A 60,948-nucleotide genomic window follows, 5' to 3' on the forward strand; every position below is an offset into this window, starting at 1 on the left:
TGCAGGAAGAATACGAAACCATGTGCTCTCTAGTGCACCGAAGAACTACTCTCCATGGAACTGGTCCCTCGTGACCAAAAAGTGGGGGGGTGGGGAGCACTGGCCTAGAAGACCTCTGAGGTCCTTTCAAGCGCCATGGTTCTGGGGATTTCCTTCCCTTTTTAGTTACAATTTTCTTGAAGCTCTGGGAATGTTTAGACACAGAGGTGGTATTAAACCAGTTCGGATAGGTTCGGCCAAACTGGTAGCGGAAATCACAAGTGGGCCTGCCCACCCGCCCAGGCTCTCTGATGTCCTATTTAGGCATGTTTTTGAGGTTGGGTGCGTGCGTGGAAGGCAAGTGCGCCAGCAAAGCACGTGCACGGAAGGCTGGGTGCATGCGTGGACGGGGCACGTATGCTCACATTTGCGAACCCGTAGAGAAAGTAAGTGAATACCACCCCTAATTAGAAGCTTTGAGGAGACTAAGTCCTATCAAGAATAACCAGGAAGTTATAAACAAGCCATTTGTTCATATGTCACATAAATCCACAGTTATAACAGCAACAATAATTTAAAACCGTGGCTCACAACTTAAAACAAGCCATAGTTTTAAGCCATTGACCTTAGATATAGATTTTAGATTAGATTAGATTTATTGGATTTTTATACCGCCTTCTCCCGAAGGACTCAGGGCGGTTCACAGCCAAAATAAAATAACAATTTTTTTTAAATTTACATTTATATCCCGCCCTTCTCCGAAGACTCAGGGCGGCTTACAGTGTATAAGGCAATAGTCTCATTCTATTTGTATATTTACAAAGTCAACTTATTGCCCCCCCAACAATCTGGGTCCTCATTTTACCTACCTTATAAAGGATGGAAGGCTGAGTCAACCTTGGGCCGGGCTTGAACCTGCAGTAATTGCAGGCTGCTGTGTTTTAATAACAGGCTTCTTCCAGCCTGAGCTACCACGGCCCTATATACACAATAAAACAATAGTTAAAAAACTTATTAGATATAAGACCAAAATTAAAACCATTTAAAACCGTAAAAACCCCATAAAATTTATATCAAATATTAAAAACTATTAAAATTTCTATGCCAGTCCTGCGCGAATAAATAGGTAAGTCTTCAACTCGCGGCGGAAGATCCGAAGGTTGACGAAGTCCTGGGGGAAGTTCATTCCAGAGGGTGGGAGCCCCCACAGAGAAGGCCCTTCCCCTGGGGGCCGCCAGCCGACATTGCTTGGCAGACAGCACCCTGAGGAGTCCCTCTCTGTGCGAGCGCACAGGTCGGTGGGAGGCATTCGGTAGCACTAGATGGTCCCGTAAGTCATATCTCATCATAAGCCCCAACACAACAAACCACATTATAGTTTAGTAAAAAAAATGTATGAACCCACCTACAGATATGCTACCATAGCTGATATTATAGTTAATGAATGAGCACAGTGAAATTGGCTGGTACGTATTGTGGTCTATACATTTTTGTCCACAGTACTATCACTGTGGGATTGCTTTCCACACAACAGACTTAATTATGACGTTGTTAATGCTCATTTCAGATCACACAGCTTGTGTGCAACCACTTCAAGCTTCTTGAGAGGGTACTCAAGATAGAAACATTTTGACAACTTGCTGCTGTCATAATCTGATCTCCATTAAGGGGGAGATTATGGATGGATTAACATTGTTCTCAGGATAATAAAACACGCCCACATCTGGTTAACCAAAGTACAGAATCATAAAACAAATATTAGCTAGAGACAGAAATATATACCCATCAAAGTTGGGAAAATATATCCATCAAAGTTGGGAAGATCTCCCAATCAAAGCTTATTTTGCATCGATGCCATGTGTGTAACTTGTGATGGGTTTAGAGGGGGGGAAAAAGAGAGAAATATTTTATTGCTTCTTTTGGATCCATAGCTTGCAAGTGGAAGGGATGTTGATCTTGGCACCTGCCAATACTGGCTTATCAAACAGGCTCATGAATAGCGAGCGTCTAAAAATCAAACTGGATATTTGCAGAAGTGATTAAAAGTAGATGGATGGAAAGTCTTTGAATTATATTCAAGGATCGCAGTTGCCCACTTCAATAGCATTCATTATAAGTTGCAAACCAAGAGCAACAAAATCAAGGAGCTACTGAACAAGCATAACTGGCTTTTCTCTGAGATCTGACTTCTCGGAAGTGGTGTGTCATGTTACCAGAGTCAGTGCACCCTTTCATTTTCTGGATGTGTAGTTTGGGGAAGAATATTTTAAGGAAAAGGGCCTCTTTCCTAGAAGTCACACATAAAAAATGAGTCCAGCCTCTGGAGATACAGTAGAGCAAGTCACATTAACTTTATTTATTTGATTTCGGGGAGGCTGTATTTCATGCTTAGTGCGGAATGTTATTCTTCCCATCCAAGGATTTGAAACTAAAAAACAATCTAAACCCAATGTATTGTCCTTCCTTCGAATGCTTTGGGATTTTCCCTCCTATCTGTTGTGAATTCAGCTTCAGCCGATGGCTCAGCAGCTATGCAGATGGCCTTGACTTATGACTAAGGGTGGTATTCATTTACCTTCGCTACCCACCTTTGCGCATGCACAGGGCCTTCCGCGCATGCACAGAGAGTCCCAAAAGGGATGTGGTGACGTCTGGGCGGGTAGGTGGAGCTGCCCACAGCCGGTGCTATTGGTTCGCCGAAACCGGATATAACCGGCTGAATACCATCACTGCTTATGACTACAACTGAGCCCAATGCTAAGCAAGGAAACTGTGAAATAAATTTTGCCCCATTTTACAACCTTTCTTGCCACTGTGGTTAAGTGAATCACTACAGTGGTTAAGTTAGTAACACAGTTGTTAAGTGAATCTGGTTTCCCCACTGGCTTGGCTGAGATCACAAAAGGTGATCATAGGAACCCGGGACACTGCATAAATATGAACCAATTGTCAAGTATCCAAATTTTGATTATGTTATCATGGTCGTAAGTGTGAAAAATGATCATAAGGTTTTTTTTTCAGTGCCCTTATAACTTTTTTTTAATTTGCATTTGTATCCCGCCCCTCTCCGAAGACTCAGGGCGGCTTACACTTATGTTAAGCAATAGTCTTCATCCATTTGTATATTATATACAAAGTCAACTTATTGCCCCCAACAATCTGGGTCCTCATTTTACCTACCTTATAAAGGATGGAAGGCTGAGTCAACCTTGGGCCTGGTGGGACTTGAACCTGCAGTAATTGCAAGCAGCTGTGTTTTAAAACAGACTGTCTTAACAGTCTGAGCCACCAGAGGCCCTTCTGGTGATCTTCAAATGATCACTAAACAAATGATTGTAAGTTAAGGTCTACAATGGGAACAAGGGAACGACAGAATAAAGGGAACAATAGAATAAAGAAAACCAGTATAAGCCAGATAAAGTCACTATGGCCTATTGATCTCAGTATTACATACTTTAACTGGCCCAAATCCTCCAGAGCAGGGGTCTCCAATCTTGGCAACGTTAAGATTTGTGGACTTCAACTCCCAGAGTCCCTCCCAGAGTCCCTCAGCCACAAGTCTTAAAGTTGCCAAGGTTGGAGACCCCTGCTCCAGAGAAGTGTGCGCTCTCTCTCTCTCATTCACTCTCTCTCTCTCTCCCTCCCTCCTCCCTCCTTCCCCCATCTCTCCCCTCTCCCTCTGTGTATATGTCTGTTTGTGGAGACCTTAACCAAGAATCCTTTGCATTCTATACTGACAAGAAGAAAAAGCTGAATATTGCAATCTTCTTTCAAAGATCTTGCCATATTAAAAGCCCCATGTTAACCTATTTGCTTGCTGGGCACCGAATCACCTGCTTATAAATGCACTTTTAAAGATGGGCTATTTTTAAAGCTGTGGCTGGATTCAGATAAGCCCCTGTTTTGTCCCATAATTATTCTTTTGAAAATCTGAGCAGCCTCTTTTTTATAGGATTCACCTGCCAGGCACTCAATTGCTGCACTCAATATTCATGTTTTTTTTTCTCTTTCCACAGATCAATGACAAGATTAAACTTATATCCATTTATGGATTCAGTTATTATAATGACAAGCTAGCTAGAAAATAAATTCATAACAATCTTAGCTCAAACACGAGAGGAAAGCAAATCCTGAAAGACAGGAAATGAAACAGTAGGCATTGGGAACATGCTAAATCATGTTAAATCAATACAGAAAACAAAATAACAGAGTTAGAAGGAATTTTGGAGGTCTTCTAGTCCAACCCCCTGCTTAGGCAGGAAACCCTACACCACTTCAGACAAATGGTTATCCAATATCTTCTTAAAAACTTCTAGTGTTGGAGCATTCACAACTTCTGGAGGCAAGTTGTTCCACTGATTAATTGTTCTAACTGTCAGGGAATTTCTCCTTAGTTTTAGGTTGATTCTCTCCTTGATTAGTTTCCATCCATTGCTTCCAGTCCTGCATTCAGGTACTTTAGAGGATAGCTTGACTCTCTCTTCTTTGTGGCAGCCTCTGAGATATTGGAGTACCATAGTATACAATACTGTACTTCAAAGCTATCTACCCATCTACCCTTCTTTCCTTCTTTCCTTCTTTCCTTCTTTCCTTCTTTCCTTCTTTCCTTCTTTCCTTCTTTCCTTCCTTCCTTCCTTCCTTCCTTCCTTCCTTCCTTTCCTCTATCCATCTATCTATCTATCTATCTATCTATCTATCTATCTATCTATCTATCTATCTATCTATCTATCTATCTATCTATCTATCTATTGTCTGTCTATCTGTCTATCATCTATCTCATCTCAGGATAGTCAAACTTCCTTTTTTATTATTCTCTATATAATATCATAGGTGCTTACTATCAATCCTTGTATTCTGTTTGCGAAGAGAAAAAATAGTTTTTTGAGTCAACCTGGCGCTCTTCAAAAAATGGTTGGGGAACATTTTGACCCACTCAGACATTCTATAATATAAGAATAGGCTATCTGCAGCTTTTGGGCTAGCTGCAGCCTTCACACTGAATTAATCTAGCTCTCTTACTCTTCATTTAAAATAGAGAATGTAAATTATGGAAAGACATCAGGAATTCTTTATTGCTGAGGATATCCAGGGTCAAGATATCCTGAACTAGAGATATCCAGGGTCAAGTTCAGTGGTGAAATGTAAAATTTGTTACTACCGGTTCTGTGGGCTTGGCTTGGTGGGAGGGGTAATGTGACTGGGTGGTCTGGCCAACTTTTTTTTTTTACTTTAAAAGCATTTTTTCTACAACCTCTTCAGCCAAGAGGTTGTAGAAAAAATGCTTTTAAAAGGCTCTGATGATCCCAGCTGAGCAGCGCAATCATCAGAGGGTTTTTTTTTTACTTTTAAAAGCATTTTTTCGGCCGAAGAAAAAATGCTTTTAAAAGTAAAAAAAAACCCCCTCTGATGATCACGTGGCTCAGCTGGGCATGGGGGGCGTGGAGGGATTTTTGCTACCGATTCTCCACCAATTTAATTAGTAGGGATGGGGTGTAGGGATTAAACAAAGGCAGATTCTTCCAGCTCTCAACCAAGAGAAAGGCAGAATTGTGTCATCGTCATCATCAATTATATGAATATTTTTTCTTTTGTTACTTATTTAATTGTTGTTAGCTGTGCAGAATTATTGTACGTCATATTCATGGCCATACAAATCTTTCGGATAAATAAATCAATAACATTACCATTGATTTTCGTAAGAGTGCTCTGTCTGTTCAACAGCCTAAGGCATGGGCGAGAAAATTGTTCCAGAAAAGAGGAAAGAATGAGAAGACAGAAAATAAAATTGGGAAGGTTACATTAAATTTAAAAATAAAATAAATAATAAAAGGGAAGTCCACCAGTCTGGACTTTGGACTATCTACCGCTTGTTTCAGTTGTATCTAACCATTGATTGATTAAGCAACCATTTTCCTACAGCTCTAGACAGAGAAATTTCAAAGTTGCTTTTTATCAAAAGGCAACTGGACTGTTTTTTGAGGAAGAAGAAGAAGACATTTTGCTTCAGATCCAAGAAGCTTCACCGCTTGTGACTGGATAGTGGGGGGAATGGAAGGATAGGTCTCCATCCCCCCCACCATCCAGTCATGACTGATGAAGCTTCTTGGATGAGAATACCACCAAAAAAGCAGTTCGGTTGCCTTTTGATAAAAAGTATCTTTGAGTCAACTACACATTTCCCCCCTAAAATAAGACTCTGTCTTATATTTTTTGAACCCCAAAATAAGCACTTGGCCTTATTTTTGGGGACGCCTTATTATTTTGGGGCACATGGAGCAAGACGGGGCTCCTCTTGCCATCTTGCCTGATTTCTAACTGTCTCCCTAACCCTAACCAGAGAAAAAGGCATGGACCGGCTGCACATGCGGTTAAATATTTTCAGGGAGGGTGTTGTGTCTGTGCCCCCCAAGCCGGGCCTCTTGCCAGAAAGTGACTTGGAAAATGAGGGGGAAGGGCCATCAGGACTTACCTCAGGAGCACCGGCTTCCCTGGCTCAGCTCCAGGAGCCAGAGGCAGGCCTGGTGGAAGAGATAATGAGGCCTCCGTCCCCTGACTCTTTCCCTCCCCAGGCCATGCCTCCAGACCCAGCTGATGGCAATCAGGCCTGGCTGGACCCTAGGTTTCATAGGCAGGAGAGGCAGGAACAACAGAAGCAGGGGTGGGGCAGGCCTAGGAAGTGCTGAGTCATGGAGCCACACCCCACAGGATATAAAGGCAGCAAGAGCTGCTGTGCCTCTTCGTAGCAGGCAAATCAACAGATTAACTAAGAGCTGAAGTACTGTTTGTTCCTGGGTGACTCATCGGTGTTGAGGGAGATAACAGAGACACTTGGCATACGCTCGCTAGTTTGCTGCCTGAGCTGATAGTGCCGGCTAATTAAGCCATCGCTCGGACAGAGGCGAGGGGGACAGAACAGAGGGCTTATTTTTAGGGAGGGCTTATTTTTTTGGTGGGGGCTTATTTTAGCGCATGTGCTCAAAAGCCCGATTGGGTTCATTATCAGGGGATGTCTTATTTTCGGGGAAACAGGGTATGACCTGTTGGACTGAGAATCTTCACAGACATTCAACAGAGAAATTTGAAACAGAAAGAAATTTGAAACCGAAAGGGGTGTGCATAAGAGCACAAGCGTGCCTACCGTTCCTGTCCTATTGTTTCCTTTTGTTATATCCAATTAATATAGTTATTATATACTCATATATATGCTTATAGAATAGAATAGAATAGAATAGAATAGAATAGAATAGAATAGAATAGAATAGAATAGAATTTTATTGGCCAAGTGTGATTGGACACACAAGGAATTTGTCTTGGTGCATATGCTCTCAATGTACATAAAAGAAAAGATACGTTCATCAAGGTACAACATTTAAAACACAATTGATGGTCAATATATCAATATAAATCATAAGGATTGCCAGCAACAAGTTATAGTCATACAGTCATAAGTGGAAAGAGATTGGTGATGGGAACTATGAGACGATTAATAGTAGTGCAGATTCAATACATAGTTTGACAGTGTTGATGGAATTATTTGTTTAGCAGAGTGATGGCCTTCGGGAAAAAACTGTTCTTGTGTCTAGTTGTTCTAGTATGCAGTGCTCTATAGCGTCGTTTTGAGGGTAGGAGTTGAAACAGTTTATGTCCAGGATGCGAGGGGTCTGTAAATATTTTCAAGGCCCTCTTCTTGATTCGTGCAGTATACAGGTCCTCAATGGAAGGCAGGTTGGTAGCAATTATTTTTTCTGCAGTTCTAATTATCCTCTGAAGTCTGTGTTTTTCTTGTTGGGTTGCAGAACCGAACCAGACAGTTATAGAGGTGCAAATGACAGACTCAATAATTCCTCTGTAGAACTGAATCAGCAGCTCCTTGGGCAGTTTGAGCTTACTGAGTTGGCGCAGAAAGAACATTCTTTGTTGTCCTTTTTTAATGATGTTTTTGATGTTAGCTGTCCATTTGAGATCTTGCGATATGATAGAACCTAGAAATTTTGATATGATAGAACCTAGAAATTTTATATATTGTATAGTTATTTCATGCTTATGCTTATAATACCGTGTGACAAAATAAATAAAGAAAAAAAAGAAAAAGAAATGTTCTGCACTTCCATAGAAGCAGATTAGAAAGCAGTCATTCTGAAAGATCTGAATGATCGCTGATAACTCTGAATGACTACTATTCAGAAAAATAAATCTCAACTATTCATGCTTTTTTGTACCTCATTTCTCTCCATTATTCTCTTTGTTGTTTAAAATTGTACCCCGGGGAGGTATCTAAGTGTTTATCCTCACCTACATATGAGATTGATTAAGCTGACTGTTTGCAATAAAAATGTGTGCCATAATAAATTCGTTCACTCAATGGCACTGTTGGAAGAAATATCCATCTGGGTTCATTTCCAAGTGGGGACAAAGACACTGGAAACATGGAGGCTGCTTGGAAAGATGGTTTAATGGTGGTCAGGATCACATGGCTTGAGTTCCTGAACAGAAAAAGGGCTGAGATCCTGTGTGCTCCCTGGTTTTATGCTTTTTCTGAGCTTTGAACTTTCTGGGGCACAGGAAGAGTACCCTGATTGGCTGTCAGACTCCCAGGGGGTGGGGGTCTTAGCTAGCCTTGTAGGTTGTCCCTCAAGCTTGCCTGAGCCTTGCCATGTGGTGAGTTTCTGTTCTAGATGGGTTCTATTATGATGCAGATGATGGCCCATTAGCAAAGGTGGGGGGTGGCAGGAAGTTGCAGGGAGCTGCTTTGTCTTTAAAACATGTTTCTCCATTTCTCATCCAGGGAAATATATTCTGCCTTTTAAGTATTTTCTAAAATATTTCATTCTTGTAGGAGAGGGGTAGGTGCTAAATTCCTACAGCACCACATAACTATTTATTGCTTTTACTGGAAGAGGACTCTACTTGACAAGAAAATGCCATTGTAGAATCCTACTCATGGACGCTTCCCAGATGCTTCCTTTTAGTCTGCAAAGAAAATACCTTTCAATAGTCTTTTAAAATTTTACGTGCTTGCTGACTACCTTCTTCTTTCTTAAGAAGTTTAAAGAGATATTTTATAAAGAAAATGGGCCTTCGTCTCAGTATCCTTCGCAGGATGGATACTGTGATATTTTTATATTATGGTATATTACCATAATATAAAAAATTATATTATAATATTTTTATATTATGGTCCACTTTCATGGGCTTTGGCTTGGTGTATTATGTATAGGATTACCAGATCTAGACTGCAGAAGTTCAGATGTCCACTATAGGGCATCATCCATTGGGTTTATTTGGAGTTCTTTTGCTGCCTTCTGTGATCTTCCAGATTTTTGTAGTCCAGTTCTGGTATCTCTAGCCCTTACGACTCAGAACTATGACTTGTGACTTAATGTGTCATAGAAAAACCCAAAATCTTCCAATAGCACTTAGATTTATAGTGCTTTATATCTCTCTCTATGCAGTTTACAGAGTCAGCATATTGCCCCCAACAATCTGGGTCCTCATTTTACCGACCTCAGAAGGTTGGAAGGCTGAATCAATTTTGAGCCTCCAATCAATATGGAATCTTAATCGTATAGACTTGTATTGGAAAATAAATTATACATGAATATGAGCCCCTTCCCACCTTGTGCTAAATTGGGTGTATGTGTCTTTTTGTAGGCATGTCCTACACCAGTTACTTTTTTATGTGTTTGTGTCTTTGAGACACTGCTGACTTCTGGTGATTGCCTATCCAATTCCCTGTAGTTTTATTGACAATGTTTTCAGAAGCATTTTGCTATTTTTAGAGGTGGGAGAGAATTACTGGCTCAAGGTCACCAAGCTGGCTTGTGCCTTAAATGAGTCTAGAAGCCTTAGTCTTCTTGTTTCTAGCCTGATGCCTTAAACCCCCACACCAAACTGCCTTTCTTTGCTTATTCTAATAAATAAATAAAGTAATTGCTGCAAGATCAGTTGAGAGTAACATCTGTTCCCATTTTCAAACTTCCCAGTATTGGCTTATAAACCATCTATATTGTTCATTCAGTTCCATCACATCTTGAAACTGTGTTGGGTACTTCCTGTGTGTAATCAACAATGCCCGATTCATGTTGGATGAAACTTTGGCAGAGGGAATTCAGATTTAAAATTACAAACTGCTTGTAATTTTAAGTAGACAATTCTCAGTGGGTGATCTGGAGAATTCTGCTTTCCTGCTTGTTCAATCCCAGTAGCAAAGAAGACAGTAGCAAAATTGCAAACAAGCAGTTTTGTCAATGGCACTGCTAAGAGATGCAGACTTTGCAAGAAATAGTTATTGCTTTGTGTCTTTCTTACTTGCCCCTAACTCCAGTACAAACATTTGTTTATTTTTATTATATCATATCCCCATAATGCTAACTTCATCTGATATCTAGTTTAGGATGGGAGCGAGATAGGCTTAAGTCAACCTTAGATATGCTGGTGTGAAAATATATTGTTCCTCCCCCATTTTTAAAAGTCTTTCAATCAGTGGTGGAATTCGGCTAGTTCGGGTGAACTAAATTGCTGGCTGGCCCCTCCCCTCCCCACCCCTTCCAGGAGTCCCCATGCACCCCATTTTGGCTCCTAGGTAATTGCAGGGAGGCCTACTAGGCCCAAAAAGGGGTACGGAAGGGTGTAGCACGGAAGGGTGTAGCACGCCATTTTCACTCCCAGAAGGCTGCAGGGAGGCCTCCTAGGCCCAAAACGGGGGGGATGGTGCATCCCTTCCCGTGGCCCAGTTTTGCTCCTGGGGGGGTTGCAGGAGGCCGAGTGCTGCCCGTCACACCCCCTGGCCACATCCACAAATTTCATGCTGTTTCCTTGTGAGACAGGAATGGATGGCGAGAACTTCACTCAGCAAAGGTTTTGAGAGCTGAAGCTGCCAAAATTGGAAGCAGAGGGCAGAAAACCAGACAAGATTTAATACAGTGCAGGATCTGTCCACATTCTTTTCTAAGAAAAGAGCAGAAAAATGTCCATGAAAGGACAGTAAGGAATATGCCTTTGCCAATGATCCACTTATTCTCATTAACTATGATATGTTGGCTACTCAAATGTCACTATCAGACATTAATTCCATTCTCTCACAATCAGGACCAGCCACAGATATTCTACTGTTTGGGTAAAAATACAAAATGGCAGTTCTTCTCAATGCTTGTTTAGAAAGTGATTAAACATGTGTCCTGTTCCAGAAGTGAAATTTTTTTTTACTACTCTGGAAGCAGCAGGCTAAATTAGGAGCTCCTGGTCAGTTTTTTAAAAAAAAATTAAACAAGGTTGCACATCAAAAACTGAAGTCTAAGTAGGAGACAGATACAGACCAGAAGAATCCAAGAGAAAACAATATTTACGTACAACTTAAAGACTTCAGATGTTGAGGAGAAGGAAGAGGAGAAGAAGAAGAAAAGGAAGAGGAAGGAGAAGAAGGAACATTCTACCTTGTTCTATTAAAATAAAATAAAGCTATGCAAGATTTATGGGTTTTGATGTTTTTTTAAAACTATGTTGTGCAGGGTTCATTGGATCTTTGGATCAAAGGAGAACTTTACTGAACAGAAAAGAAAAAAGAAGGAAAGAAAAAGAAAGAAAGAATAAGAAGGAAGAAAAGAAAGAAAAGAAAAAGAAAGAAGGAAGGAAGGAAGGAAGGAAGGAAGGAAGGAAGGAAGGAAGGAAGGAAGGAGAAAATATAGTGTTCTCTTATGAAAATGATTTCTTGAAATTCCCCGAGCATTTGAAGAAAATCATTGAGATTACACTATAGAAAGTGGGAGTGCAACTTTTTAATCAGCTTTGAAGTACTAGATCTTCTTTCAGGTTGAGTAAAAATTTATTGTTAATTTTTTCCAGTGGATGAAAGATACAGTGAATTAAAAGAGATGGATTGGGAGACTTTTCTGCTCTAATTGTGAATTGGAAAATTGGATAAACTTAAGGATTAATATTCAACTGAGACCAGAACTTTCACTTTTAGGATTGATGGATAAACAATTAGAAAAAAGTCATGGGAGACTATTTCTGTTAAGTTTGGGTATTGACGAGGCAGGAGACCAGGTTAGTGACAACAGCTCTTTAATATAGTGTGACCCAGCAAAACTCTGGAGAAAAACCTCTCCTTATATACACTTCAGCCAGAGGCTGCATCCAATCAGAAGCGAGATACTTCCCGCCTAAAACTCCCGCCAAAACTTACAGTAATACATTACACTCCTTCCCTCCCAGAAGGCACTTTGCCAATATTTGCATATTACTTCTCTACGTAGTCCCGCAGGTACGTGGGGCGTCTCCTGACTCTCCCGGACCTGCGCAGTTCACTTTCTGGAGTTGAGTCGAGCTTGCCGGAGGGGCTTTTCGTTCCTCTGAGCTCCTCCTCCCGGCCATCCGGCCCTGGATTATTCGCCGGCTCGGACCTGCTGTCCTCTAGAGGGACCTGAGGGTGTCGCTGGACCTCGCCTGACTCAGATAAGTCTCTGTTTGGTTCTACGCTTTCTGTTTGTTCTCGGCTCCAGTCAGCTGTGGGGTTAATTAAATCATAGTCAGGGCTGGTCTCGCCTAATTCTGCCTTATCGCTCAATCTGTTTCTTAATTGATCTATGTGGCGCCTCCAAACTCTGCCATCGTCTATTTCCACTAGATAAGATTTGGGGCCCGTTTTGTCTATGACTATCCCCCTCTTCCAGCTTGGGCCGTCGCTGTAATTATGTGCCCACACTGAGTCTCCTATGTTTAATTCCCGGATTCTATCTGGTTTTGTTTTGAACCCGTCCTGCACGTAGTTCGGGTGTAGCCGGTCTAGCGGGCACCGTAGCTTCCGCCCATTAATAGCTCGGCTGGGCTGCGGCGGTGGCCACACAGGGGTCCTGTGTTGGACGGTTAGGAATGCGTCGATCTGTGCCTGCCAATCGCCGGGCCGCTTCGTGATAACGCTTCTTCGCACTCCGAACAAAGCGTTCAGCAAGGCCGTTCGGCGCAGGGTGGAGCGGCGCTGAGAGGGCATGTCGGATGCCCTCTTCAGCCAGGTACCCTTCAAATAATGCTGCGGTGAACTGTGGGCGTTATCGGACACGAGGGTGTCCGTAGCCCGTGCGTGGCGAAAAGGTGTTTTAGTGCTGCAATGACAGCTCCGCGGTTGTGGATTTCATTAGATGATCTCCAGCCATTTGGAGAATGCATCCACCACAATTAGAAATGTTTGGCCGTGGAAGGGCCGCAAAATCAATGTGTATGCGGGACCAAGGGCCTTGGGGTTTCTCCCACTCCAACACTGGGGCCGTGGGTGGTAGTGGTCTGGATTCCTGACATACCTGGCATCGGCCAACCCTGTCACCGATTTCCTGTCCATTAGGGGCCACCAAACATAGCTCCTGGCTAGCCCTTCATCCTTACAATTCCTGGGTGACCCTCATGCAGTAGTTCCAGGACTTTTTCTCAGCTTCTCTGGAACTACCACCCTATCCCCCAGAGCAGGCACCCCTTGCACAGACAATTCCCTCTTTCTTTACAAACTCTCTAAACGGTCGCCCGCACAGCGGCCATCCCTTGAACCCAACCGATTACAGTTCTTAAAACAACGTCCCGGTAGGAGGCCCGAGCCACTTCCTGCGATGTGACTGGGCCAGAGTCCCAAGAGTCAATTAGTAGAACGGGGGCGCCCGGAGTAGGGTCCTCGATTTCCCCGGGCAATGGGCATCTGCTCAATGCGTCCGCATGCCCCAGCTCTTTTCCAGGTCGATGCTGCAGTTTGTAAGAGTAGGCGGCCAGAAAAATAGTCCATCTGGTCAGCCGGGGCGATAGTGCCACTGGCGTTGGGCGGTCGCCAGCCAGTAATCCCAATAGCGGTCTGTGGTCAGTGATAATTTCAAAGTCTCTCCCAAAAACGTATTCGTGAAATTTTTTCACCCCTGACACTATTGCGAGAGCCTCCCTATCTAGCTGGCTGTAATTCCTCTCAGCCGGGGACATTGTTCGTGAATAGAACGCTATAGGGGCTTCAGTGCCGTTTGGGAGTCTGTGGCTAAGTACCGCTCCTACTCCATAGGGGGACGCATCACAAACCAATACTAATGGCAGTCTGTTGTTGTATTGTATTAACAGGCTATCGCTTGATAGCAAACTTTTTACTGCCTCAAATGCCCTATTCTCTGACTTCCCCCACGACCAAACAGTGTTTTTTCCAAGCAATTTATGCAGCGGTTCAGCAACGGTTGCCTTGTCTTTTAAAAACACGGCGTAAAAGTTTACCAGACCCAGGAAAGCCTGGAGTTCTGTCTTGTTTTTGGGTGCTGGGGCTCTCTTTATCGCCTTGACTTTGCTCTCAGTGGGGTGAATCCCTTTTTTGTCTATTCTATAGCCCAAAAATTCAACAGATTCGACCCCTATCTGACACTTGCTTGCTTTGACTTTTAATCCTGCCGACCTAAAAATGGCCAAAACTTTCCTTAATCGCTTCCCCAGTTCTCTTAAATCTTCCCCTGATACCAACACATCATCGAAATAGGGTCGACTCCGGTAACCCTTGTAGGAGCCGCTCCATCAAATTTTGGAATAGCCCCGGGGCCACACTCACCCCGAACTGTAACCGGGTGCACTTAAAGGCACCCCGGTGCGTTACAATGGTCTGGGCTTCAGCTGTGCTAGCATCTACGGGTAGCTGTTGGTACGCTTGTGCCAAGTCTAATTTGGCGAAAACTTGTCCGTGCCTAGTGAGTGCAATAAGTGTTGCACTACTGGAACTGGGTAGGCGCTCTTTTGCAATGCTTTGTTCAAGGTAGCCTTGTAATCAGCGCAAATTCTTATGGACCCGTCTGGTTTTATAGGGTGACGATTGGCGTCTCCCATTTGGCATGGTCAACTGGCACTAGTATCCCTGGCTGACTAATTTATCTAACTCTTTGTCGATTTTAGGTTTGAGTGCAAAGGAACCCTCCTTGCCTTTAACCTAATGGGAGCTATTTGGGGTCTAAATTGAAGGAGATAGGGGTCCCTTGTACTTGCCTAAACGGTCCTCGAATACGTCTGCGAATTCCTCCATTAGGGCGTTTGCAGGTTGCATCCGCTCCGGTGGACGCCAGTCACCCCATTCCCAACGCCGGAACCAGTCTAGCCCCAGCAAGCTTGGCAAGGTTCCTCGACTAACGTGATGGGCAGGGTCTTTTCGTATGTCCCGACTTGACCTCGACGGTCGTTGTCCCTCGAACAGGGATGCGGTTGCCCTGGTAATCCTGCACCCGGGCCGTTGTTTCTGTAGCTTGCGCTTTGCGATGTGCGGCAAGGCTTTCACAAAAGTGTCCCAGGACATGATTGTGATAGCTGATCCTGTGTCTACTTCCAGTCGGCACGGTACGCCTTCAATTGTCGGGTTTGTGAAGATCTTTTCTTCGATGCGGGTAGCTGCGTGGTCTATGGTAACAGTCATTCGGTTTGACTTCGCGCTCTTTCTTTCCTGGCCAATCGCGGGTCGCCTCGCCGATCTCGCGCTCTGATTGGCTGGTTTGAAATTTCGGGAATGTGGGGTTTGCATCTCTGACTCAGAGCCGCTCTGATTGGCCGATTTGAATTTTCGGCGGAAGGTTGGGGTGCTCGGCAGACTTGAGCCAGGTGCCCCTTCCTTTCACACCGCCGGCAAATGGCGTCCCTGAACTTACATCTTTGGCGCTGATGTCGCCCCCCGCAACTTCCGCATTCCTCCGGGTCTTCCCTTGTCGATTTTCCGGTGTAGTGGACTTCTTCCTCCTCTTCGCTGGTTGACTCACGATAGGTTTCTTCGTGGTGGACTGTGCTCGGCTTTGCGCCCGCCATCGGCGTGAGTCGCTTTTGTAAGGTGTCTGCTGCATGGTTGGACATCTCATGGGCTCTGGCTTCGTCCAGAGCGTTTGCCAATGTCAGGTTGCTCTTGGCTAGCAACCGTCTCCTCAAACGGATGTCTCTGACCCCCCGTATAAGTTGTTCCAGCAGCTCTTCGTCCAGATCGCGGTACTCGCAATGCTTGGAGGCTTGTCTCAGGGCTGCCATGTAGTCGCTGATAGACTCGCCTTCTTGTTGCCTGCGCTCCCCAAACTCGCATCACGAACGTATTTGGACGGGGCTGGTGCGTAGTGATTCTTCAGGAGGGTCTGAAGGGTCTGCCACGATACGGAGTGTAGCGGTGTTGGCTCCGCTAGGGCTTCTGCGACGGCGATGACTGCGGACCCACAGTGGCTTATGAAGTAAGCCCGTTTGCGGTTGTCGGAGACTCCCTGTAGCTCGTTTGCCTCCAGGAAACTTTCGAAACGGGTCATATATATTCCCCATGTCTCCTGGGCAGGGTCAAACGGAGTGGGTGGCGTGTAGCCGGTCATCGCTGCATTTGCCGTTACCTTGCTGGGTTTGATTCTCGTAGTGAGTTCAGCTCTGTTCTGGTGCTCTGCCTCAAAATCCCACCTTCGTCGCCAATGTTAAGTTTGGGTATTGACGAGGCAGGAGACCAGGTTAGTGACAACAGCTCTTTAATATAGTGTGACCCAGCAAAACTCTGGAGAAAAACCTCTCCTTATATACACTTCAGCCAGAGGCTGTATCCAATCAGAAGCGAGATACTTCCCGCCTAAAACTCCCGCCAAAACTTACAGTAATACATTACAATTTCAATATATGATTATTGTGGCGAGACCACTATATGTACAAGGTTGGAAAGATTCGGTATGACTTATCATGGAAGAATGGTTGGGGAAATTGACAGAACTTGCTGAGATGGACAAACTGATTTATTTGATTAGAGAAAAGACAGCATCTACACATTTATTGGTGACTAGAAATCCCTTATGTATTTTTTGCATAAAAATGTAAATAATGAACTTGTGATTTATGGTTTTAATGATTAGACAGGATAGAGTATAGAAAGAAGAGAGTCTCAATGTAACTTTAAAGAGAGAGGTTAAAATATAGCTATACTTTTAACTGCTGTGGAGAATATCAGAAGCAAATTCTTTATATCTTCTTCTTGTTTTTCTTTCTTTCTTTTTTTCTCTTTTCTCATGACCGTCCTTCCTTCTTTTCCTCCCTCCCTCCCTCCCTCCTTTCCTTCCTCTCTCTCTCCCTCCCTAATTTAGTTTGCAGTCATTCTTACCATTGTTCTTACTTTTTTAAAATTAAAATTATATTTTAAGAAGGAAAATTCAAAAGGCAAAGATTGGAAAACTAAACTTCCCCAACCATTTTTATCACTTCAACTAGAAAAAAATATATAGCTTATCATAAATATTCTGAAGCAAGGATGAAGCAGATGGCCACCTGCTATTCCAGTGTTGGGTCCATAAAATAAAAAGTGTTACATATGGAAAGTGCTCTCTTATCTAGCTACACTAAGATAAACCAATGTTCACCTCTTCTCCTTCCTAAAGTCAGTGACGCTGAGTATATCGTAAAGAAAAAAATCATGTATTTATCCGTATAGTTCTGCATTTGTGACATTGTTTTTTGTTGTTAGCAGTTGAAGCCACACTTCAACAAGCCAACTTCATAGCATTTCTTTGGAAATTGGTTCTCTCCATAATTGGCAGATAATAAAAGTATTTGCCAAGGTACACAACCCATTGCACCTCAAATAGACCCATTGTAGGTCAAACATGGGAGGGAGGGGTCAAACATGTCATCAGTCTCAAGTCCCTTTGAGATCCAAGCCCAGTCCACCTGGAATTCCACTGACTCTTATCTACCACCAATTTGCTTTGACCGTTAGTTCAGATTTTTGTAGAATGTGTTAGGAAACACAATAAACCTATGTACATTTGAACCACCTTGCTTCCTCAGTTCTTACACCTGACACCCATGGCCATGTGTGGATAAAATGAAGGAAATTGGCTTTATTTCCAATGAGTTTACTACAAAACTCTGCAGGATGGAAAAGTCGCTTCTGGCTTTACTGCATATAACATTGCCCAAAATTTCACTGGAGGGAGCTACTTTCCTGCTATTCCTCTACTAATACTAGTCTGGTACACAATAATCACAAAGTGGGCTGCATTTTCTGTATGATCTCATCTCCCTATTATAGCAGGGCATTCTGTGAATTGGTTCCCGAGAAAATTTATAGGTTGGTATGATGAAAAAGGCTCAACTAGCTAATTCAGATTTCTAAATTTGGGTTGAATGTGGGTCAGTAGGCTGCATGTATTTCCTACAATAGCTGATAGTGACCAGAAGAGATAAAACCAGCTATGAGATCATTAGACAAAGAATTGGCATAGAATCAATCTTAAATTACATACAAAAAACTGCAAATAAAGTGATTTGCTCACTTTGAGAGGATGTCTTGGGATTCCATCCCAAACAAAGCTTATACAAAAAGAGAAGAAGGCTAAAGAACACAAAGCAGACCCAGAAGAAGATGGAGACAACATCAAAGACACATCACAACAGCATAAAGTAACAATGTTGAGGCTGCTGGAAGAACAAGAACTAGAATTTTGTATCTCCCTTGACACCCAAAGTGGTAAAACAGGAAGTAAAGAAGACGAAAGAAGACGAATGTAGCAACTGGATTAGAAATCTTGGTTAGCATTGAATAACCTGGAAAGAAATGGCCAGTTTTGACTTATTTTGGTTAATATGCCATAAACACAACTCATTTCCTGTTGTGCTCCATGCATGTCATGCTATACTTGTTGTTGTTGTTGTTAGTTGCGAAGTCGTATTCCACCCATCAAGGCCCCATGGAAAATGTTCCTCCAGGCCTTCCTCTCCTCTACCATCCTCTGGAGTCCATTTAACCTCACGCCGACTGCTTCAGTGACTCCAAGCAGCCACCTCATTCTCTGCCGTCCCCTTCTTCTTTTGCCCTCAATCTTTCCCAGAATTAGGCTCTTCTCCAGTGAGTCCTTCCTTCTCATTAGGTGGCCAAAGTATTTCATCTTCAGGATCTGGTCTTCTAAAGAGCAGTCAGGGTTGATCTCCTCTAGGACTGACCTGTTTGATGGCCTTGCAGTCCAAGGGACTCTCAGGAGTCTTCTCCAGCACCAGAGTTCAAAGGCCTCAATTCTTTGGCGCTCAACCTTCCTTATTTATTTATTTATTTTATTTATTATTTAGACTTTTATACCGCCCTTCTCCCGAAGGACTCAGGGCGGTGTACAGCCAAATTAAAATATAAATACACACAATAATTTAAAACAACCCTTAAAAAACTAATTTAAATGCCCAAAATGTTAAAAAACATACTCCCCTGTAAAATAACACAATTTTAAAAACCCATTCAATAAAAATAAAAATCAGGCTAGTCCAGCCATATGAAATAAATAAGTTTTAAGTTCAAAAAGGTCCTAAGGTCAGGTAATTGTCGAAGTCCGAGGGAAGTTCGTTCCACAGGGTCGGAGCTCCCACAGAAGGCCCTCCCCTGGGGCCGCCAGTCGACACTGTTTGGCTGGCGGCACCCTGAGAGTCCCTCTCTGTGGGAGCGTGCGGACGATGGGAGATAGAAGCCGGCAGTAGGCGGTCCCGTAGATAGCCGGTCCTAAGCCATGGGCGCTTTAAAGGTGGTAACCAATACCTTGAAGCGCACCGGAAAACAACAGGTAGCCAGTGCAGTCTGCGCAGGATAGGTGTTATGTGGGAGCTCGAGGCGCTCCCTCAATAACCAGCGCAGCGCATTCTGAACTAGCTGAAGTCTCCGGGTGCTCTTCAAGGGAGCCCCATGTAGAGAGCATTGCAGTAGTCCAGGCGAGAGGTAACAAGGGCATGAGTGACTGTGCATAAGGCATCCCGGTCCAGGAAGGGCGCAACTGGCGGATCAGGCGAACCTGATAAAATGCTCTCCTGGAGACGGTCGCCAAATGGTCTTCAAAGGACAACCGCCATCCAGGAGCACGCCCAAGTTGCGTACCTTCTCCATCGGGGCCAATGATTCACCCCCGACAGACAGCCGCATCTGCAGCTGACTGTACCGAGGTGCCGCATCCACAGCCACTCCGTCTTGGAGGATTAAGTTTGAGCCTGTTCCTCCCCATCCAGACCCGTCGGCTTCCAGACACCGGGACAACACTTGACAGCTTCACTGGGGTGGCCGGGGTGGAAAAGTACAGCTGGGTGTCATCAGCGACAGTTGGTATCTCACCCCAAAGCCACTGATGATCTCACGCAGCGGCTTCATATAGATGTTGTACAGGAGGGGTGAGAGAATCGACCCCTGCGGCACCGCACACATCAGGCACCTTGGACGCGGACTCTGCCCCCCCCGCAACACCGTCTGCGTCCGATCAGAGAGGTATGAGGAGAACCACCGATATACGGTGGGTCACACTCCCAACCCCTGCAAGCCGTGCAGCAGGATACCATGGTCGATGGTATCAAAAGCCGGTGGGAGGTCTAAAAGGACCAGGGCAGAGGTAACCCCTATCCTGGCCCTCCAGAGATCATCCACCAGCGACCAAAGCTGTCTCCGTACTGTATCCGGGCGGAAGCCGGACTGGAGCAGGTCTAGATAGACAGCTTCATCCAGGTACTGGGGTAGCTGACATGCCACCACACTCTCTACAACCTTCGCCGTGGCGAAGATTGGAGACTGGCGATAGTTCCCTAAAACAGCTGGGTCAGGAAGGCTTCTTGAGGAGGGTCTCACCACAGCCTCTTTCAAGGCCGCGGAAAGACCCCTCCGCAGAGAAGCATTTGTAATCCCCTGAGCCAGCCTCGTGTCACCTCCTGAGTAGCCAGTACTAACCAGGAGGCACGGATCCAGTAAACATGTGGTGGCGTTCAGCCTGCCCAGCAACCTGTCCATGTCCTCGGAGTCACAGGATCAAAGTCATCCCAAACCACCTCAACAAGGCGGGCCTCGGAACCCTCGCCTGGATCTACCCAATTTTGATCCAATCCGTCCCGAGCTGAGCGATTTTGTCGTATAGATAACCGTTAAACTCCTCGGCACGCCCTTGTAGGGTCCTCCGCCCCTCCTGTTGGAGGAGCGAGCGGTCACCCAAACAGGGCGGCCGGGCGGTTATCTGCCGGCGCAATGAGGGAGGAACGAGAACGCCGCAACCCTCATTGCCACTAGGTAGGTCCTACTATAGGACCTAACTAGTGTCCGGTCAGCCTCAGAGCGGCTGGATCTCCAGGCACTCTCTAGGCGTCTTCTCCGGCGCTTCATCTCCCTCAGCTCCTCGGAGAACCAAGGAGCTGGTTGAGACTGCCGCCGGGTCAGAGGCCGCAAAGGCACGACATGGTCCAAAGCTCCAGCCGCGGCCCGTTCCCAGGCCGCAACTAGCTCTTCAGTCGAGTCGTGGGACAGGTGTTCGGGAAACGGCCCAAGCTCCGTCAGGAACCTCTCCGGGTCCATCAGGCGCCTGGGACGGAACCAACGCATTGGTTCCGTCTCCCTGCGATGGTGGGTAGCGGTCAGAAAGTCAGAAAGTCAGAAATAACAATCCTTAAGGAAGGATTACGATGAAAAGAGGCAGAGAAAATGCCGAATGATTTTGTTGAAGAAAAAATAATGCTTTGGAAGTGAATAGAAAGAGCTAAAACAAAGAATGAATGGAATTAAAAAGAAAAATAATTTGAAGGAACTAAAATGGAAGAATGCTGGGTTAAATGTTTTAGTGATTTATACAGGACTAAGGACTACTATGTCAAAGAGTAGATTTGAAAAGAATGCTATAAATGGCAGTGTTGAAGAAAAATTGATGAAGAAGAAACTGTAAATACCATGAGCATATTGAAAAAAAATGGTAAATCTCCAGATGCCAATGGTTTATGCATATGATTTATTTATGGAGTGTCTCTGAGACTTATATGGTATGTCTGTAAAATTGCACCTTTGCAGTATGAGGATTAAAAGAATACCATCATTGTCTCCTATGCAAATGGAAAAGTTGCAAGAAGGAACACATACTACAATGGGTTTATTTTATCAAATGTTAAGCTCAATTCTAATGGAAAGGGTACAGGAGGTGACAGTGAGCAGAATATGGGAAGTGTAGTGTTGCTGTATGCCAGACCAGAAACGTAGACAAAATTTCCATTCCTTCATAAAGTTCTCAAAGGAAGTTCACTGGACGTTAGTTGATTTTGAGCAGAATTTTTTAAACCTGGCAATTTTTAAGACGCATGTTGCCTGGGAATTCTGAGAGTTGAAGTACATAACTAACATAATAACAGAGTTGGAAGGGACCTTGGAGGTCTTCTAGTCCAACCCCCTGCCCAGGCAGGAAACCCTACACCATTTCAGACAAATGGCTATCCAACATTTTCTTAAAAATTTCAGTGTTGGAGCATTCACAACTTCTGCAGGCAAGTTGTTCCATTTATTAATTGTTCTAACTGTCAGGAAATTTCTCCTTAATTCTAAGTTGTTTCTCTCCTTGATTAGCTTCCACCCATTGGTTAAAGTTGCCAGGTTTGAAAAACACTGATTTTACAGAAAGCACATGATAAGGTGAATTGTGAATTATGGAACATTCCATGCAAATATAACTGAGGTGGTGCAATGGTTAGAATGCAGTACTATTTCTGCTGACTGCCGGCTGCCAGCAGTTTGGCAGTTCGAGTCCCACAGCTCAAGGTTGACTCAGCCATCCATCCTTCCGAGGTGGGTAAAATGAGGACCCATATTGTTGGGGGCAAGATGGCGATTCTATAAACCACTTAGAGAGCACTTTGAAGTGGTACATAAGTCTAAGTGCTATTGCTATAGAGTTGAAGATGGGTTGTTGAATGCAATAAGAGTGCTTTATTATAAACTTTGTATTATATTGTATGGAAGCAAACCGGCTGCTTAGTGAATGGTTCAACACTGAGTAAAGAATAAACAAGAATGTATGAGATACCCTTGCTAGCCTGCACATCATATTCACTGACAGCAGCATGGCTCTCCATATACATTCAAGGCAGATGAAGCCTGACTTGGGAATCACTTATGCAGGGAAATTGCTGTCCTTTTTCCTTTCAACAAGAAAGAAAAACCATCTTTCAAGAACCAGGGACAGAAATAAGAGCAGGAGAAATAAATGTATAGTTTCCTGGCCCTGAAGTAACCTGAAAAAATAAGTTCAATAGATTTTGAGAAAAAATCCATTTGACTGAAAGAAGAGGTCACTGTAATGACTGCTATTCAATAGGGACAGTTGCAACATATCCTATTAAAATAAAATAATAAAATTAAATTAAAAAATCTTTTTTTGAAAGAACATTGTTGTTTTATGTCTGTCCCATGGAGAGCAGTTTAATTTGGGATTTTTCTAATCCCCCCCTTTTGTTATTTATTAATTTATTTAGCATTTGGTGATGTTACATTAGCCAAGGGACTATAGCCGGGATGGCGAACCTATGGCATGGATGCTGGAAGTGGAATGCAGAGCCATCTCTCCGGGCATGCCAGCCATCACCCATTGCTCTTCTGGGTTCCAGTGTGCACAAGTACACCAACCAGCTAGTTTTTGTGTGTGGAAGAGCATCAAAAACCAGAAGAGCAGCTCCCCGGTACACATGTATAAACTTCAACCAAACCTGGGACTCAGACAACCTACATAGTTAGCGATGACCCCTACAACAGCCAATAGAATACATGTTCTTGCACAGGAACAGGAGGTTCAAGTGCAAAGCCCAAGCAAAGGTATAAATACCCCTCAACTCCATGTGGTCAGCTGCCCAGAATCATCCAGGTGCTTCTGCTTCACCATTAAACCATCTTTCCAATCAGCCTCCATGTTTCCAGTGTCTTTTTCCCCGGCTTGGAACTGAACCAGATGGATATTTCTCCCAACAATATGTATGTGCTGATCCACATGAAGAAAAGAAAAATAATAATAATGGAGTTGCAAAATTATAGAAAGGAGTTTGCTGCAGCTTGTAGTGGACTTGCCCTATGGTCACTGGCCAATAGGTTCTTATCTCTAGGTCACTTCTTTGTAAGCTAGACAAAAGGATAGATAGCTTCATCACCAAATGGATTTGCAACTGGCTGACAAACTGTATTCAATGAGTAGTCCTTAAAGGGTCCAAGTCTACATGGAGAGAAGTAAGCAGTGGGGTGCCACAAAGTTCTGTCTTATGCCCAGTACTCTTCAATATCTTCATAAACGACTTAGATGAGGGACTAGAAGAGGAACTAACCAAATTTGCAGATGATACTAAGCTGTCAGGAATAGCCAACACACTAGAAGATAGGCTCAAGATCCAAATGGATCTTGACAGACTTGAACACTGGGTCCTATCTAACAAAATGAAATTCAATGTAGAGAAAAGTAAAGTCTTACACTTAGGTAAGAAAAACCAAAAGCACACATATAAACTAGGGGAAAACAGGCTTAATAGCAGTGACTGTGAGAGGGATCTTGGAGTCTTAGTGGACAATCAGCTAAATATGAGCCAGCAGTTTGCAGCGGCAGCTAAAAAAGCCAACACAATCTTAAATTGCATTAACAGAGGGATACAATCAAGATCAAGTGAGGTATTAATACCACTCTATAAAGCCCTAGTAAGACCACACCTAGAGTACTGCATCCAGTTTTGGTCCCCACACTATAAAAAAGATGTTGAGACTCTAGAAAGAGTGCAGAGAATAGCAACTAAGATTAGGGGACTGGAGACTAAACGTATGAAGAAAGGTTACAGGAACTGGGCATGGCTAGTCTAGTGAAGAGAAGGACCAGGGGAGACATGATAGCAGTGTTTGAGGGGCTGCCTCAGAAAGGAGGAGGTCAAGCTGTTTTCCAAAGCACCTGAGGGCCAGACAAGGAATAATAGATGATCCAGGAGAGTGTCAACCTGGAAATAAAAAGGAACTTTCTGACAGTGAGAACAATCAACCAATGGAACAGAAGTTGCCTTCGGACGTTTTGGGAGCTTCATCACTTGAGACTTTGAAGAAAAGATTGGACTGCCATTTGTCAGAAATGGTAAAGGGTCTCCTGCTTGAGGGGGGAATGGGGGTTGGACTAGATTACCTATAAGGTCCCTTCCAACTCTGTTAATCTGTTAATCTCAGTAGCTCTTTTTTTTATTTATTTATTTTGTCAAACAGTATATATAAGCATAAGCATGAAATAACTAAACAATATATAAACATATATATAAGCATGAGTATATAATAACTATATTAATTGGATATAACGAAAGGAAACGATAGGACAGGAACGGTAGGCACGTTTTTTGCTTTTATGCACGCCCCTTACAGACCTCTTAGGAATGGGGTGAGGTCAATAGTAGAGAGTTTTTGGTTAAAGCTTTGGGGATTTTTGGAAGAGACCACACAGTCAGGTACTGTATTCCAAGTATTAACAACTCTGTTACTGAAGTCATATTTTCTGCAATCAAGATTGGAGTGGTTAACATTAAGCTTAAATCTATTGTGTGCTCGTGTATTGTTGCAATTGAAGCTGAAGTAGTCTTCGACAGGAAGAACATTGTAATAGATGATTCTATGAGTTAAACTCAGGTCATGTCGAAGGCGGCGTAGTTCTAAACTTTCTAAACCCAGGATTTCAAGCCTGGTGGCATAAGGTATTTTGTTGTATTCAGAGGAGTGGAGAATTCTTCTTGTAAAATATTTTTGGACGTGCTCTATTGTATTGATGTCAGAAATGTGGTATGGGTTCCAGACAGTCGAGCTGTGTTCAAGAATTGGTCTAGCAAATGTTTTATATGCTCTGGTTAGTAGTGTAGTGTTTTTGGAAAAGAAGCTACACAAGATTAGGTTTACAACTCTTAAAGCCTTTTTTGCGATGTAGTTGCAGTGGGCTTTGGCACTTAGATCATTTGATATGAAAATTCCAAGGTCTTTAACAGGGTGGGGGTCATCTGTAAGGTAATGTCCATGAAGCTTGTACTTAGTGTTTAGGTTCTTTTTTCCAATATGTAAGACTGAGCATTTGCTGGTTGAGATTTGGAGTTGCCAAGTTTTAGACCATTCAGATACAAAGTCAAGGTCTTTTTGAAGGGTAGCTGTATTGTTGGTGGTGTTAAATAGTTTGACATCTCAGCAAAGAGAACACAATTACTTGTAATATGGTCACAGAGATCATTAATGTATAATATGAAGAGTGTTGGTCCAAGAACGCTGCCTTGGGGAACGCCACTTTTGACAGGAACAGGATTTGATAGAGCATTGCCAATTTTGATCACTTGTCTGTTTGACAGGAAAGCTGTTATCCAATTGTGGAGGAGTCCTGAGATGCCGTAGGATTTTAGTTTTAGGAGAAGTTTATCATGTACTACTGAGTCAAAAGCTTTACAGAAGTTTATGTAAATTGCATCTATTGCTTTGCCTTGATCAAGATTTGTAGTCCATGTGTTTTTGCAGTGGAGAAGTTGTAAATTACATGATAATTTTTTTCTGAAACCAAATTGTTTATTAGAGAGTAAGTTGTTTGTTTCTAGGTGGAGGGTAATGGATTGGTTGATGATAGATTGCATTACTTTGCAGGTGAAGCAACATAGAGAGACTGGTCTGTAACTTTCAACTAGGCTGGGGTCTCCTTTTTTGAAGACTGGGATGACCGTGGCTAGTGACCAAAGTTTGGGAAGGGAACTGGTTATGAAAGCTTTTTCAAAGATTATGCTTAGGCGTTCTGCTATATTAGTGGAAAGCTTTTTTAAGAAGTATGCACATGAAACCCTCAGGAGAAATTACTGAAGTTATCTTTTTTCCCTTCACACATCTTAGTCAGGCAATTATCTCTTTGTTTGCAGGGCTGCAATGTGCCCTTAAATTGCTTCCATACTGCTATTTGTTTTGATTTTTTAGGGACGATTCTTTCCAAAGAAATACATCATCATCATCATCGCAAGCACAATAAATCCTCTTGCACCCTTTTCCTTAAGAGGGAGAAACAAAGGTAGCCCCTTTTATAGTGTTGGAAGAAATATCCATCTGGGTTCAGTTCCAAGTGGGGACAAAGACACTGGAAACATGGAGGCTGCTTGGAAAGATGGTTTAATGGTGGTCAGGATTACATGGCTTGAGATCCTGTACAGAAAAGGGGGAGATCCTGTGTGCTCCCTGGCTTTATGCTTTTTCTGAGCTTTGAACTTTCTGGGGCACAGGAAGAGTACCCTGATTGGCTGTCAGACTCCCAGGGGGTGGGGGGTCTTAGCTAACATCGTAGGTTGTCCCTCAAGCTTGCCTGAGCCTTGCCATGTGGTGAGTTTCAGTTGCTAGATGGGTTCTATTATGATGCAGATGATGATGGCCCATTAACAAAGGTGGGGAGAATGAGTTTCTACCTCTGACCTATTGACAAAGGTGGGGGGGAATCAGGAAGCTACTTTGTCTTTAAAACATGTTTCTCCATTTCTCATCCAGGGAAATATATTCTGCCTTTTAAATATTTTCTAAAATATTTCATTCTTCTAGGAGGGGGGTGGGTACTAAATTCCTACAATAGGTTTCACTATGTTACACTAGCCTCTTTTATAGATTACACTATGTACTCTTTTATAGGTTACACTATATTGGCTTTTTTTTTAAAAAAAACAAACCTTTGTCTTAATTCTTTTTTTAAGCCAAACAAATTTATAAATGCCAGTCCAAACACAGGTGATTTTGCAAACTGGCATAAAAAAAATGCCTTGAATTAAATGACAAACGTTTGTGGTCCTTTCACCTGATGGGGAAATAAAGCATAAAAGACTTCCCATTCTTGCTCTCTCCCTTCACACACACACACACACACACACACACACAAACGAGTCCAAAGCAGGAACTTAAAAAAAAAAAAAGACAGTTTCAGGGAGTTATTTTTAAAATGCCTATAACAGCCAAGACTGTGTGAATAACTCAGTCTTTGTTGTCCTGAAGGTGAGACTTCCTTGGACTCCCCCTTTTTTGCTCAGAAAAACCGGGGTGGGGGAGAGGCAGTTTCACAACGGAGGTGGTGGCTGGCAGACAGTAATTAGTTAACCCATCCTTCTGCCTGAATCCTCCTCCTCCTCCTCCTCCTCCTCCCTCTCTGCCCTCCCAGAACCTGTGGTTAAGAAGTTGCATGAAATCATCAACAGGTTCCTTTAAAAAAAAAACCTGAAAGAAATTGATCATAGGGAGGGAGGGACGATTTTAAGCTGAGCCACGTTTTCCTGCTGCACGGGGCCACAGAAATATATATAAACGAGGCTTAAATGTGCCGAGGTCCTGTTTGTAAGCTGCTACTTCCCCGGCTACCCTGATTGCCTTTCCAGCTTTCCAGAGTTGTAACGCCGCCGGTGCAATGACCAAATTTCTATGCTGCACGCTGCTGGTAAGTCTTTGCCTCAAGGCTGACGGTTGCTTTGGAAAGTACAAACAAAGTAATGAGGTTATTTCTCTCTGTTTCTTTAAAGCTGTGTTTGCCTCTTAAGTCTTTAGTAGGACTTTGGTCTATTGGAGCAAATAGAATAGAATAGAATTCTTTACTGGCCAAGTGTGATTGGACACACAAGGAATTTGTCTTTGGTGTATATGCTCTCAGTGTACATAAGGAGAATAAAATACATTCATCAAGAATGAAAAGATACAACACTTGGTGATAGTCAAGGTTATTAATAAGCTATCAAATAATACTAGGAAATAACAATATGAATTGAAAGATACAAGCAACATGGTTATAGTAGTAAATGGGAAGAGATGGATACTAGTAAGGAAGAGAAGAATAATAGTAATACAGTCTTAGTAAATTATTTGACAGTGTTGTCAAATTTGGGGGAAGCTCTCTTTTGTTTCTAGAGGTAAAGGAAATGTTTCCCTGACTTCTTTGTTTTTGGAAGAAGGAGTATATTTTGAAACTCACTATCTTTACATGATAGGACTAAAACCATTGCAAATGTCATTAACTGGCTGATAGACCATGATTGTCTTTGTGGTTGTAAACTACAGGACAGCAAGCAAAAATCTATGGGATGGAACTGGCTAGAGCAGTGGTCTCCAACTGGTGGTCCACAAGAAAATGTTAGTGGTCCGCAGAAAAATTATTTGCATTTTTTAAAATTGTACCAACACCATTTATCTTTTTTAAAAAATCATATTAGTGGTCCGTGGAATTTAAAATTATGAATGGAGTGGTCCCTGAGGTCCGAAAGGGATAGCGCATAGGTGTGCTTAATTTTAAATGGGTCTGTATGGATGTAAGAGGCTGCTGGTTACAGAGTCAGATCATTGAGCTATCTTTCCCAGCATTATCTACTGTGTTGGGGAAATATTCTCCAGAGTCTTAAAAACAGAGACCTGTCATGATATTAAGAGATGCCAAGCACCTCTGGATCCAGAAATTGGATCTTTCTCCTTCTACTGCTTCCTCCTAGTAAATAACTACAAATCTTTGGACATTTTCATATCTAGCTGTGTATACAGAGCTCCCAGTGACATTGAAGAGAATAGAAAAGTTCCATAGATACTTTAGAACCAGTAAACGATTATATGCACCATTAAGTGCTGCCTATTCTTCAACTTCTTGAGCTGCTCTATTATGGAATTACAATGGGGATCATCTACTGAATTTATATCCCACCCTGGGAGAATCAATATCTATAAATGTAATTTATCACAGAATCAGCCCATAGCAAGGAAAGGTAATGCCCTGATGTTATTTTGAAGCTATATATTCAATATATTTCATTTTGGGAAAAGAAGGCAAAGGCTGTTTGATAAAATAACTGGATGCTGCCTTTATTTCCTGCCAACTTTGTTTCATGTGTATAACCGGTGAATTAATAATATCTTTCACCGAGTCGGAAGCTTTTCAGACAATAAAAGTCCTTGAGCTGTGATTTTTATATAGATTAGGTTTTGGTTTTTAAATGGAATTCCATCTGATAAGAAATGTCTTGCTCAAGCCTCATTTCCCCACTGGTTATAAAGAAAAACTTTGCAGTTGTTTTGTGTTACTCCCTGCCCCACTAAACATAAGTACGAGATATAGAGAAAAGAAAGGTCCAACTAGACCAGTGGTTCCCAACCAGTGTGCCGCGGCACTAAGGGGTGCCGTGAGATCTTTTGAGGGTGCCGGGAACTTTTGAGCTACGGAGATTTTAAATATCTATTTCCTTATAAGGGTGCCGGGAACTTTTGAAAGGCTTTCCAAGGGTGCCTCAAACAAGAAAAGGTTGTGCCTCAAACAAGAAAAGGTTGGGAACCACTGAACTAGACCATATGTGTTGAAATAGCGATAGTAGTTAGACTTATACACTGCTTCACAGCCCTTCTAAGAGGTTTACAGAATCAGCCTATTGTCCCCAACTATCTGGGTCCTCATTTTACCGACCTTGGAAGGATGGAAGGCTAAGTCAACCTTGAGCTGGTGAGGATTGAACTGCCAAATTACAAGCAGTCAGCAGAAGTAGCCTGCAGTACTGCATTCTAACCACTGCGCCACCAGAGCTCAAATCCTTATTAACACCATACAGGTTTGAAAAATGTTTCTCAAATAGTCCATTCTGCTAACTGATCAAGGAATATAAAATTGCTATGCACCAAACATAAGCATTAAATACGATGGGAATATTCCAGCCCAGGTTAAAACAGGTCTACGTTCCATGGGGTTCAAGGATAGTCAAACTCGCAGCATCACGTTGTCATGTGATGTATTGTGAGTTTTTCCCGTTCGCTAAACTGGAAGTGGGCGTGGGCAGCATGTGACGCATCTGGTCCATGGGCCACGAGTTAACATCCCTGGTCTAAAGCAGGGGTCTCCAACCTTGACAACTTTAAGACTTGTGGACTTCAACTCCCAGAATTCTGGGAGTTGAAGTCCACAAGTCTTAAAGTTGCCAAGGTTGGAGACCCCTGGTCTAAAGCATCTATGGGCTTAATTTTTAAAGACTTAATTTCAGCTGAATCAAGGAAATACAGGCTCCTTTGATTGACTACTACAGGTAGTTCTCGAGTTACGACCACAATTGAGCCCAACTTTTATGTCGCTAAATGAAACATTTGTTAAGTGAGTTTTGCTCCATTTTACGACATTTCTCACCACAGTTGTTAAGCGAATCATTGCAGTTGTTCGGTTAGGAACACGTTTTTAATTGAATCTGGCTTCTCCGTTCACGTTGCTTGTCAGAAGGTCCCAAAAATGACAGCATGACGTGACTGCGACCGTCATAAATGTGAACCAATTGCCTAGCATCTGAATTTTGATCGCACGACCATGGGGATGCTTCAGTGGTCTTAAGTGTGCAAAAAAACCGGTCATCAGTCACATTTTTCAGTGCTGTTGTAACTTTGAATGGTCACTAAATGAACTGTCGAGGACAGTGTATGGTGCACTTTGCACTGTACGGTGTATTTTTGCGTAGCACCCTGGCAATCTTAAAACAGTTGCAACAGCTCTCTGTAGTTTGGTTTCATTGCCATCCCCTTTGGTTTCTCATCAGGTTTTAATTAGGTCAGCCAGGTGCTGCCACCTGCTGAAGATACTGAGCAATAGGAAGTGATGATCTTCTAACATCTAATGGGGGTTCTGCTCCAGTTTAAAAGAAGATGGCCTTAATGTTTTATCTCATTATTTCAGGTAAACTCTCCTTTGGGTTGAGCCAAAGTTGGTACCTTCACAGTCATCTTGGTTTGGATCTTCAAAAAAAAATCAAACAAATCCCTCTGTTAATGCAATTTAGGATTGAATTGGCCAAAAAAGCCAATGCGGTCCTAAATTGCATTAACAGAGGGATTCAATCAAGATCACGTGAGGTACTAATTCCACTCTAATAAAGCCTTCGTAAGACCGCACCTAGAGTACTGCATCCAGTTTTGGTCTCCACACTATAAAAAAGATGTTGAGATTCTAGAAAGAATGCAGAGAAGAGCAACCAGGCTGATTAAGTAAGGTTCTACATTTAGGCCAAAAAAACAAAATGCACCAGTACCATATATGTGGTACCTTGCTCAATAGTAGTACCTGTGAGAGGGATCTTGGAGTCCTAGTGGATAACCATTTAGATATGAGCCAGCAGTGTGCAGCAGCTGTTAAAAAAGCCAACACAGTTCTGGGCTGCATAAACAGAGGGATAGAATCAAGATCACGTGAAGTGTTAGTGCCACTTTATAATGCCTTGGTAAGGCCACACTTGGAATATTGCATCCAGTTTTGGTCGCCACGATGTAAAAAAGATGTTGAGACTCTAGAAAGAGTGCAGAGAAGAGCAACAAAGATGATTAGGGGACTGGAGGATAAAACATATGAAGAACGGTTGCAGGAACTGGGTATGTCTAGTTTAACAAAAAGAAGGACTAGGGGAGACATGATAGCTGTGTTCCAATATCTTAGGGGCTGCCACAAAGAAGAGGGAGTCAGGCTGTTCACCAAAGCACCTGAGGGTAGAACAAGAAGCAATGGGTGGAAACTGGTCAAAGAAAGAAGCAACTTAGAACTAAGGAGAAATTTCCTGACAGTTAGAACAATTAATAAGTGGAACGACTTGCCTTCAGAAGTTGTGAATGCGCCAACACTGGAAATTTTTAAGAAAATGTTGGATAACCATCTGACTGAGATGGTATAGGGTTTCCTGCCTGGGCAGGGGGTTGGACTAGAAGGCCTCCAAGGTCCCTTCCAACTCTGATGTTATGTTATGTTATGTTAAGTGACTGGAGACTAAAACATAGGAAGAATGGTTACAGGAACTGTGCATGGCCAGTCTAGTGAAGAGAACGACCAGGGGTGATTTGGTCTCCAATATTTGAGGGGCTGCCACAGAGGGGAAGGGGTCAAGCTATTTCCAAAGGCACCCAAAGGCCAGTCAAGGAATAATGGATGGAAACTGATTTAGGAGAGATTCAACCTAGAAATAAGGAGACATTTTCTGACAGTGAGCTTGATGGACATTACCTTACAGATGACCCCCACCCTGTTAAAGACCTTGGAGTTTTCATATCCAATGATCTAAGTGTCTACTTACTTACTGCAACTACATTGCAAAAAAGGCTTTAAGAGTTGTAAACCTAATCTTACGAAGCTTCTTCTCCAGAAACACTACACTGCTAACCAGAGCTTATAAAACATTTGCTAGACCAATTCTTGAATACAGCTCACCTGTCTAGAACCCATACCACATTTTAGACATCAATACAATTGAACGTGTCCAGAAATATTTTACAAGAAGAGCTCTCCACTCCTCTGAATACAACAAAATACCTTATGCCACCAGACTTGAAATCTTGAATTTAGAAAACTTAGAACTCTGCCGCCTTCGACAGGACCTGTGCTTTACTTATAGAATCATCTATTGCAATGTCCTTCCTGTTGAAGACTACTTCAGCTTCAATCATAACAATACAAGAGCTAGCAATAGATTTAAACTCAATGTTAACCGTTTCAATCTTGATTGCAGAAAATATGACTTCTGTAACAGAGTTATTAATACTTGGAACTACCTGTCTCTGTGGTCTCTTCTCAAAATCCCCAAAGCTTTAACCAAAAACTCTCTACTATTGACCTCACCCCATTCCTAAGAGGTCTATAAGGGGCGTGCATAAGAGCACAAAACGTGCCTACCGTTCCTGTCCTATTGATTCCTTTCATTATATCCAATTAATATAGTTATTACATACTTATGCTCATTTATATGCTTATATATTATATAGTTATTTTCATGCTTATGCTTATATATACTGTTGTGACAAAATAAATAAATAAATAAATAAATAAATAAAATAAACCAATGGAACAGCTTGCCTTAGGAAGTTGTAGGAGCTTCATCACTGGAAGCTTTCAAGAAGAGACTGGACTGCCATCTGTAGAAATGGTGTAGGGTCTCCTGCTTGAGTAGGGGGGTTGGACTACAGGGTCCCTTCCAACTCTGTTAATCTGTTCAATTTCTCTGTCAATTTCTTGGTATCAGTGCGGATACATTTATGATTACAATGTTTCATACACTTCAAGTCTAGCCTAAAGCACTTGTACTTCTGAATGGTTCCTTATCTAAATACTAATGAGAGTTGATCGTGCTTAGTTTTTTAGGATGAACAATGCCAGGCAGTGCAATCCAAACATTTGCAGGGTAATGATTGGGGATTTTGACTGGGAAGGTCCAGGTTTAAGTACTTCAGCCCTGGAAACTTACTAGATGATCTTGAACCAATCACCATCTCTTAGGCTAGCCAACTTGATAGGATTATTGTCATGGGGAAAAAGAGAAGTGTTGTGTATGCTGCTTTGATATCCTTGAGGAAAGTTAAGCTACAGGTCAAATAAATAAATAAAATCCATCAGAGAGAGATTTTAATATCCGAGCTTTCTCTATACAGTCTTTGTTTAATATTTATTTATTTATTTATTTATTTATTTATTTATTTATTTATTTATTTATTTATTTATTTATTTATTTATTTATTTATTTATTTATTAAATTTTTATACTGCCCTTCTCCCTAAGGACTCAGGGTGGTTCACAGCCAAATAAAACCACAATGAATAAATACAGAATAAAAACAATAATTAAAAAACTTATTAAATATGGCCTCAAATTTAAAATGCATTTAAAACAGTAAAACCCGAATGCTTTTAAAATGCATTTAGAAAATTTAAAACCGAATAATAAAAACTTCTAAAAATTCTATGCCAGTCCTGCGCGAATAAATAAAAACGTCTTCAGCTCGCGGCGGAAGGTTCGAAGGTCAGGAAGTTGACGAAGTCCTGGGGGAAGTTCGTTCCAGAGGGTGGGAGCCCCCACAGAGAAGGCCCTTCCTCTAGGGGCCGCCAGCCGACATTGCTTGGCTGATGGTACCCTGAGGAGTCCCTCTCTGTGAGAGCGCACGGGTCGGTGGGAGGCAAACGGTGGCAGTAGGCGGTCCCGTAAGTAACCCGGTCCTAAGCCATGGAGCGCTTTAAAGGTGGTAACCAACACCTTGAATTGCACCCGAAAGACCACAGGCAGCCAGTGCAGCTTGCGCAGGAGTGGTGTTACATGGGAGCCACGAGTGGCTCCCTCTATCACCCGCGCAGCTACATTCTGAACCAACTGGAGCCTTCAGGTGCTCTTCAAGGGGAGCCCCATGTAGAGAGCATTGCAGTAGTCCAGGCGAGAGGTAACAAGAGCATGAGTGACTGTGCACAAGGCGTCCCGGTCAAGGAAGGGGCGCAACTGGCGAATCAGGCGGACCTGATAAAAAGCTCTCCTGGAGACGGTCGTCAAATGTTCTTCAAAAGACAACCGCCCATCCAGGAGAACGCCTAAGTTGTGCACCCTCTCCATAGGGGCCAGTGACTCGCCCCCAACAGTCAGCCGCGACTCGCCTCCAACAGTAGACCTTTGACTTCAGTCAGTGGTAGGATTCAAATAATTTAACAACCGGTTCTCTGCCCTAATGACCAGCTGGGTAGGCGTGGCTTGGTGGTCATGTGATCGTGTGGGCGTGGCCAAATCAACGTCACTCAGGTCGATGGACGCTTTGCCTTGGCTGTTACAATGTAATAAGGGTTAACCAGAGAGGCAGTTTCTGTAAACAGGGCAATAAAGATTAGGCTAGAAACATCACCAGAATGTTTCCTTCCTGCCTTCCTTACAGGATTAGCCCTTTAAAGTGGAAAAAAACTAAATAAGATTTCTTCCAACAACCGGTTCTCCGAACTGCTTAGAAAGTTAACAGTCTTAGAAAGTCTCCCGAATAGGTGCGAACTGGCTGAGTCCCACCACTGACTTCAGTGGTTAAAAAGCTAATACAGACACATACTGATACAGAATGCAATAGAAAAGAAGTAGCGTTGAAATGAATTCTGTCTTAAGTAAGGATTCTTACTTAAGACAGCCAAAGGTCTTTCAGATTGATGACCAAAGTGGGGACAATAGAGATTAAACAGACACCCTCTACAAACATACAATAGCCCCATGCTCAGCCACCGAGTCTAATTTCTGTAAGTTAACATAAAATGTTAAAAAGTGTCCTACCCTCATATATAGGTAGACAAATATAGGCCACACACCCCACATGAAACCCTTAGAACAGTTGATAAGAGCAGGACACATTTTACTCCATGGCTCAATATTTGCAGCAAAGTTTTAGAGGGAGAAAGTATTCTTATATTCTTTGCATTTTTATTGGGTTAAATACAAAGCTGCTACTATTGGTGGGCACTAAATTGAGTTAGTAGCTAATTCTTGGGTGCTGTAGATTTCACACAGTCATAAAATACCTTGATGTATCCAGGTAGTAAAAAGGTGATGTCATTTCAAGAAGAATGTAGGCCAGGCTATCATGAATACAGCTTAGCATTTGAGTAAACTAGGCGAAGTCTTTAATCCCATAAAGTTCTGTCCTGGTGCTCCTTGGATTGAATATCATTGGCTCCTTGGAGCAATAGTGTATTTCCAAAGCGAGAACTACTCCCAATAATGCTTTCCAGTAATCTGTCTCTTCTCTCCACCTCCTGCATTCAGCTGGGAGATGGTGATTCTCTCATGGATTGATGGGTATATATACTATATGCTTCACAGACTGTCAAAGGGTGCAGAGGCAGGGTGGTGAAGGAGACACCTTTGGTAAGATCTCTAATCTAGACCTGCTTTCTTCAGGATTGATCTCCCCAGGATGTTTAATCTCAGGCAGCTCCTCTTGTCTTCAGGACTGGACTTGTCCGGCACAGCAAGGCATTAGGCTTCCATTTTTCCAGGTTGTAGGAAAAAGGTCCCTCACCATAACAAGTTCTGTCCCCAACAAATGAATGTGTCAGGGTTCCAAGCAACACCCCAACGAAATCAAACTCTGAGGCTTGCAATTCCTCAAAACTAACTTTTATTAGAGATGTCATATTGGCACATCTGTGGAAAACCCGAATCTGAGAGCTTCCGGGTTTTCCTCACCCAAAAGAAAGTCCAAGACCTTGCCCACTTCTCCCACATGTCCACCACTGCTCCAATCAGTTCCTTCACGTACAGAAGACAACCTCCACGTTCTTCTCTGTCAGACACCATGGCCTTGAACTTCTCTGCAAAGTTTTGTTATGGCTAATTCTACTTCACTCATGCAATCCCCCCTCCCAACTTCCCACGATAGGATTGTGGCAGGCCTGGATCCCCAAGGCACCAAAGCAGTATGGCTTCCAGGCCTGACACTATTCACTATTCTGCATCAAAGTGGCCACAAATAGACACCTGTCTATTGCCATGAGTGAAGATAGCAGCATAACATGATCATGATGGCCAACTGCTCTACAATCTAGCTCTCTGCAGTATCTCAGGTCAATAGCTGGCTATGATCATAAGTACAGCTGTTATGTACAAGGCTCTTTTCAAGATATTATACTGAATAAATAACTATCAAAATAGAGGGAATCACATTTCTCTAATATAAGTATTCATCATCTTCTTTTAATGACCCTGTAATCCTTTGCAGGATGGGGCCTGGGCAACTGAATGGAGCTGAGTGTTTACTGCCTGGATGCCCTTCGTGTCACCAATGCAGAGTTATAGTGAGTAGATATATTCTCATGGTGCCCAGAAAGAGAAATATCTGCCTCTACCTAGGATCAAACTCACAGCCTCCTGATTATGAGGCGAGAGCTCCACCTCTAGGCCACGGCACCACTCATTTCTCTAATATAAGTATGGACTCAGTGAAATTGATTAGGGCAAGGTTAACGAATGAGCCAAAGAACTGTGGTCCAGCAATTGTTCCTTCAAACTAGAGAGGTAAATAGACAAACTGATCAGTCTAATTAGAGTTTATACATATGGTATAAAAATTTCCTGTATTGAGGATTCAGATTTGTTTGTTTCCATCCACAGTATTTTTTCCCTTTTTTTCCCTTTGTGTGTTTGTGTGTGTGTGTGCTTTAAGATTGGAAACTTGAGAAACAAGGCCTGTTTTTAAAAATTGCTTTATCCACTCAAAAGCTTTTTCAAAACTCTATCAGGGCTTAAATGAATAACAAACTTTTCTTCTTCCCATCATATGTAATAGCTCACCTTCTTGATTTGGTGGCCTTCGTTTGCTTTTAAGAGCGTTGAAAAGAGAAGAAATCAGAACAGATTAATTCTTTATTAGTTATTGGCTGTGATAGCTGAACTGAATCTCTATCGCCAGGACAGTTATCTCCCTGAATATTAGGCAAAAAAAAATAGTGGTTTGGGGATAATCAAGTTTATGTCCTGCTGGTGAGTTCCCATTTGTTGGCTACAGCCGGAAATCAAATGAGAGCCAAACTGGATTTTTGCCTGGAGGCAATTACAATGTTCTTACATAATGTAGAAAAGCAAATGCCAGAATTTACAGATTTGCCTTGGCACTTGCCCAGCCCTTGGCAGCTGTCATCAAAGAAAAACTAGGTTTCAGGATGTGTTTGCAATTCCAGAGAACGCTTTATCTGTTTTAGTAAATTCAAGCATTCTTCTGTGGTCTGGGTGAAAAACCCAAAACCGAAGCATATAATCAATGTTGAAAAAACTAGTTTTTTATTTTTAAAAAAATCACAAGGCTGTGATTGAAAGAAAGAGAGAGAGAGAAAAGATACTTGAAGGAATATGGGCTGTGTTGGTCATTGCCATCCAATCTGTATTTATTTCACAAGGGTGGAGCGGTGACATTGACTTTCGTTTGAAGATCAGAGGGAAAACTTTTGCGAAAGTTCAGAATTCAATTAATAGAATGCAATTTTCCAAAACCTCTTCTGGCAAGGCCCCAAAAGGATAGAAGTCAAGTCTCCTTTGAACTGAACTGTCATTCATGTTATTTTGATGATAACGGTACAGATGTAATTGCCCTTAGCTTTATTATTTGAATACTAGGCCCTATTTAACAAAATGAAATTCAATGTAGAAAAAAAAAAGTAAGGTGTTACACTTCGGCAAGAAAAAACAAATGTACAGGTACAGACTAGATGAAATTTGGCTCAACAGCCTTAACTGTGAGAGGGATCTCACAGTTCTAGTGGACAATCTCTTAAATATGTGCCAGCAGTGTGTGGCAGCAGCCAAAAAAGCTAATGCAGTCCTAGGCTGCATTAACAGAGAGACAGAATCAAGAGCAGTGGTGGGTTTCAATTTTTTTTACTACCGGTTCTGTGGGTGTGGCATGGCTTGGTGGGCATGGCTTGGTGGGCGTGGCAGGGGAAGGATACTGTAAAATCTCCATTCCCACCTCACTCCAGGGGAAGGATACTGCAAAATCCCCATTTCTTCCCGATCAGCTGGGACTCGGGATGCAGAGAATAGATGGGAGCGGGACCAGTCAGACTTTTTACTACCAGTTCTCCGAACTACTCAAAATTTCTGCTACCGGTTCTCCAGAACTGGAGAGAACCTGCTGAAACCCATCTCTGATCAAGATCATGAAAAGTGACACTATGTAATGCCTTGGTAAGACTACACATGGAACACTGCTTCCAGTTTTGGTCACCACAATATAAAAAAGATATTGAAATTCTGGAAAGAGTGCAGAGAAGAGTGACAAAGATGATTGGGGGGTGGGGGGCTGAAGGTTAAAACATATGAAGAAAAAGTTTCAGGAATTGGGTAGTATAGTGAAAAGAACTAGGAGTGACATAATAGCAGTGTTTCAATATTTGAGGGGCTGCCACAAAGAAGAGGGAGTCAACCTAATTCCATCAGAAGGCAAGGTAGGAAGCAATGGATAGAAACTGAACAAAGAGGGAAACAACCTAGAACTAAGGAGAAATTGCATTAAGAACAATCAACAAGTGGAACAACTTGCTTTCAGAAGTTGTGGGTGCTCCAGCATTGGAGGCTTTTAAGAAGGGACTGGACAACCATTCATCTAAAATATATAGGGTCTCCTGCTTAAGCAGGGGGTTGGACTAGAAGACCTTCAAGGTTCCTTCAAACTCTGTTATTCTGTATTCTATTCTGAGAGAGAGAGAGAGAGAGGGAGGGAGGGAGGGAGTGGGAGAGAGGGAGAGATTTATTTCAATTAATTAGCTATATCATAATTCTCTGGTTGTTCTTATGACCCAAGTACTAACTAGAACCAGGTCTACTTAGCTTCTTATTCCAGAGAAGGTTTTTTTAAAAAGGAAATAATAACTCTTTCTACAATACTGGAGTGTTTTTAAACGTTTGAAAGATAACATCTGTAGTTTTTAATTAGATATATTATGACAAAATTTCAGGCTAACTAATACAACGGAAGGTTACTGAATATGAAAATTGGTTGAAGTTGACAGGCAGAGATGATAAAATTTGTCATAATGGTCTGTGACAAATATGAGATCTTATGTAGCAGTAATTATTTTGTTGTATCTTGCCACTTGTGGGACCCCAGTTTCTGTGTGATAGATCTTGATCTAGCATTGTTGAAATTTTTATTTTTTAACATACTATGATGTCAGTTTCCAAATATGGTTTATAATTTAATTCAATGTGTTAATCCAGCCAAATCACAGTTATGACTTAGTACTTGAGGGCACCATCAATGTAATAATAATAATAATAATAATAATAATAATAATAATAATAATAATAATAATAATAATAATAATAATAATAATAATAATACCCATTGTCATTGGGGCACTTGGTACCATGTCCAAGAATTTTACAAAATACATCAAGAAATTGTAGCTTCCTGCAATAAAACCAGCGGAACTGCAAAAAATTGAACTACTTGGAACATCATATATATATATTATTTTTTTTATAAAAAAGTTTTATTTTTACAATCATATCAAATAATTCATCCAATGTACAGTTATATACAATTAGTCGGGCCTGCCCAGTCACCACCCCCCTTTTTAACACTCTTCCCTCTTCTACCTTCTTTTACTTTCCAAACCTTCCTCTCCTTCTCTTATCTACCTCCTCTCCTCCCTCCACCCTCCACTCCTTCTCCCTCTTCTACCCCTCTTCCTTCCTCTTCTCCTCTTTCCTACCTCCTACTCTCTTTTTCCTCCCCACCGTTCTAAAATGGCAACTGGGCAGACCCGACCCTACATTAATTATATTTATACATCTTCAATAATCCCTGTACATTAACCATCACTCCATCACTAGCCTCAACCCCCAATTCCCTCCCCTTACCCCCACCCCCACCCCGACTTCCCAGAACAAAATGCAGGGTATCAAAACTAACAATCATAATCTAAAATAATTCCTAAATTATAATCTCTAGTCTCTCCACACTTAGTCACACTCTCAATTCCCCTCTCCTTCAGAAATATATCTAATACAAATTATTTCCTAAATTTACTCATATGCTATTCGATATTTTTTTATCTGATACTTATTTTGAATATAATCAATCCACATTTTCCATTCTAAAATATATTTTTCTTGTGTATAGTCTTTCAAGTAAGCAGAGATTTTTGCCATTTCTGCCAGATTTGATACTTTAAGTGTCCATTCTTCAATTGTAGGTAATTGTATTTAATATTCATTTGTATAAGATTTCCTCTCATATAAGCCTTGCTGGAGTCCCAAATCATCTCTATAGATGTCTCTTTTTTCATATTCATAATAAAAAATTCTTTCATTTGCTTTTTACATTCATTTACATTTTGTTCATATTTAAACAAATTCTCATTCAACCTCCATGATCTCCTAGCCTCCTTTTCCCGATCAAATTCAATCCAAACCGGACTATGATCAGATAGAGTTCTTGAACAAATCTTAGTCCTCTTCACTCTAGAATACAAATCATTAGTAATCAAAATAAAATCAATCCTCGAAAATGATTGGTGCCTGTCAGAAAAGAAGGTAAAATCCCTCTCTTCTGTATTATGTTCTCTCCAAATATCTCTTAATTCCAAGTCCTCCATCATTTCAAAAAAAGCCTTTGGTAATTTCGCCTGGCTTGATATCTTCCTTAAACTTTTTTTGTCTTTTTGAGTATCCAACACACCATTCCAATCACCCATTAATATATATGATTTATAATCCCAAAATACTATTCTTTTATGTAAAAACTTGAAAAAGTTTTCTTGTTGTTGATTCGGAGCATAAACTCCTATTAATAATGTCTTCTTTCCCTCCAACAAAAGTTCAATAGCAATGTATCTTCCTTGCTTATCTACCTCAATTAATTTTGCTGATATATCCTTCTTTATATATATAACTAAACCATTTTTTTTCTCCAAAGAGGAGGCAACAAAATGTACTCCCAGTTTTGAATTTATCAAATATTTCTGGTCTAAAGATCTAATATGTGTTTCTTGTAAACAGGTAATGTCATTTTTAAATTGTTTCAAATAGTGAAATACTTTCCTTCTCTTCTGCGGTGAATTCAAACCATTAACATTCCAAGATAATAGTTTAATTGCCATTATGGAACATCATATATTTTAAGAAGGTACTTGGTTGATACCTAGCAACCCATATCAACTACGAGCACCAGTCAATGGTATTTGTGACACATATTTAAATGTTCAGTTGCATTGAGTTTCATATTCCCCCTGGTTTACGCCAAGTGCCTGATCTTCGGACCTTTCGCCGTGAGCTGAAAACGCATTTATTTATTCAAGCGGGACTGGATTAAAAGTTTTTATTTAATTTTAATTGGGATTGATTCTTTTTAGGAAATGGGGTTTTATTATTTTAATCTGTACTTTTAAACTATGGCCTATTTAAATAAGTTTTTTAATTAATTAGTTTTTTATCTTGTTTGATATTTGTATTTTATCGGCCTGTAAACCGCCCTGAGTCCTTCGGGAGATAGGGCGGTATAAAAATATGATTAAATAAATAAATGATTAAATAAATATTTAATGAATAAAAGAGATAATAGTAATGCAAACTTTAAAAATGCTTTAATTTAATTTTATTAGTTATTGGACATCTCAGTCAAATGGACAGTCCAGGAAACTCTTCCTCCAAAGTATCACCATTATGATCGTATCACCTCCCGCCAGCTGACGTGTGACCAATGTCCTCCAGGAACCTATGTCAAACAGCATTGTACAGCCTCGGCGAAGACAGAATGTGCTCCTTGTCCAGATCAATCTTATGCAGATGAATGGAACAATAATGAAAAATGTCAGTACTGCAATGTGGTATGCAAGGAACTGCAATACGAAAAGATCAAATGCACCAGCACCGGAAACCGAGTCTGTGAGTGTGTAGAAGGACGATACCTCAACCTTGAATTCTGTTTGAAGCACACAGCATGTCCTCCTGGATTTGGCGTTGTTCGAAAAGGTATGTATGTTCTTCTTTTCAAGAGATGATTTCAAGATTGCTCAACCGTCAAAAGCTGTTTCAGGGTCACTTAGGGTTGAGTAAAAAATATCTTCCGGACAATTAGATGGAAAACTTACTGCTCCTACACTGCGAGCATATGCATTGAGAGCATATGCACCAAGACAAATTCCTTGTGTGTCCAATCACACTTGGCCAATATAAAAATTGTATTCTATTCTATTCTAACCAACCAGGTGTTATGATAAAAGAGTAAACTCTGGTTTATCCCATCCTAAAGATTAAATGGGGATGTGCTGGCTCAGTGTCTTAGCCACTGAGCTTGTTGATTGAAAGGTCGGCAGTTCAGCAGTTCGAATCCCTAGTGCCGTGTAACGGGGTGAGCTCACGTTGCTTATCCCAGCTTCTGCCAACAGAAGCTGTTGCAGTTCGAAAGCACGTAAAAAAATGCAAGTAGAAAAATAGGGACCACCTTTGGTGGGAAGGTAACAACATTCCGTGCGCCTTTGGCATTTAGTCGTGCCGGCCACATGACCACAGAGATGTCTTTGGACAGTGCTGGCTCTTCGGCTTTGAAACGGAGATGAGCACCGCCCCCTAGAGTCAGGAACGACTAGCACATATGTGCCAGGGGAACCTTTACATTTACCTTTAAAGATTAAAACAAAACAAAAATATAGACTGATCTAACTGAGGCAGAATTTATTGAAAATACGGTATGCTAGAACGGCTAGCAATTGGAGTGATGGTCACGCTATGCGAATAACCACGCAGGATGAACAAATATATTAACTGCATTTAATTTTATTATATTTTAAATTAGAAACAGAATTATTCTGTTTCTATTAATCAAAGAATAGCATAGTATAAAGAATAAACAAATAGGATGGCATCCATGACAGAAGTCTTTTGGAAATCCAACTAGGAACCTAAAAATTATCCAAGTAATGCCACAAGATTTAACGTGTCCAGCAACATGAGGATATTATTCATTAGGTAAGGAAATGTCTGCAAGAAAGCAACCAAGCTCAGAGAGCACAAAGGACCCACCCTACATTAATATTGGTACAGGTAGGAATGAATGAACCAGGATGATTAGGGGACTGGAGACTAAAACATATGAAGAACATTGCAGGAACTGGGCATGGTTAGTCTAGTGAAGAGAAGGACCAGGGGAGATATGATTGCAGTGTTCCAATATTTGAGTGGCTGCCACAGAGAGGAAGGAGTCAAGCTATTTTCCAAGGCACCCAAAAGCCAGACAAGGCATAATGGATGGAAACTGATCATGGAGAGATTCAGCTTAGAAATAAGGAGAAATCTTCTGACAATGAGAACAGTCAACCAATGGAACAGAAATTGCTTTCAGAAGTTGTGGGAGCTTCATCACCGGAGGCTTTCAAGAAGAGATTGGACTACCATTTGTCTGAAATGGTATAGGGTCTCCTGCTTGGGCGGGGTGGGGGGGACGTTGGACTGGATGGCCTACAAGGTTCCTTCCAACTCTTTTAATCTTTATCTGTAATACCTTAAAGTCCTCTGAGGCAGGAGATACGATCAGATGAAAGCAATGTCATGAGAACAAACATCAAAAAGAAGTTACTAGGATATACTTAAGTAGTGGTTAGATGCAAGTAAGAAAAAAGCTCTTACTAAGCTTACTATTTTTGCCATCTGCTTGGAACTGTAAAAACAAACATCCACCTGGCTTTGAACACTTCCTAAATAAGCATGCTCAAATGAACATGATAGATGGTATATTTCTTGTGAGAACTTGCAAGAACCATCTCCTCGGACCGTTACCAAAAGGAATGTTGCTGGCAGCTGAACAAAACATTCTTCTTGTATGATAATGACTAGTTTAACAGGGGCTGCAAATTGCATTCCACTGAGTAACATGATGGACTGCCCTTTTTCATGGGAACATTATCTGAGATGCAATATTCATGGCTGATAACTAATAACATTTTTCATTGGGAAGAAGGCAATTCCAGGGCCTTGTGTGCCTTGGCAGACAGTAGAAGTGTTAATTGATATAGCACTAGGAGAATAATTATAACAGTATTAGGGTATCAATGAAAGTCATCATACCTGAATGGACATAATTAATTACCTGCATCACCAATGATCCTTGTAGAAGGGAAAAAAACAACCAAAAGCTTTAAGAAGTTCTCTGGAAAGAAAAATAGGCAGTATCCTGTATATCAAAGTCAGAATTAAGACCATATTAAATGTATTTTGAAAAGGATGTTGATGGGGAAGGAAAAATAATGGGCCGTAATAGCTCAGGCTGTTAGAAGCCTGTTATTAGAACACAGCAGCCTGCAATTACTGCAGGTTCAAGCCCGGCCCGAGGTTGACTCAGCCTTCCATCCTTTATAAGGTAGGTAAAATGAGGACCCAGATTGTTGGGGGGGGGCAATAAGTTGACTTTGTAAATATACAAATAGAATGAGACTATTGCCTTATACACTGTAAGCCGCCCTGAGTCTTCGGAGAAGGGCGGGATATAAATGTAAATAAATAAAAAAAAATGTAATATGTCACTGAATGGACAAATTTCAGAATTTAGACTGAAGTTAAGCATGAATACGATCTGCATTTAAAACACCTTGTACAAATTGTTGTTCAGAGCTAAATAAACACCTCACAATGGCTCATCCTGTACTACTTCCATCATTTACCATGGTTTATTGAACAGACTTTTCATTTAAAGTGTGACACTTCTCCTAACACTGAAGGAAACAAATACAGTAGCTAGTACATAAAGAGGATTTCCTATACTGACAAAGATGTAAGCATTCTTAGAATTCAAATCTGACATGCAAAAAAAATCTGACATGCAAAAAAACCCAAACCCAACTTATGTTTCAAATAAAGTATTTTGTTTAAGGTATAGAACATAGAAAAACCTAAATATACTTCCACAAAACTATTATATTTTCCATATATATTGGTTCATATTGCATTTTGCTGATATTCAAATCATGGACTGGTTATTTGTGCTCTCCTATTTTATTTATTTATTTATTTTATTTATTTATTTATTTTTCGCATTTTTATGCCGCCCTATCTCCCTAGGGACTCAGGGCGGTTTACAGCCAAATAAAATACATATAAATACAAAATAAAACATCAATTAAAAAACTTATTACACAAGGCCGAATATTTAAAAATAGCAATACAAATAATAAAACCCCATTAAAACCAAATTCAAAATTTAAAATTCTAGTTTTAAATTTTATTCCTTTTATTTGAAAACTGCTGATCAGCAGTAGCTTACATGTATTAATTATTGGACAAATAGATGGGGAGGAAATAGAGGTAGTGATAGATTTTATTTTCCTGGGCTCCAAGATCACTGCAGATGGGGACTGCAGCCAAGAAATTAAAAGACGCTTGCTCCTACGGAGGAAAGCTATGGCAAATCTAGATAACATACTAAAAAGCAGAGACATCACACTACCAACAAAAGTATTTATAGTCAAGGCTATGGTTTTCCCAGTTGCAATGTATGGCTGTGAAAGTGGGACCATAAGGAAGGCTGAGAGCCAAAGAATTGAGGCCTTTGAATTATGGTGGACTGCAAGGTGATCAAACTGGTAAGTCCTAGAGGAGATCAATCCTGACTGCTCTTTAGAAGGCCAGATTCTGAAGATGAAACTGAAATACTTTGGCCACCTAATGAGAAGGAAGGACTCATTGGAGAAGAGCCTAATGCTGGGAAAGATTGAGGGAAAAGGAAAAAGGGGATGGCAGAGAACGAGGTGGCTGGATGAATTCACTGAAGCAGTAAGCATGAGCTTAAATGGTCTCCAGAGGATGGTAGAGGACAGGAAAGCCTGGGGGAATGTTGTCCATGGGGCCTTGATGGGTGGAACATGACTTCGCAACTAACAACAACAAAATTAATTATTGCTGTATCTGCCTCAAGAAATCATTTTAGCAAGTTTTATTTACAAACATAGTATGGTATTTTTAACACAGCCTGGGAAGTTTAGAAAGCAACTAAGTTTTGGACCTATTAAGTAAACATGTATCTTCAAGTGAATCTTGGCTATTTGGACAAATCCATGCTATTTTCATGGCAACATTTTTGGAAATGGCTTTTTGGAAATCCTCTTGAAGTGACAGAGAGTGACTGGCCCAAAGTCACCTAGCTGGCCTTGTATTTAAAGCAGTACTAGAATTCATGGTCTCCCAGTTTCTAGTAATATACATGGAAGAAGACTGAAAAGAAAGAAGCACCTTAAGATATTGGCCTCATTTTCAGAGTTCTGAGGCAAAATGGGGAGAATGTTGCGAAAAATATTCTTTTCTTGCAAGCAAATCTACATAACTTCTTGCACGTTTTATGCCTCCTAATCCATTTGATCGTTTCCAGTCTGGACCAATGTTTTAATGAAAAGTGCTTCCATATGTGGAGAGCCTGGGTACTAATTCTGATCCCACATGGAGGCCATTGTAGTTATCCTGATGAAAAGTGAATATGTTGCAATGTTGGAGTACTAAATGAAAGGTAGAATGGGTCTGCCTAGATCAGGGCTATCAAACTCCCGGCCCATGGGCCGGATGCGTCACACACTGGCCACGCCCGGTTTAGCAAAGTGGGGGCGGGGAGTCCCAATATGTCACATGAGACTGCCGTGATGACGTGAGTTTGACACCTCCAGCCCAGATAGAAGATCAACAGGATAAAGAAAAGACCACAATATTTGGGGCATTTTTGATTCAGCTGATCAAACAAAAGATCTTCTTTAAAGGGAAGTTTCAGCTATTTCTTTAAGTCTGTAAAGAATCAGCCCCATAAAAGGCCCTAGGGAGTCTACAAAATTAAACCACCTCCAGTTTTTAGCTCTTGTGGGTGAGAACTAAACTTTGTCTCAATCTATGCTTCATAGGACCTAAAAAGTCTAAACAAAATTGGAAGAAATGGCATGCATGGCATCTGCAACAATAGTTTGCCACGGCGCCTGTCTCTCTGCATAATAATGTTTATGATGATAATATTTTCCACTGCAAGTTCCATATGAGCATAGTGAATATAACAGCCTTTGTTCTCAATCCCAAATTTAATTTACTTTTGCAAATATTTTAATTTAAAAGAGAGCGCACAAAAAAACAATCGCTCTGAAAAATAACTTGATTATCCTGAAAAAAACCAAACAACCACCCAGTATATAATATCTGACATGTTAGTTTGCAATACCTTTTATTTTATCTTGGAAAATTGCATGGTTATCTAGTCACCTGAAAATAGAATCAATATTACCTTTACAGAGCTACCTTAATAAATTATAACTTGCCTTTAAAAGTCTGTGGAAACTCATTTAGGATTTCCAAGTACATAAGTTACCTAATTCTATCTTTTGGTCAAATATAACAACAACAACAATAATAATAATTCTACATCATTCTTAGCAAGGATTTTTTCCCCATAAAAACAACATATAGATATGTATACAAGTTGGTTTGGAAAAACAACCATTTTCTTTGGTTTATTACACAAATGGAAATTTGCTCAGAAGAAGCTTAAATCTATCTGATCAAGTTGGAAGCCCCAAAGCCATCTATGAAAGAGTGACCATGAATTATAAAACACCAGCTGGTTGATAAACTCTTCTTTTTCTGCTTCTAAATTGTGTAAGAGATTAGGGTTATTACAAGCATCAACAGGCTATAATCTAGGGTTGACTTGCTCCATGAAACTCATGCAGGAATAGTTTCAAAAGCCAGATTCAAGGAAAATAATATTTGTTTTCCGCTGAATGACACAATAGAATTGATTTCAGTGTCCAGAATAAAAAGGGGGAGAATTGATTAAAAGTGTTTAGGAACTGTTTTATCAGTGGTGTTATCTGTGGGGACAAAAGCACCAGTTTCTTCATCAGCCCTTCTAACAGCTGCTATTCTCTTTGTATTTGACAACAGGAATGGGTATTAACAATCTGCCACTTTGAATGTCCCATAGTTCCATCAACTTTCTGACATAAGGTGGTAGAATATTAAAATAACAGCCTCTTTTTTTGGCATGTTACTTCCTGTCAGTACTCTGAAGACACATTATGGCTCAGCAGGTATTCTGGCTCATTTAGGAGAAATGCAGAATGTGGGTAATTAGGAAATGCCAAACCAGGGATCTATGTTCATTGTCTCAAACCAGCTAGAGACAAAATGCTGATGGTAATTTTATCTTTAGGGGGAAAAATAATTTGCTGATTAACTACAGTTTTGGAATTTAGGAGTTAGGTGGACTATCCAGTAACCATTCAGTATTATCTGAATTTCTTCTTCCTCCTCCTCCCCTCCATCCTCTTCCCCCTTCTTCTTTCCCAAAAGTTATTCGATGACATTATGTGGCAGTGTGGCACCTGTCTCCCAGTTTTTAAAGAAGCCATGCTTTTTTTCAGGATCATATGCAAGCTGTATAAGACAGCTGGGAAATCTTGGGAAAAGATGCAATTGTTTTAATTCCTTACACTTCTGATTTTATATAAGCTCATATTTTCCAAAGTAACTTTTCCTAACCATTGTTGAAGTGCCTAATATTTATGATAGATGAAATAGATGTGTAGAGATAGAGATAGATAGATGATAGATAGATGGATGGATGGATGGGTGGATGGATGGATGGATGGATGGATGGATGATAGGATAGATAGATAGATAGGTAGGTAGGTAGGTAGGTAGATAGAAAGAAAGATAGATGATAGGATAGATGGTAGATAGATGATAGATAGATAGATAGATAGATAGATAGATAGATAGATAGATAGATAGATAGATAGATAGATATAGACAGACAGACAGACAGACAGATGGATGGATGATATAGTTTCTGGTTGAGTCAAACTAGTTTTGTACGAATCTTTCATCTGGCTGAATGTTTCATTTAAAAGCTACGTAGATGAAAAATACTATTCTTCCTATAATAGGATTTCTCTGTGCAGTGTTATTGTTTTTCATTTAACCTGGACGAAATACAAATAATATCTTCTGTCACCTTCTGAAGTGAAATAGCTCCTTTCTCTGGGGAGTTTTCTGAATTATGATTATTATTTTTTACAAAACCAAAAGATCAGGGTGAGATTTAAAACATTAATCAACCAAAATATGCTGGGTGGCAGTCTTTCCTCTTTCAAAGAAAATCAGATTCTTTTTCATTTCTGTCCTTAGTGTTGTGGCCGTTGTTGAATGGGAAATTCTTGAAGTGCTATAAACAAAGTGATTGATAAATGTTTTTTTTAAAAAAACTATCTCTTTCCTTTTCTGCAGGTACCCCTGAAAGCGACACCGTTTGCGAGAGATGTCCAGAAGGATATTTCTCTAATGATACATCATCCAAAGCTGCTTGTCAAATGCACACTAACTGCAGTGCCCTGAGTCTCAAATTGGTGCAGAAGGGAGACTCCACACATGACAATGTGTGCCAGGGAGAAGACAGTGACAAATTGGATCAGCAGTGTGGAATTGGTGCGTATATAATCCGAAACAGAAAATGCAGGTAGTCCTCAAGCTACAACCACAATGGAACCCAGCATTTATGTTGCTAAGTGAAACAATTTGCTGTAAGTGAGTTTGCCCCATTTTATGAATTTTCTTGCCATGGTTGCTAAGGGAATCACTGCATTGGCTAAGTTAGTAACATGGTTGTTAAATGAATCTGGCTTTCCCAGCGACTTTGCTTGCCTGAAGGTCACAAAAGCTGATCCCAGGACCCAGGGACACTGCAACTGTCATAAATGTGAATCCATTGCCAAATTGATCTGAATTTTGATCGTGTGACCATGGGGGATGCTGCATCGGTCGTAAGTGTGAAAAATAATCAGAAGTCACTTTTTTTTCGGCGCTGTTGTGACTTTGAGCGATCAGTAAATGAACTGTTGTAAGTCGGGGACTACCTGTAATGAAATTCCTCATGAGTTCACAGCTGACCTGCAGTTAGAAACACAGTGAGAATTTATTTAGTGTTGATTTTGTATATGATACCTACCGGGCTAATATGCAGATTGGGAAATTATTGTCCAGTGGAAGGATTCTCATATAGAAGAGATAGAATGGATTTATTCATTATTATCTGTGAGGACAGAAGCAAAACCAATGGGTTGAATCTGCATGAAAATAGTTTTAGACTAAATATCAGGAGGAACTTTCTGACTGTATAACGCCGAGGTCTTCAAACTTGGCAGCTTTAAGACTTGCGGACTTTAACTCCCAGAATTCTCCAGCCAGCTATGCTCTGATATAATGGAATGGACTAGAATATCATATGAACTAGGCAAATACGGGTAGTCCTTGTCTTACAACGGTCCATTTAGTGACAATTCAAGGTTACAACGTCATTGAAAAAAGTGAGTTATGACCATTTTTCACCCTTACAACCGTGGCCGCATCCCCATGAGCATGTGCTCAAAATTCAGGCTCATGGGCTCACCTTTTGCAACCTTCTGATGAGCAAAGTCAATGAGGAAGTCAGATTCGCTTAACCAGCATGTTACTAACTCAACAGCTGCAGTGATTCACTTGACATCGTGGCAAGAAAGGCTGTCAAATCAGGCAAACTTCATTTCACAACTATCTCACTTAGTGACAGAAATTTGGGGCTATCCCAGTGATGAAATCCAATTTTTTTTTACTACCGGTTCTATGGTGTGGCTTGGTGGGCATGGCAGGGGAAGGATACTACAAAATCTCCATTCCCACCCCACTCCAGGGGAAGGATATTGCAAAATCTCCATTCCGACCCCACTCTGGGGCCAGCCAGAGGTGGTATTTGCTGGTTCTCTGAATTACACAAAATTTCCGCTACCAGTTCTCCAGAACCTGCTGGATTTCACCTCTGGGCTATCCTTTGGTTGACGTTTCAGACCCAGAATCTGGAATGTCATCTGTCAAAGATATTCTAGTGGATCCTGCCTTCAGTGGGTGATTGAACTAAACGACCTCTAAAATTCTTCCAAATTTATGATTCTATGAAATAACTAACTATGAAATTGATACGGGTCACAAACACATCATTCCAATTCAAAATAGCATTGGCTTTGTCTCCATTCTTTTTGACCTCATTGTCTTTGCCTTAAAAAATTTATCATTATATATACGAACTTTGCACTCTGGCTTGTTGCAGTCTGGAATGACACCTTCCCTTTGTCAGGGTTCTCTGTGAATCTTCTGCTGAGCAAACGTAGAGCTTCACTTCCTCCAGGGAAGCAACACAGTGCAGGTGCTCTGTGCCATCCTGCTTCAAAAGGATATTTTGAAATGAGTGCCATCCTGCTTCAAAAGGATATTTTATATACTTTGCCCTCCAAAGGAAGCATTCTGTTAACACTTGCAAAGTGCTAGGTTCAAAATAAATCCCATTCTTTTTCAGTAGGGTCCAATCCCTGTTGGTCTTCGTAGGATACGATAGCTTTTAGAAAAACCGGACTGTACTTTCTCACAGCAATTTTTGACAGTTGCCCCAAAGGTTAATGTCCTGATTTTAAAGTCAGTATCTGTATGATTTTAGATGTCACCTTGTGCGAAGAAGCCTTCTTCAGGTTCATTGTGCCTAAAAAACTATCTTCCACCTGGCTGAATACCCTCATGGACAGTTTGCCTGGGGTGAGGATCAATCTTGAAAACAGAGAAATAATTAAGCAGAAGAGCAGCCTGCAAGATCAGACGTTTCAGCTGCTGAAGTTATGGAAAGAGCAAAATAAGGGCCACAGTACAGTCAAGAATATTGTCCAAGGTACGTACTAAAGAAAAGCAAGGGATTATGTTTACCCACTGGGTCCGTTTATGTAAGATGTTTGTTCCCGAGTACAGATGAAATCACCACAACAGTCAAAGCAATCAGTTGAAGGTGGCCATTGTGGTTCTCACCTCAGTCAGCAGAGCAACTTTTTTAAAAAAAAATTTACATTTATATCCCGCCCTTCTCCGAAGACTCAGGGCGGCTTACAGTGTATAAGGCAATAGTCTCATTCTATTTGTATATTTACAAAGTCAACTTATTGCCCCCCCAACAATCTGGGTCCTTATTTTACCTACTTTATAAAGGATGGAAGGCTGAGTCAACCTCGGGCCGGGCTTGAACCTGCAGTAATTGCAGGCTGCTGTGTTTTAATAACAGGCTTCTAACAGCCTGAGCTACCACGGCCCAACTTCTGAGTGCATAAGCCACATGGCCACGTTTTGTATCTTTTAGTTAGGCACTGGAGAACTGAGTGTATGCAAGTAGGAGACCAAGTGCAAAACAACAGATAATTGGGTAGTTTCCCCCTTTCTTTTTTCTTCTTTGCTTTTAGTGCTCAGTAGGTTCAGGGGATTTTCTTTGGCTGCAGTATCTATAGCAGCCTGGAGCAAGATAAGAACTGTCATTCCTTATCTTTCGCATTTAAAATCAGTGGAGGTGACTACAATCCCCTTAAAAGGGCTTTGAAGGTTAGGGTTTTCGCCCTTTTTAAAAAATATGAAATCAGCTTTCTATGGCTTTCCACTTATAATAGTGGCCAAAATTGTGGAAACCTTTTGGGAAAAGTGTATTTTCTAAAACTAGCTAATAATGCCACTTTTTGTTTTTGGAGTACTACCATAAAATTACATATCAATGGAAAGATAATTTAATCAAGAATGTAATGCAATAACTTTTATGAAGGATTTGCTATTAGAATAGCAGTTACAGTATAAAGAAGGAAAGTGAAACATGTAGAAAAAACTGAGATATACAAAAATTATCACCATAGAAAAAACAAGATATACAAAAATGATCACCATGTCAGTTAATACTTAGCTGGGTCACCTTTAGCATGAAGCATGAACCTTTAGCCTTCCAACATCTTCCCATGGAGTGAATCAAGTCTTTTAGTTCTGCAGCTGTTATAATGTTAAACCCAGATTGAATGATTGCTTCTATTAACTGGGTTTTATTGCTGGGTTGCTTCTGACTAACAAGTTTTTTTAGTCGGCTCCATAGATTTTCAATTGGCTTAAGGTCTGGGCTATTCCCAGGCCATTCCAGCAGTGGAATAGGGTTATCTTGAAACTCCCCCCCCCCAAAAAAAGGTGTGTGTTTGTGTGTGTGTGTTATTAGCCATCAAAACTCAAAAATACAATTTTCCCAAAGGTTTCCACAATTTTGGCCACTACTGTACTCCTAAGCATTACATAAAGATGCCATAACTTCCTCCCTGCTATTTCTCCATGAAGTTGCCTTCCTGTCTCATCCAGGCTAAAGTTATTATTAGGTGTGTCTAATAATTGTCTAATATAATTTATTTATTTATTTATTTAATTTTGTCATAACAATATACACAAGCATCACACAAAAATATTATATAGTATATAAACATATATATGAAGAGAAACAAGGAAGTATAAGCATATATATATAAGAAAAAGAAACAATAGGACAGGAACGGTAGGCACATTTGTGCTCTTATGCACGCCCCTTACAGACCTCTTAGGAATGGGGTGAGGTCAACAGTAGATAGTTTTTGGTTAAAGCTTTTGGGATTATGAGAAGAGACCACAGAGTCAGGTAATGCATTTCAAGCACAGATAACTCTGTTACAGAAGTCACATTTTGTGCAATCCAAATTGGAGCGGTTGACATTAAGTTTAAATCTATTGGTTGCTCTTGTATTATTGCAGTTGAAGCTGAAGTAGTCTTTAACAGGAAGGACATTACAATAGATGATTCTATGAGTTAAACCCAGGTCATGTTGAAGGCGATGGAGTTCCAAGCTTTCTAAACCTAGGATTTCAAGTCTGGTGGGATAAGGTATTTTGTTGGTTACGGAGGAGTGGAGAACTCTTCTTGTAAAATATTTCTGGACACGTTCAATTGTATTGATGTCAGAAATGTGGTATGGGTTCCAGACAGGCGAGCTGTAATCAAGAAGCAAATGTTTTATATGCTCTGGTCAGTAGTGTGGTGTTTTTGGAAAAGAAGCTACGCAAGATTAGGTTTACAACTCTTAGAGCCTTTTTTGCGATGTAGTTGCAGTGGGCTTTGGCACTTAGATCATTAGATATGAAAACTCTGAGGTCTTTAACAGGGTGGGGGGGTCATCTATAAGGTAATGTCCATCAAGCAAGTACTTAGTGTTTGGGTTCTTTTTTCCAATATGTAAGACTGAGCATTTGCTGGTTGAGATTTGGAGTTCCCAAGTTTTAGACCAAGTGGTTAGATGATCAAGGTCTTTTTGAATGGTAGATATATTGTCGGTGGTGTTAAATAGTTTGACATCGTCAGCAAAGAGAACACAGTTACTTGAGATATGGTCACAAAGATTGTTTATGTATAGTATAAAGAGTGTTGGTCCAAGAACGCTACCTTGAGGAACGCCACTCTTGACAGGAACAGGATTTGATAGAGCATTGCCAATTTTAACCACTTGTTGTCTGTTAGACAGAAAAGCAGATATCCAATTGTGAAGGGGTCCTGAAATGCCATAGGATTTTAGTTTTAGGAGAAGTTTATCATGTACTACTGAGTAAAAAGCTTTGCAGAAGTCTATGTAGATTGCATCTATTGCTTTAGCCTAGATCAAATTTGTAGTCCATATGTTTTTACAGTGGAGAAGTTGTAAGTTGCATGATAATTTTTTTCTGAAACCAAATTGTTTATTAGAGTATAGGTTGTGTATTTCTAAGTGGAAGGTAATGGATTGGTTGATGATTGATTCCATTACTTTGCAGTTGAAGCAACATAGAGAGATTAGTCTGTAACTTACAACTAAACTGGGGTCTCCTTTTTTGAGGATTGGGATGACCGTGGCTAGTGGCCAAAGTTTGGGAAGGGAACTGGTTGTGAAAGCTTTATCAAAGATTATATTTAGGGGTTCTGCTATATTAGTGGAAAGTTTTTTTAAGAAGTATAATAATATTAGGTATTAAAATAGAGCTTCTTCCCTTACTTGGATATCACCCAAAGCAGCGGTGGGTTTCAAATTTTTTTACTACTGGTTCTGTGGGTGTGGCAGGAGTGGGATACTGTAAAATCTCCATTCTCATCCCACTCCAGGGGAAGGTTACTGCAAAATCCCCATTTCTTCCTGATCAGCTGGGACTTAAGAGGCAGAGAATAGATAGGGGCGGGGCCAGTCAGAATATTTACTACCAGTTCTCTGAACTCTTCAAAATTTCTGCTACTGGTTCTCCAGAACTGGTCAGAACCATCTAAAACCCACCCCTGACCCAAAGCAACCTCAAGATGGGCTAAAAGCAGTTAGATTGTGACCAGGAGGAAAGGCATTAAAAAGGCAAGACCATGAGAAAGGGGAGAGAAAATTTCCTACAGGTATAGAGTTCTAGAGCCAGATTGACGTTAGTGGTGAAGGCACTGGGTTAGAAACCAGGAGCCTGTGAGTTGTAGTCTCATTTTAAGCATGAAGCTAGCAGGGCCAATCACTCTTCCTCAGCCCTTGGAAGCAGAAAAAGGCAAACCACTTCTGAAATCTTGCCAAAACAACTGCAAGGACTTGTCCAAGCAGTTACCAGAAGTCAAAACTGACTTGAAAGCACCCACCCAGAATATTTTCCGACAACTTAATTTCAGTTCAGCAGTGAGGAAAAGCCACTGTGTCTTTTCAGAGCTTTCAAGTTAATCTTGACTTTTTACGACTACATAGACAAGTCTGTGCAGGAGGTTTTTTGATAACATTTTTGGGAAAGTGATTTGTCATTTTCTTCTTCCTCGAGCTGAGAGAGAGGAACTGGTACAAGCCAGCTGGTTTTGCGCCTGGCAGGACTAGAACTCCCAGCCTCCTGGATTCTAGCCCATGCCTTTAATCATTTCACAAAATGACTTTGGGTACAAAATGAAAATTCTTTTAGAGAAATCTGAGATTGTTATATCTGTATGGAATCTAATCGGCCCAGATGGCATTGTATCCATAAACTCAGATTTCCCCTTTCATTGGTTTTAATTTGTAGGGTAGATTTCAAGAAAGTATTGACAGAAAGAAGGGCTTACATCTACCAGCGTTGTAGGGAGATAGGTTGAATCATATTTTTGTGACCTTAATGAAGGGAACTAAACAAGTTTAATTCTGTCTCTTCTTTTTTTTTTTTAGGTATCAAACTTTGTGAAAATAGTGTTTCAAAACACATCGGCCATCTCAACATCACCCTTGAGCAGCTCAATATTCTGATGGAAAATTTGCCAGGGAAAAATGTGGGCAGAGAAGAAACGGAACAGATTTTTAGGATGTGCAAATCCACAGAGCCAATTCTGAAGCTCTTGAATTTGTGGAGGCTAAAAAACAAAGACCAAGACACCATCAAGAGCTTGATGTTTGGACTAAAGCATCTGAAATCATACCACTTCCCCAAAACAACAGTTCAAGGTTTTCGGAAAGTGGTGAAATTCGTTCACAGCCTCACAATGCATAAATTATACCAGAAGCTTTTCTTAGAAATGCTGGGAAACCAGATCCATTTGGTTAAAATGAGACGTGGGTAGTTTTAAGTTCTCTGATCTTTCATTTGCCACTTGCTGCTAGCAATAATTAAAATGGGGGAGGGGAATGTTTTCCTATATGATAATTCTTATTTATATTTATATGACTGACTGGGATAGCTTAGACTATCTTAGAACTTTTGTGGTTGTTTTGTAATATTAAAATGCTTATCTGGACTCTGACTCCATCCAAGAATTCCAGTGAATTCCATGGACATAGAGAGAAACAATAGCAAAACAAACAAACAAAAAAGCATCCCAATTTGCTATTTATATTAATTTGAAATCTAAATTGTTGCATGTATTTATGAACTTCATTGGCAACTATTTGAGATTAAGTGCTGAAGCAGATGACCACTCATTATAGAATCATAGGGCTGGAAGGACCTTGGAGATGTTCTAATCCAACCTCCTGCCCAAGGCAGGAGTCCATCCCAGACAAACCATGTCACTGTTTAAACATTTATGGCCCACAGTGTTTTAATCAGGGGTGAAATGTAAAATTTGTTACTACCGGTTCTGTGGGCGTGGCTTGGTGGGGGTGTGTGTAATGTGACTGGATGGGCGTGGCCAACTTTTTTTTTTACTTTTAAAAGCATTTTTTTCTACAACCTCTTCAGCCGAAGAAAAAATCCTTTTAAAAGGCTCCTCTGACTATCTCAGCTGAGTTGCCTGATTTTCGGAAGCTTTTCTTTTCTTTTAAAAGCATTTTTTTTGCCTTTAAAAGAAAAAAAAGCCTCTGATGATCAGGCAACTCAGCTGGAATCGCCAGAGGAAAAAAAAGCTTTTAAAGGGTTCTGATGATCCCAGCTGAGTTGCCTGATCGCCAGAACCTTTTAAAAGCATTTTTTACAGCCTCTTTGGCCGAAGAAGATGTAGAAAAAATGCTTTTAAATGGTTCTGACAATCCCAGCTGAGCTGCACGATCATCAGAGGCTTTTTTTTTTACTTTTAAAAGCATTTTTTCGGCCGAAGAAAAAATACTTTTAAAAGTAAAAAAACCCAAAAACCTCTGATGATCGCACAGCTCAGCTGGGCATGGTCGGGGGTGGGAGGGGGAGGGATTTTTGCTACCGGTTCTCCGAACCATCTGCCGCCATCGCTACTGGATCACATGATCCGGTCCGAACTGGGAGCATTTCACCCCTGGTATTAATGGCCCTAAAACTTCATTTTCCAGCCCTTCAAAGTCCCTAGTGTGGTGTCACGGAAATTCAATATTAAATCAATAACAGATTTTCTCCTCAATTTCAAAGAAAAATAAATCTCGCCATGCATTCAGATGTGCTTTATGCATCTTAAATGCAAAATCCCTCCTCCCTTTATCCCTAGTTATATAACATCATGGTATTATCTTAGTGTCCTTTGCTGTCCTGGGCTACTGATCATAAGAAGGGTGAGTCTTGGCTAGAAAAAAAAAATGCTAAGCTCCTACAAATGCAAATCCACAATAGAAGAAAAGCATAATTCCATTTGCATAAAGAGGCCAGTGGCTATTCATCCTCTACTACCAGAATAGTATTTCTCAAACGTATCAGTCTAATGATGCAGGGAAGCGCTGGGGAATTCTGGGAGTTGGAGTCCATGCATCTTAAAGTTGACAATTTCTAATGTTTCTCAACCATGGCAACCTTAAGATGTATGGACTTCAACTCCCAGAATTCCCCAGCCCATCCACACATCTTAAAGCTCACAAGTTTTGAGAAACACCGGTCTACCCATTTCTCCACTATGTTTCAAGCTACTCCTTACTTAGACTTCTGTCATGAAGCACATACCAGGCTCCAAAACAGGGCCAGCGGTACTTATTTCACGCACAAAAGCTTCAAAAAGTACCACCCATTTTTTTTGCTATAGAGAAATAACTATAAATGATTGCTATAGTTCCAATTCAATAGGTCCAAAATCTCTAAATTCTGCCATAGTGGCTAGTTCCATATTTCTCCATTTTTGCCACTGTGGTCTTTAGATGGGCAGAAATTACAGTTCCCAATATTGTTAGCCTGCAGGTGTCAAATTGGCCAAGGTAAATTGGTCTATTTTTCAGTGTTCCTACCAGTTCAGTCCCAAATCTCCTGCCATGTTCACTTCTCTTAAATGAACTTGAATTACTATAAGGAAACAAAATGTTTCTTTTTTTTGTCTGTGTAAAAAATTAAGTAACATATCCTTCCTTTCTCCCTCCAAGCCCCTGATTCATTCATCATTTTTTTTTCTTTTACAAAAAAACACAAACTCTACCATCTAAAGCCATTTTTTTCCTCTTTCTAAGTGGCATCATGCATTGCAGGCTTAAAGCTTGCTCTAAACAAGCAGTTACATTAATTGTTTCTTGCAGGGGGAAAAAAAGCATAGTTGTTTTGTTTCCTTTTGCAATTTAATCTTGAATGTATGAAGGAATCTTAAATTTGAATTATAAATAGGTTGCAGAACTTCAGTGATGTCATCAGAACAAACAGGCTGTCTAATCTTTTGTATTGTCTGTTGGCTGACTTCTAAAGTTGATAAAACTTCCAAGTCGAAAGTTTTTTGTATGTTTTTTCACCCTCCAATTTACAGAGGGGGAAATGAATGGAATGTGTACTGTTTATTTTCAAGCTAAACGGGATGGGGAGATATTTATAATATGTTATGTTTTGTAGTAAATCTTTCCGTCATTCTTCCTCTGTGGATTTTTAAAGATGATTTCTTAGGTGTGTCTGTATAGAATGTAATATCTTTTGGAAATTATTTCCAGGAAAAGAAAAGAAAAATATGTTGCAAGTAGATCATAAAGAAGCTGTACATTTTGTTTTAGAACATGAATGTACCCTATTTAAAGATGAGTTTTCAAGTTGGATTTTTGACCTTGTTTTATAAAGCTATTTTTTTCATTTAAAATCTGTGGCTTGTTGATTCTTTTGTCTCACAGTCCCTAAAAAACTCTGTTTTGTCTACTTCAAAAATCAAAAGGTGGAGTGGTGGGATTCAAATAATTTAACAACCAGTTCTGTGCCCTAATGACCGACTGGGTGAGTTTGGCCATGGTGGGGGTGGCCAGAGGTGTGTTTCAGGCAGTACTCGGCCTCCTGCACCCCCCCTGGGAGCAAAAATGGGACACAGGGGATGCTGCCCCCACCACACCCTGTTTTGGGCCTAGTAGGCCTCCCTGCAGCCTCCTGGAAGATAAAATGGTCCATGGGCGGGCTGCACCGCACCCCCCTGCACCCCGTTTTGGACCTACTAGGCCTCTCTGCACTAGGAGCCAAAACGGGGTGTGTGGGGAATTCTGGAAGGGGCGGGGAGGGGAGGGGCCAGTCAGCAATTTAACAACCGGTTCAGCCGAAGTGGTGCGAACCGGTTGAATCCCACCACTGGAACCATCATGTTACATGGACGTGATCTCCACACTGTAGCGGCTGAATATGATTTTAGTTCTTCCCACAGCTAAATATAGATGACAATCAGGATTTTTCCAGCCATCTGGAGAAGTTTAATCTGGTTCAGCAGAATATGGTGTCCATCTCCCTTTAACCTTTCTTA

General features: G+C 41.0%; 1 protein-coding gene across 1 annotated transcript; it reads left to right on the top strand.

Moving 5' to 3' along the window:
• Positions 1-27,987: 27,987 nt before the first annotated feature.
• Positions 27,988-60,551, top strand: TNFRSF11B (TNF receptor superfamily member 11b). Its single transcript, XM_058178544.1, has 5 exons — positions 27,988-28,169; positions 42,605-42,974; positions 50,250-50,447; positions 52,486-52,710; positions 57,041-60,551. Exons 1-5 carry the CDS (start codon positions 28,140-28,142, stop codon positions 57,427-57,429), a joined length of 1,212 nt encoding a protein of 403 aa, XP_058034527.1. The 5' UTR covers positions 27,988-28,139; the 3' UTR covers positions 57,430-60,551.
• The last annotated feature ends 397 nt before the right edge of the window (positions 60,552-60,948 follow it).

Source organism: Ahaetulla prasina, chromosome 3, assembly GCF_028640845.1.
Source record: "Ahaetulla prasina isolate Xishuangbanna chromosome 3, ASM2864084v1, whole genome shotgun sequence".
NCBI classification, from domain to species: Eukaryota; Metazoa; Chordata; class Lepidosauria; order Squamata; family Colubridae; genus Ahaetulla; species Ahaetulla prasina.

Excerpts from the sequence above, each read along its gene's own strand:
- TNFRSF11B (XM_058178544.1), top strand. The coding sequence starts at position 28,140 with ATGACCAAATTTCTATGCTGCACGCTGCTG. Across the intron at positions 42,975-50,249 it reads ATTTGGCGTTGTTCGAAAAG|GTACCCCTGAAAGCGACACC; the intron begins GTATGTATGTTC and ends CCTTTTCTGCAG. Across the intron at positions 50,448-52,485 it reads GGATCAGCAGTGTGGAATTG|ATGTCACCTTGTGCGAAGAA; the intron begins GTGCGTATATAA and ends GTATGATTTTAG.